This window comes from Monodelphis domestica, chromosome 3, assembly GCF_027887165.1.
Source record: "Monodelphis domestica isolate mMonDom1 chromosome 3, mMonDom1.pri, whole genome shotgun sequence".
NCBI lineage: Eukaryota > Metazoa > Chordata > Mammalia > Didelphimorphia > Didelphidae > Monodelphis > Monodelphis domestica.
In genome coordinates this window covers 350,858,597-350,930,685 of record NC_077229.1, presented here as the reverse complement: position 1 = coordinate 350,930,685, position 72,089 = coordinate 350,858,597, and positions in this window count along the sequence as shown.

The window sequence follows — 72,089 nt, the reverse complement described above, 5'->3', positions numbered from 1 at the left end:
CCAAACTGACTTGAGGATTTTTATTGGGATTTGAATTAATCCCTGGTGACCAACTATATTTATATTCAGTTTAAAAAAACCCTCTAAATTTACCCCCTACACTAGTGCCTTCAACTGACCTTCATATATGATGAACATAAGGTCTATTATCATTCTGATTGTCTTCCTCTATACATTCAATGACTTAGGGAGTCATTAATATTTACTAAGCATCTCCAATATGTCAGGTACTTTGCTGAACACTATGGATATAATGTTAGTCAAAAGAACATCCTAGGACTCTAGGAGATCACACTTTAATAAAAGAGACTCTGCAATCAAATGTGTATAACTAAGTGCCATAAATGTCAAAAAGGACAGGCACTAGAATTAAGAGTAATTGAAGAAAACTTCCTATAGAAGGTATATCTTGGAAATTTCCTCCTTCTAATGTGGTACTGAGAATCAAACACAATATTTAGTGGAATTGTTATGTCCTTATTCCTGTAAATGAGATCTCTCCTAATTATAATTCTTTTTGGCTTCTAAATCAAATTATAAATTAATATTGCAGTCATTAAAACCCACAGATCCTTTTTGGAATAACTATTTTCTACTCATATATCCACAATACAATTTTGTAATAGGTTAGAGGTATGTTGTGTCAGATTGTATATTTTTATCCCTATTGAATTTCATTTTATCAGATTCTTCCCAGATTTTTATTTTGATTCTCATCTTGGGTGTCAGCTACCTCTCCTAGATTTGTTGTGCATAGCATCTATGCCTTTATCCAAGCAAATGAGCCATTTGTACAAAAATACTTATAGGAGCTCTTTTGGTTATGGCAAATATTGAAAATTGATGAGAGCCATTATTTAGGGAATTAGTTGAACAAGTTATGGTATATGATGCACTAGAAGAAATGATGATGATAATGGTTTTAGAAAAATCTAGGAAGTCTCATATAAACTGATGCAAAGTGAAAAAATTAACTATGTACAGATTTGATTCTTCATTGAAGACCTCCCTCCACAATACTACTGAATTAATACAATTAACAACTTTACTTTTAATTGTGTGGTTTAATGAATTAATATCACAAATAACTATAATTTAAATCTGGACATTCAACCATTTCTAAATGTTATTCTATATCAAAAATTTTGCTAACATCTAGTTAAATTTTATCTACAAAGACTTCTTATCTACTAGTTTAGTAATAATCCCATAAAAATGTTATTAATATGGAATTATATTATACTGACTATAATCATAGCTTCACTTTCTAGATAGATATTTAGTGAACCTTCTAAATGTTGCTAGGAATCAAAGTTGAGTTTAGGCTGTCAATAGTTTGTCAATTCAATTCTCTTTCTTTTTTTTTTTATATTCTAATCCAGATCACTTCTCCCTTTTCCCCATAATCTTTCAAATATCCCTATCAGTGACTCTGCATAGCATCTTCTTTAAGGATCCACAGTTATAGTTTATCTAGAACAAAGTCCTTGCATTCTTCCTGAAATACTTCCTTTCTTACTTTGTGTATTAGTTCCCTTGTAGAGATTTTTGCCCTCTCATTTGTAGTAAAGGAATTTTCCTTTATAGGGAAAATGAGAAGATATTAAAAATTGAACAGTTCTACCTTCATTCTCTTTTCATGTTGTCATTGTCTGAACTACAACAAGCAATATTTTATTATCCTTTCCTCAGTCTTCTTTTTTTCTCTGATTAAAATTTTAGGAGTTCTTTGTATTGACCTTAGCTTCTCTTGCTGGCCTCATCTAATTTTAAATTTTAATTTTCATGGCAAAATTTTAATGAAATTACGTCTCATTCTTATATTTATTTTCTGTTACCTACACTTGTTTTCCTTCCCTGAATATTTCTTTTTAAGAAGAGTGTTAAGTGCTAGGCAATAGGCTTAAGTGACTTGCCAAGAGTTCTACAGCTAGGATGCGTCTGAGGCAAGGTTTGAGCCCTTGCCACTCTTCTGCCTTAGAAACAATACAAGATGCTGATTCTAAACAGAAAATAAGGATTAAATATCATAAAGTTGATTAATCAGTTCCCTGAATACCACATTCAGGCAAATCTCATTTTTCCTTTAAATTTTTTCTTTTGCATTTATGCCTCGGTAATTTTATTTCTAAATATCTCCCATCATTCCTGGGCAGATGTCTTCTGAAGCATTTCAGCTCATTGGATCCTACTCTTCTTCCCTATAAAACCACTTAAATCTACTCTTTTGCTGCTATAATTCACTTCATTGATGTAAGTGCCACCCAAACATAGATTCCATATTTCTTCTTCAAGAACTTTTTTCCAAATAAGTTGATCTAATACTTTGGTACTGAAAGCAACACTATCATTTTTATGTATGCTTTTCCAATGGGGAAAGATCATTTGGAAAGAATATGGTAATGATTATTTGGAACAAGGAATATATCACCTTCTCTATCTCCTCTTTTGAAAAGGAAGAAAATAAAGAAATTGAAGTGGGAGGAGTGGCTGCCAATGGAAATTTTTTGAAAAGAATGTTCTCTCTTCAAAGGAAATTGAAACTTTAATTAAATCCTGAAAAGAAAAATCAAAGGTGGAGGGTCACTTTAAAAATAGAATGGGTTAGAAATGGAATGGAGGTTCCAAAGTGGCAATAGAATAAATTAGTAAAGAAGTAAGAAAGGGACATATGGAGAAGAGGGAGAGAACTAGGTCTCAAATGTTGAGGATGTGAGATCAACAGGAGGTTGTATGAGTAGTAGGTTGGAGTAAGTTGCTGAAACTGGATTGGAAAAAAAAAACAATTGTATGGGAATTGATGAGTGTCATGTCAGCAGCATAGGATTGAGAACAGCTTACTTGGCAAAAAAATGAAAATGGACATATTTGCTAAACTAATGAGCCATAAAATTCGAAATGGAAAGTAGAAGGCTGGTGTTTCAAGGAAAAAAACTTCATTTTATAACTCTTCTGGGGGTTATAGGGACCAAGCAGAATTTCATTATGAGCTACTTTTCCTGCTAAAACATAAAAATGGTTTGTGAGTAATTTTTTTTTAGAATGACTCACTATTTAAAACTATGTGTTTAATTGGAAGAAAGTATACAACTGACAGAACAAGGAGGAACCAAATCAATATTTATGCTAAGGTTTTTAAGTTTTGAGCAGAGACTTTTACTACACAAGCAAAGGAAACCAGCATTCATGAAGAGAAATGTATGGGAGTTACTAGTTCACACCAAAGCTGCTAGTTTGTGAGGGTGTGTAATTTATAAATGGGGACACAGTGTCAGATTTTCCTATGAAATGGCACAATAAAAATTCATATATGCACATATAATAACATGTACATATTTATGCATAATTAGATCTGCATGTATTTATGTGAGCTGATTTATGCATGTGTATATGCATGTGTGCATATGTATATATGTGAATGCATGGACATATAAGTAGGCATCCAGGTATATATGTGTGGTGTGTATTCCTGTACACAAGCATATGCAGGTGTATATTTATGAATTATAGTTGGAAGAGAACTTTGAGGTTATTATCTAAGCCAGCTTCCTCATTTTATAGATTAAGTACTGTAAAAGTAAAATCTCTAATAAAAATATTATATTTTAAGAGATTTATTAAATGATCATTAGAAATCAAGGAATAAAGAAGATACAAAATAAGACCACGTGCCCATGACTGATCAACCAGTTCAAATGCCTGCCTTACCATCACCAATCTCAGGACAAGAAGTAAAGAGGTGGGACCTTCCATGTACCTGCCTAATACCCCCTATCTACAGGAAGTAGGTAATGACAGGAAGTCAGTGGGCTCCTGGGCAATGTAGTTCTTTTTTAGGGTAACAGATTTTCAATTATACAGTACCCATAATATAAATATAAAGAGAATATTTTGCCCAAAGTCAAGTAAATAGTAAGTGGTAGATTCAAAATTTGATCCTAGGTCTTCTAGAGCAATCAAATGCTCAGAACTGGAGTGTTGGGGACAGGGCTGCAGAAGTTCTCCTGGGATCACTAGCAGGTCAAATTATTGATAAATAGGATAAAGATGTATATGTATGTATTGTAAACCTCAAAATTCCTTAGACTTATAAATGTTGGAAATTTCACCATTGGGATATTTCATACTTGGAAAATTTCTTACTGATAGTCTATTGGAATGGGAACCCCATTGGCATGGGAGGTTCCTTCTCTTCCCTTCTTAAGATTACTTTAGGACAGAAACCCTTTGCTGAACAATGGAAAGGACTTTGACCTATGCTTAAGCATAGAACAGGAATTTCTTTGAGTCTTGATTGATTTTAGAATTGATACAATGGAGATACTCCACCCTATTCAGTCCTAATAGGATTGAGTAAGGGCTGCAGCCTAGATCAAAATTTAATTATTCCAATCTCTACCATACTCAAGTTAACAGGATTTAGAAAGGGCTGTAGCAAAGGAGTAAAGATTTAATCATTTGAAAATATGACCTTCAACAGACATGTGCAAAAGCCAGAAACCTCTGGGCGGTCCTGGGTTAAGCTAGAGCCTCCATTGACAGGGAAATTGATGAACAGTGATTGGTAGATGTGAGAATCAGAGGGGAGGCAACTTGGAGGGTTTCCTTAAAGATAGAGGGTCTGAAGCTGGAGGTGGTGGTTGAGTTTTTGGTCGGTGTGGTTCCTGGGCTCGGAGAAGGCTTGCTCTGAAGGAAGCTGAAGGTGGGGGCCCCTGAGACTGTTTCTCCATTTTGGACACGTGAGTAATAGGGACTGATCTCTTTTCTTTGCCCCAGCTATCTAAGGGCTTGGGCCTTTTGGCCCAGCCTAAACAGAAGGGGTATTTAAGCCCTATTCCCTTCTCTCCCTTTTTCTCTCTCTCTATCTCTAATTCCCTTCTTACTCCTATTGTAATTAAACTCCAAAAAAGGCTGACGGCTGACTTGAGTTTTTCATTTAGGAATTACATAGCTGATTCCTTGGCGACCTTAAATTAATATATATCAGTCTTTTAAAGTGATTCCCTTGTTACAGTATGTATACACATGCACACACATATGTATATGCACACACCAACACATACACATGCATGTGTAGACCAACCATACACATATGTTACATGTGTGTATATGCATACACCAAAATGTTATATGCATATGTATATAAATAGGTTACATGAATTTATATAACATAAGGCAATATATCATTTGGCATATGATGAAATAATTTGACATCATGTAATGACAGAGCATACCATGAAATGATATATTATACAATTATACACATATATATCTTATTATGTATACACGTGTCTATATGTAATTTGAACTTAAGAAATTGAAGTCTGGAAATTAATTGGACCACATCAAATATAAATGGGAAAAAATATCTGTGCCATAGACAAGAAAATTTTGAAAATGCTATGGGAGCTATTTTCAAGATTTATCTGGAAGTGGAAAAATCATGAATGACTAGAATGCAATTACCAATAGAATAATTACTGCTAATATAGAATAAAATTATTGAAATCATAATTGATATGATATTAGTAAAAACTTGGCATGCTTTCTTACCTTTATTATAATTTTTTAAATGATCAATTCAGGTATTCTGAATAGCTGGTGAAAATATGAAAAGAAAAAAGCATCCTTTCTATGGTGAACTACATCTCCATAATCACACAACTTATTGAAAAATATAAAAAATCAAGGTCATATAACTTATTTTTATTAGTTAAAAATAAAATATATATTTAAGTAACATATGTAGATAATATGTCCAAACATTCTTAAAATCTCTCTTCCACTAGTAATTCTTCCATGTGTATTCTAAGATCATGAAATAGTTTTAACAGATGCAATCAAAATGATAACTTTATTTAATAGTCCTCTACCAATATAAAGAATAAAATATGGAACTGTATGGTCACCAAAGTTATTTACCAGTGTTATAGAGAGCATCTTATGCACAATATGAAAGTAAAAGAAATTATAAATGATTCATTAAGTCCTCTAGATGATCTGATTTATTGATGACATTGTGCAGATTGTTTTAGACTCCATCAGTAAAGATGATAACCAGACTGGTCAACAATGCAAAAAAGAAACAACAAATGAATGAAAAATACTAATCACTCATAGTACATATGCATAGGCAGACCATGAGGTGACCAACCACTACACATATCACAGACTAGCAATATAAATGGAAAGGGCCCAGAATTTGATTAGGAGGAAGAGAATAGTTGGATTTCTTTTGGGAATTTACAGAATGTTTCTAGTAATCCAAATTTACTTCTCTGTCTCTGTCTGACAGTTGGGCAAAGTGGGAAGAGAAGGAATATCAATTAGAATATTCCTGATTTAACAATTATCTCTGTTAACTGGTTTCTAATAGGCATGATCATGTAAAAAGGGGTTCTTTAATATTTTATGCCATGGACCCCTCTTGCAGTCCAGTATTTTATATTGACCCTTTCTCAGAATAGCATTTATCTATGCATATAATATTGGTATTCTAAAGTAAATAATTTATATGGAAACTGAAATATCAAAATGCTTTTATAAAATTTCTTGTCCTCCAGAATATTGAAGTAAACCACTGAAGTAAGGGGTAAAGAGGTAACTTTGGAGCCAAGAAAACCTTTGATAAAGTCCCATATCCAGCACATTCTACCTTTGTGCCACTTGGTAAATCACTTAACTTCTCAGTGAATAACTCCTCTCTTATCCTCTGTCTCAGTAATTTTCTAATTTCCAGTAATTCCCAGAAAAGTTGCAGGCATGCATGCATTAGTAGATTAAATTTCCTTATCTGGAATCACCTGAGAGATTAAAATTATTGATTCTCCTACCCCTCCAAAAGAAATGAATAATCAGAAACTAGTTTCTATGCTGAAGAATAAATGTACTATCAAAATGAAAATGTAATATTTATTTTAATTGAGCAAGCTACTAACCTACTTATTTTAAAATTTTATACTGTCTTTACTGTGATGCACTTAAAACGTGATGCACATTTTAAACAGAAAGGCTAGGCTAACATTTTGTTTATTGTTCTATTAGCTCATTTTTCTTCCTTATTTTTCTCTGCTTTCTGACATCATGTGATTTTCTTTCTTAAGTCATTCCAGATAGAGTCCATTCTGACATTTTTCTCTCATGACAAAGATTATTCAAATTTTATTAAATCTTCTTTTATTTCATTAGGGAGACAGACAAGTCCATTAAAATGTCCATTCCAAACTATAGAGGCCCCTATAAATTAGTACAGAAGAACATTATACTCAAGAAAAAAAATGATTTTTAAATAATTTAAAGTTGTTTGTAGCATTTAGTAAGAAATTACGCTTGGAAATGCAAACCCTTAAGTACTCTTGAGAATGATGATCTTTTTAAATAATTGAGATGTTCCCTTTCTCACCCTAAACATTCTCATCTTTAGTCAGATTTCAAACATCTGTCTTGAGCCAATTACAATGTCCTCTCACTGATGGATACTAATGAAACAAGATGATAAGTTAATGCTAGAACTCCAGTGCAGTTATTGATTGTAACAGAGATGGATAACACCATCATTTATGAGGCAAGAAACAAGTTTGCATCCCATCAGATTTTGGATGAAAGTTGCCACTGCTTAGATTTTCAGAATGTGTGTTAAAAAAAATTTAAGAAATGACTTGAGTAGCCAGATGGTAAGGGAAAATATAGTTTCTTAAAGGTTTTTAAAGGTTAGTGGCATGTGTAAGAAGACACTATTACCTTCTCAGTATCTGTGGAGGGAGAATAATGCTCAGTGACATAAGACCAAAATATGCCTTATGCTTTATTGTTAGTCTCATTATCCCCATCTTAATTTTTCCTGTATGGTTTTGATTTTCTTTCCAGATTCTGTGAGTTGGAGTATATTTCCTCAAACAGTTCATTCAAATACACTTTACCAAAACTTAAAAGCTAGATGTTAAATATTCTCAATTGAATGAAGTCATATTTAAATATCAGATCCACCATTCTGGAGTTTATTCACTTAAAGAGTTACCTCATACATATCTCCCCAGATTTATTACACATAAACATAGATATATATGCTGATGAATTTATTTTTATGTATACACAAACATAAATATGTATGTAGGAAAATAAATGACTACAACTGGCAGTTTCCAAACATACATAAATGTATACATTTTTAAAATAGTGTAGGCACGCATGCATGTATTGTATAAGTGCAGAAATGCACAGATTTTACTTAAAGCCAAACATGTGCCTTTCTATGAATTTTTGGTAATTTTTGTTCTATTTCCCTACTGCCTATCTTGTCTGGTTCTCTATTTATGGCAAGGGATATGTGTGTCTAGCTGAATCCCAGAAAATTAGCACCTTCTCGCAGACATTTGCACAGCTTGTAGAGTCAGCACTATCTTCTAAGCCTGCCTCTGGAGCCCACAGGAATAGCTCTCTTTGGTAATTTCTTTCATCAGACAGATACCATGTCACTTTCTTTCCCTGTTTTTTTTTTCCTTTATTTGAATCTAGGGTGAAGTCAAAGGAGATGTTGAAGCAGAGGGGAGCTTCCACAATAGACAGAAAAATTGATAATGGAGAGTGAAGAGTAAATTATATAATTGTCTTGTTCCCCCTAGGGTGGGGTACATTTTTAAACTTGATTGATTTGAGCATGAAGAAATTATGCAGAGATTAAGCACAGGAGGGATAATTAGATCAGTGGGGAAGGAATCTTGGGACGTTTTTCCCTCTGTGTATAAAATACTTGATGAGCTAAAGTTTATGAACAGAAAAATAGGTGTCCCTTAAGGCAAGGCAAAACACCCCTAATAGTTGAATACAACAAAAAATTATAAACAAAGGAACATTTTTGTGGATTAAGCAAATCGTATATTTGCAACAGAAATCTGACCTTAGAAATAATTAGACTTGAGTTACAATTCTGCTTCTGACATAGGATAGTTGTAAGACTGAGCTAGTCACTTAATATCTAAGTGTCCCTAAATGACTCTCTGATTGCAAAGCACTTGTTTGTTGGGGGAATGTTTCTGATCTCTAGAAGTTTCAGATATTAACAAAAACACTATTTGTGGTCATATACATGTATTTGTGTGTGTGTTACATTATATATATATATATATATATATGTATATATATAAACATGTTTCTGTGCACACGATGTATATATGTGAAGTACACATGTATTGTATGTATACATATAATTGTGTGTATATGCACATATATGTTCATGTGTGCATGTACATGCACATGGATATATGCATCTTTCTGTGTATATGTATTAATACATAATTTCAAGATACTTTATTATTTCAAGGAATCTTCAAGAACTTTCCTATAATAAACTTTAAAGTGAGTATTAATTTTGGCAAAAACTAAGATACCTCAACTCTTCAGCTTCCATAACTTCCATAACACTTTAGTGCCTTCTTAAAATGAGTTGAGAGGAATGAGGAGGGCATCATATTGCTTGAATCACTATGTCTAGAGTACTGACTGCAATGCTGCTGGCCTCTTAAATAGTCTAAATTCTGAGGCCTCAGGGTTGAAAAAAAAACAATTTCCATCATCTGAAAAAAAAAAGTTTTAAAGTACAGTATGCAATTAAAGTACTTTCAACATCACTAAAGTATATGTTATTTTCTTTTTCTGTACCTTTTCATAAAAAAACAATTTGACTGTTCAATGAGACTATTTACTCTTTATATCGCTATAAAGTGATAAGTGTTTCTCAGAAGTTGTCTCAGTGTTAATGGGATTTTTTAATCAGAAAAATGTTGCCCTGCTAATCTAATAAACTTAAAGACCCTGGTGTCACAGAAGTCTAAAATATTGGTAAGGTTGCCCATATAGAAACCTCTGAATAATGTATTGTAGTCCATCCCTAAAGAGGTATTATGTAAATGCATCCATTTAGTTAATATGTACTGTAAACAGATCACCACTTCTTTACTCCTTCCTAAATCACAGAAGAGATTAAAGCAGTAATACTCTTATTACCTAACAAAATAGCTAAATAGTTAAAGCAGACCTGCAAAGTGTTTCTAGAAGATTTATATGGCTTTTTTTTTTTTTATTTCTAGGAGAGGCATAATTTCTGCCTGTTCTAACAGACTTTCCGTGAAAAATTAAAGTATCTCAGGCCATGGAAGGATTATTGACCACGTTTTTTAATGGATTAAACTCTCTAACATCTCACTATCACTGAAGGGTCACCACTTTTGTAACAGAAGGCATAAAAAACAAATGAACATGGTTTGCAGAGGTTTGCAAAGTATACCTTGTTCCAAAGAGTGCCAATGCAGTGGTTGATTAAATTATCCTCTCCTGATCTTAGAACACTACAGCATGGCCCTCCATTATTCTTTCCAAATTTCAGAACACTTCATTTACTTCAGAAAGAACAAGTGAATGAATTAGGTACCAAGGAAAAGTTAACTAATGATCTTTCCATTTTGTAATTCAAACAGTGAGAAAATAGTACATTATGGTCATAGATATGCAGTAAGCATCAAGGTAAAACATGGCTAGTACTTTAAAAATGACATGTTTTACTCTTTTTAAGGGTGAATGTTATCAAAAGTTTATGTTTTCCAGAAACCAATCACAAAAACATTTCCTGTGAAATGAAATCACACAAAAATAGTTCGTTTGTTGAACTCATTTCCACATCTGTTAAGTGTCGCAAAGAAGATAATGTTCATACCCATTGTACTTTTAATCTATGTTGGGAGACTTTAGCAAGAGCATGGATCCATATGCAAAGTATTATGAATGTGTATAGTTTTCCTTGTATTTTACGGGTTCAGTATAACATCTTTCTTGCTTGCATTAAAAAAAAACAGAATGAAACAATTTGAAAGTAGTTTTGTAAACAAGGGCAGATAACTCATATAAAATGAGGAGTTTGGACTAGAAGATCTCTAAGTTTCCATCTACCTTTAAATTTATGACTCCATGATCTAGGAAGTGCAGTGATTTTACTTTAGGGAAGGAGGGAGGCCCAAGGCAGATAATCTAAAAACCTTACTTCTAGAAAAGGGAAGAGCTCTCAGTGAAAAGCACTAATGGATCCTTAGAGAGGAAAATGGGCCTTAGTGTAGCACTAAAGTGCAGGTTTAAAAAAGTGAAAGTAATGGGGAGCAGAGTTAGGTAGCTGACCTTAACTGTAATGGCCCTGAAATGATCCTCTGAGTTCTTAGTAATGACCATTTTGGGCATACCACCAGTAGGTAATGGCCACTTTTTGCTGGGTGTCTGAAGTGCTCCTCTGGCTGCAAGGTAAGGAATTTCCAGTATGCTGGGTCTTCTGTGGGCACCTGAACAGTGTTTATGATGACTTACATAGCAGGGCCATATCAGAATTGATATGAAATCAGAACTATGGACAACATGGTGTCATAGCTCTGTGAAACTAGAAAGGATTCCATGACAATTCTTTCTCCTTCTCATAGAATTTATATCTTTTTTTTTTACTCTAAATAAACTACTCAAGAGAAATAAAAGATTGAAAAGATGAGATTAAGTAAGCTGTGTCAACGTTGATTTTTTAAATTTGTTTAATGAGAAAATGTTGCCAAAAATTTGGCAAACTTTAAACACTATATGAAAGTCACCTATCCAGTAATGGCACTTAATTTAAGTCAATTTTTTATGCCTTCTAATATTTATTATATTTATATAACATGATATATAATAAATTAACATTTATTATTAGAAGGCATAAAAATTGAATTAAATATATTATTATAATTATAATAAAACTATACTTGATTAGAGCAGGGCAATCCATGTAATTAAAATCCCTATACCAACCTATGATCATACATGGCAATTTATATTCCTATAAAATTATCAAGTGAAAACCCCGGAAAGATAGGGGATTTGGAGTTGAATTCATGTCTTACTATCTCTAATGATGACTTTTTAGCCATTACAATATTAAGACTTTTCTATCTTCATTATTATACCATTCTTTTTATCCTTTTTAGAGAGATCCAGATAGAAATGGTCCTAATCAAAGTAATAGTTCACATTTAATATTAACTATTTAATAAATGGATAAAATAACTAATATCTCTAGTTGAATAAAAGTAATTAAACATAGGGCCAGTAAGTCATGCAGTGGATAGAGTATTAGATTTGAAATAAGGAGGACTTATCTTCCTGAAATCAAATCCAACTTCAAATATTTACTAACTGTGTGAATCTGGAAAAGTTACTTAACTCCTATTTGTCCAAATTCCTTGTTTATAAAATCAACTGGGGAAGGAAATGGAAAACAACTCTAGTATGTTTGCAAAAGAAAAAAAAAACCCAAATGAGATCAGGAAGAGTCAGGCACAACTGAAGACAAGTGAAAAACAACAATCCAGATATATACCTATGGTATAACTTAATGTGGCCAAGAGCAAACATTACATAAATTCAACCTGTTACCACATGATTTTATTTCTTCTGCATGATCCATATATCACGAAATATGTTCATTCCATGTAGTTTGAAGACTATGGGAATTTGGTAAAGTGACATCTCCTGAAAACACTATTTATGGAAGAAAATAATCAAACATTTTTGTGGAGGTATGTTAAGTCCAGGCAATCTTGGACAACCAATAAGTCTATGAAAATAAACAAATTGCTGCAAAGGTCCTCAGGTTATCTCAGGCCTGAATCTATTGCATGAAGATTTGTCTATTAGTCTATAGAAGACAGTGATTTTGATAAATAAATCCTGGTACAAGGGCATGTCATGTTAGATATTCTATAGGTCCTAAATTTTTACAGCCATCAGTGTTGTCCTGCTTGGTTTCTATGGTTTCCTTCAATAATATACATTGATCCCTAAGTCCAAACCAGAAAGAACCACCTTTCAATAATTTTTGTAGCAATGACATTATTCTGAGTCAACATTATAAAACTGATAAATATTATAAAACATAAAACTTTTTGACAAACACATCTATGTAAACCAGGCATTTTTTCAATCTTTATAAAAAAATATAGGCCAAGCTCATATCATAGTCCTCCCCCAGAAGTAAACAATCTCCAGCTGTACTTGACAAATAAATATATGTGTACCTATTGTCATACTTTGTTGTTACTTTGTAGGTTTTCAAGTTTTTTTGGTAGGTTTTGGATCAATTATTCATGTTCTCTAAGTATGTTTTTCAATTATCTTTTGCAATTGGTGGCGTGTTTTAAATTGGTATCACTTTTCCATATAAACATAAACACTAATACTCTATTTTTGGTCCATTCTATATATTTGCAATAAATGAATAATCCATGAATGTAGAACTTAGTCTAAGGAATTGTTTTGCATTACATAACAATTTTGGTTCTCAGGTAACACACACATATAAATATGCATGTCTTTACACATAATGTTCCACTCTGGAATTGTCAATAATTATGAATTTTATCCAGCCCCACCACAACTTTCTAGTGTTTCAGAGTTTTAGTAACATATTTTGATTTGAATATTCTATTATTCATTATAATAGTTAATCAGAATTCTAAAATCCTTAAAAGTATTAAGAAAACTTTTATTTTCACCTTCTTTGAAGGGTGATTTTCATGTTCGGACTTCTTAAGAATTTTTAGTAAAATTTGTGAAAGATTCTTAATTGTTTATATTATATTTTATAGTTGTTTTGATTCATATTAACTATACCTTTTGATTTTAATTTTCAATTTCTATCTTTTTTTCTTGCCTTTAACTGAGCAAAATGGCATTAGACTTTTCTATAAGGTATACATTGTTGTAATCTCTTATTATCTCTGAAGATCTCCTGCAGGTCTCTGGAGCTGCTTCTATCATGTTTTCTCTTTGAAAACAAGTCTAATTTTCATCCGTTGGCTCATAGCTGCTGCATATACAGTTGTGTACAGGTCCTGAAATTTATTTTTTTTTTAATTTTTGCCAAATGCTATGGAGATCACATTCATTCCTAATGGTCATAGCAGATAGTATTTTTTCCTTACTCTTTCGGGGTATAATTTGTATGCTAGTTGGATTTATGCCAATTACAAAAAGTGTTTTTTCCCTAAATTTTGGTCTAAAAATTCCCCTCCCCTTTTTGGAATCCTTTTGACACGTTGTTCTTATTAATTTTATTGGTAGGTATAACTTCTGGAGCTGGTGTTACATGAATTTCATCAGTAATTTCAGATCTTCATTTTTATCTCTTCATAACTTGGAAATGCTTTGATTTCATATTTTACTTTCTTTACTTATTAATAAAGATTTTTTTAATGACTGTTCTGGTCTTATGACAAAAATAATTTTGTGGCATTGAGATGGGGAAACCATTGACAAACAATATAAAGACTTTTTATATCACTGGTGAGAAGTGTTTCCAGTTTTGTTATAGTATACATCCAACATACAATGAAAACATTCATATATAACACCCTCACTAAACTAATTCCCCAATTTCCACTAATATTAATGGGTTAAGTCCCAACCGGCTGGCTGTCTCTTGAAGTTCTAGGGTAATCATTAGCCCTGTACTCCTAAAATTATAGTTCATGATCCCCTAGTAATTTACTCCCCATTAACAATTTGTAGGTATAATTAGTTTTTAGCAAAGATACATACTAAGATACAATAATTAGGATAGCAGCTTCAAAACATTCTTTTCATGAACCTGGGGTACATTTTTTTCCAAATATCTAAAACAATTCTAGGGAGAGTGGGCTCAAAATTACAGGATATTGAAATGAGGCAAAAAAAGTAGGATCCAAACATAGTAAGACAATTCACAATTTTTAGTACTTTGTTTCTCCTAGAAGACATTTCTTTCTTCGAAAATATCCTCATGTTCACTCTCTTGGTTGCTTCATAGGTTACTCAACTTGATTACTAAGACCTGCTCCTTTTCACAGCTTGACTGTCAATTGGCAGGCCTAACTCTTTCTTGCAATCATAGTTGACTATATTCTATGCTGCCAAAACTCCTTTTACTTAAAAACTGTTATCTCCCTAGGATGATTGCCATTTAGCATCTATCTAGTGTTTTTGTCTCTGCTCCCTCAAATGTGTCTCAAACTCTGTTAAGTTCTTTTTCTGATATGTCATTGAGAGGCACCATGGGGAATAGAGTAGGAGAAAGAGGAACATATCCTCCCATACTTTCTTGCAAGGGCCTCATTCCCAAGCTGATCTGAACAAGCTCTCCTCTCTTCCACCTCCCTCCAAGAAAGAATAATTTACCATCATGAAAAAAAAAATTGTCTAATTTTTATCTGCCCAGAGTTATCTATCGAAAGAAAAGATTCTTACTTTTTAAAGAGATTCTTTACTGATTCTTCCCTTTGGGACCAGTAGCCCTGTGCATTGACTTGCCATCTTCTGTATCTGTTTCTTTTTGATAAGAGGTCTTTGGTGAATTAATCTTTTTATTTAGCTTTTTAAAACTATTATCCCAGTGTGATGTGGATCTGATCTGTAGATCAACCACTGTCAACAAGTATTATGTTGATTATATTTAGTCTCAGGACCCATATCAAGCTTTATATCCTAACTGACCATCTATACTGGCCATCATTTGTCCTAGTTCATATTTCATCAGCATCTCCCTTTCTGTTTGCCTTTGTCTTTCTCTTTCTCTATCTTTCTGTTTCTCTTCATTTCGCTTTCTTAGTCAAATCACTAAGGATATCATTGCCTTATATGTACTGACACCCAGTATGAGAATATAATCTCCTTGAGGTTAGAGGATGCCTTGCTTTTGCATTTCAACTTAGTATTTCCCTTGTCTTTAAAAAATTTTATTCAAATTCTTTTTTTTTTCTCCATGTCTCTCATGTTATCACACCTGAGTCCTCCTTGTCCTATTTCTCTTTTCTCAAATTTTGAGATTTAAAAGAAAGCACCACTTCTGGCCATTTTTTCTTGTTTTTCACTGATATTTTATTTTATATCTAATTTTATGTGGACCCATAGGACTTTGTTTAAATAACTACTGAAATTCATGATAGGAAAGAAAAAAAATCATCACTCTTTTTAATGATATTATATAATTAATTCCATTGTCACATATTATGTCTATAGTTCTGTGAACATTTATTGTTCTGATGCATATTGTGATCTTTTTATTTCAAAATGAGCATATATTGCTTTATTCCATTTGCCAATACTTCCACTGCATGACCTCACTGAATCAAGTTACATACAATGATTAGACATTTAAGCTAAAAAAAGATATTTGAAATAAAAAAATGTACTCTAGCCCAAGTGAATTCGACATTTAAAATACATTTTTCTATACCAAAGTGCAATTGCTGCATGAAGATTTGGGTCTAAGTAAAATAATAAATATAAGTTCATATTAAGATATCTTGAATTTGTGCATATTAATATTCCTTGTTAAGGTTATTTTCTATTTGTGTGATCTTGAGTGAATCAATTCTTCTAGGCTCTATAAAATGAAGAGCTTATATTAAATGAAATCTGAGGTTCTTTCCACTTCTAAATCTTATGATTCTATGAAAGTATTTGAAAACATTTTGTTAGACCCTCATAATAGCTTTAGAAAATGAATAGGGCTGACATTATTCTTCCCATTTTCCAGATGAGGAAATTGAATGGAAGGAAGACCTATATAATGTTTCAGTCACATAGGTTCTCAGTGATAGTTTGGGGAATAACAAGTATGTATACTGATTTCTAATACAGTTTATTTTGAATATACTACAGATATAACAACAAAAATATTTTATGAGAGGTAAATAATTGGTAACTGAAGTTATCACAATACTTAAAAGTGTTAGAGATTATACAGTAAGCGTTGAATTAGTTTTTTTATTAATTAGTTAGCTTTAATGTAAGGGAGAAAAATTCTGTTCCAAACTGTAAAACTTCGGTATCTCTCTTGTCAAACTGCATTTTAGATGCAGGGGTTGGTTGTGAGAAGTTCCTTGAGTGAAGGCTTAGATAAGGAGGTGATTCTCTGAAAAAGAAAAAAAAAACAGGATTCCAAGGTCATAAATTCATGTTGTCTAAGAATTATTTAAAGGAAAAAGAAATATTTTACCTAGTGAAGAAAAAATGTCATTCTCCTTGTGTTGTAAAGGGTGAAATTATGGCTGAGACTGAATGTATAATTATTTTTGGTCACCAAGGATTTTACTTATAAAATCCTAATGAAAAACCCAAGTCAGCTGGAAATTTTATGTTGATTTTAAAGAAGGAAAGGAGTAGGTTTTCTCGTCCCTCCCCACCCCCCAGTGTGAGAGGGGGAAGATTAGGAGATAAGGGTTTGGAATATGAAGGAGGAAGGAGTCAGGCTTGAACTCCAAAAAGGGAAAAGGCTAAGCCAAGATGCCAGAACCTCAAATCAACTCCAGGAAAAAACTCACCACCAACCCAGACAATAGCTGCCACCACTCCAAGATGTCAGAACACTTAGCACGCTGTCAACTAGAGCCGTCTCTCTGGGGAAAGAGGAAGAGACAGGAAGTGACATGCCTCATATAGGCGTTTTTACATCACTTTTCTGTGTCTCATCTATACCAATGATAGCTTAGCTTGACTTAGGACAGCCCATGAGTCTGTCAGCTGTTTTCTACACGTGTCTGTTGTCTTTTTTTCCAGATACTTAATTTTGAGTATGGTGCAGCCATCCTGACCTTGTTAAACCGAGTAGGGTGGAGAAATGTGGACTTCCCAAGACCTGATTCTGTTATTCCAATTACCTCTGTTGTTACTGATCAGGAAATAGCTAAATCAAATCTTCTAAAGAATGGTCTTATTAGGGTGGAATAGTTTTGAAATTCACAGTGTATGAAAGACCGAGAATTGAGGGGGAAAAAAAAAAGATTAAATTTGCCCTGATTTGGATCCAGAGGACAGGATGAAGAGAATTTAGAAAAAAATGGTTAATGTTAAAAAGAGACAAATTTTGGTTTAAAGAAAAGGGAAAATTTCTTTATAGTCACAACTTTTCAAAACTTGAATGGATTGTTTTGAGAAGTATCTTCTTCAAAATCTGTAGTGTCCAAACAAAGGTTGTAATACTGCTCATCATATATGTCTTTAAGAGAATTCTTGCAAAAGTGCGAAATAGTACATTTATGAAAAGACATGGGTTTATAAATGTGAGGTGCTAAGGGGAAGCTGGATTGCTTAGTGGATTGAGAGTCAGGCATAGAGATGGGAGGTCCTAGGTTCAAATATGGCCTCAGATACTTTCCAGCTGTGTGACCCTGGCCAAGTCACTTGATCCCCCATTGCTTAGCCCTTTCCACTCTTCTGCCTTGGAACCAATACACAGTATTGATTCCAAGATGACAGAAGGTAAGGGTTTTTATAAAAAAAAAATCAGTAAATAAAAATAAATGTGAGGTACTTACTAGGAATACTGTTTAACAATGTATAATGACAATGATTTTCATATACAACCACTTCTCCTGTGTGAGTCCCAATAAATAAAGGGAAAGATTCTTTTAGTTACTATACAGTTTTTCACTTCTGAGCAGCAACATACTGAGCAGAAGATATCTATCTGGTCATATATATTATTTAATACTAAGATCAATGGAAGAATTATGTGGTTACAGAAGTTACTACATGTGGGATTTACAATATATGCTAATTATTTTTATTCTAAAAATTATTGAAAGGTAGATTTATGAATATGGATTATGAATAATCAAAAGAAATATTGTGCTGAATTGTGGAAAATAAGAATTCAAAGAAAGATGAGAAGACTTAAGAAGTCAGGCAAAATGAAAAAAAATATTAACTGATTCTATTATATTTCAGTAAAATATTGTCCATTTGTCTAAGTAACTGATCTGAATTGAAAGAGAAAGAAAATGCCCAATAGTTCAAGATGCCTAATAAGAATCAATTAATTTTCTATTAAATATGAAAGTATTTTGATTTTACCTACCTATATATTTTAAATTTATATGTCTTACAGTTCATAATGCATAGTGAATCTCAATACCACAATAATAGGCATAAAATGCCCAATTCAAATATTTATACTGAATATTTATTGAATGGAATCGAAGATTTGAAAGGAGAATTAATGATTTTCTTAATAGTTTTTTACATATTAAAGAATCAATTATTAACCATACATCTTATTACAGAATTGAAACTTAAAGAATAGTGATAATCTTTTAAATACTTCTTTCATTTTTAAATATATACTTTTGTTCCCTTGCTTATATATATAGGCCACCCTTGTAAAAAAAAAGTTGCTTTTTTAAAGTAAGAAGTTCTACTTGGTTTCATATCTTTGAGCCCTGAGTGCAAATCCAAGTTCAAATATTTTTCTATGATTATATTTCTATTAAAGTTAAAATTCTTAATTAAACAATCCTTAATATTAAAAATAGAAGTTTACATATGAAATAATTAAAGCCTTTGTTAGTTATTCCTTCTTGCTTTAGGTACTCAGGTTTGGTCTTTGCTTTTGACTTGTGAATGACTTTTTTGTCTTTTGTCTCCTTCCTAATTCTGATCTCTGGGAATTTTTTATCTTATCTATTTTAGGCTGAATTTCACCAATTCAAATGTGTGTCATTCTTTCCAATTGTGGTAACCTTCTCTTTCCTGGTAAGTTTCTTTTAAGCAATCATTACATTCTTCTCTAGATCTCTTTTCAATGGAAGTAAATAAAGAATTTGGTAGGAGATTTTTTTTTTTTTAGTTCTAAGCAATTTTTCTCAAGACCAGGCTCATCCTGCCCTTTCACTTTAAAATAAACCTGGCCAAAACAAGCTGGGGGTGGGATTGGAGGAAGGCAATCAAGTGACATTTTTATAGAACTGTGAATTTTTTTTTTAAACCCTTACCTACCTTCTGTCTTAGAATCAGTACTGTGTATTGGTTCCAATGTATAAGAGTGGTAAGGGCTAGGCAATGGGGGTTAAGTGACTTGTCCAGGGTCACACATCTAGGAAGTATCTGAGGCCACATTTGAACCCAGGACTTTCCATCTCTAAACCTGGCTCCCTCAGTGGGAGCAGTAAGGTGGCTCAATGGATTGAGAGTAAGGCCTAGAGACCTTGTGGTTGTGGTTGTGGATTTAAATCATACCTCAAATTCTTCCTAGCTATGTGATCCTAGAAAAGTCATTCAATACCCATTGCCTAGTCCTTACCACTCTTCTGTCTTGGAACCAATACAAAGTTTTGATTCTAAGGCAGAAGATAACATTTTTTTTGGAAGGTAAAGGTTTTTTTTTTTATATGTATATCCTGTGAAGTCACATTGATTTATGAGACTTGTTTCTAATTTATTTAAATCTCTAATTTATTGAATATTTAGGTACATTGGATACTACCCTAAAAATGCCCCAAACTCCATATTTCACTATTTTCTTCTCTAAATTGATATGTCATTTCCCCCTAAACTAGTTCCTGTTCCAAACAGTTATTTATTCATTAGAGTAAAGCTGGTACTAGAATGTAATATGGTTATTAGACCTTCTGAGGAATTGTTAAATCACAGATTCATCTGATTTTTCTAATTAACCTTTAATTGTTATTCTATGGAAATTTTGTCATTTTCATGAGGAAAATAATATTTATATTTTTCTAGTTGAGTGATCTGTATTGTGAACTCATAATATCATTTCTGCTTCTATCTCTTTATTTTCACCCAGATGTTCTCCATCATATTATAATTTGTGGTATATACATTTTTCATATTATTATGCTTAATGTACATTAATATATGATACCTTGATCTATTAAATTCATTTTAATAATAATTTTCCACCTCCAATTATTGTATTTTATCTCATCTTACTAGATTTTGTTAATATATTGATGTGATTACTTAGTTTTAAATTTCAAGTTTACTTTGCATGTTATATAGACATCTGAAATAATATGTATTCCTTGAAGCACTATTCTTTGCTATTTTCTCCCAAGAAATTCTAGGTGTTCATTGCACTACTGTTCTTGTATGCTACACCAATTATTATCTTAGTGGACTAGTTTATGTCCTGATTTAGTGAGATATTTATGGCTATTCATTATGAGCTCCGATATTTACTAATGCCCATATCTTAAGACTTCATTCTGTCATTATCCACATTTACTTCTTTTGTTCCAATTTCAAAGGAAAAAGTGATTTACTACTAAACAAAACTGACTCCCCCATTTGTGTCCTGGAAATAATTCTTCATCTAGTCTATGGTTTAATACATTTGATCAATACCTATCTTATCATTATCCTCTTCATCATCACATTTATTCCTTTTAATTTTTTTTTTACCTCTGCTAAAACCATTGATCCACATATTAAAAAGCACAAGAACAAAATAAACCTTTTTCTTACCAGACTATTTTCTATCTCTTTTCCCTTTACTTCTAGATTGCCATTTTTTGAAATTCTTTAATCATTATTAAACTTCTTTATCACCAAACCCTGAAATATGGATTCTTTCCTCATTACATTCTTGTAACTGCATTTTCTATATGTATAGATCTAGTTTTAATTATTCAGGTCTCATCCATTTTAGCTTTTATTTACCCTTTCATATATTTGATGCTCTCCCTTTTGCATGACATTTTCTCCTTCTTTGGCTCCTATTATACCATGATACTTCTGTCTTATGATTATCATTTAGCCTAAGTTACAATGTCATGTAGTGGAAAATTAAACATAAAAGTAAAATATATTCTTTATCAACCTGACTAGAATTTCTAAACTTTTTCTTTCTTTTGGTGATCATTTTAAAGAGTTATTTTGTTGTCTCTCCCTTGCTTCAATTCAGTCTTCCACTACTCCTCACCTTGAGGTTTTTATATGCTACTTCATTGTACTTTGTACATATGTACATGTGTACATATGTAAATTATATAATTATTGCCTATGGTAACCAAAAGGTAACCTTTTCCCAAAACTGAACTCATCTTTCCCCATTTATCCTGTCCTTCCCAAGCTGCCTGCTTCTATTGGTGACATGATCATTTGTTCAGTTAAGGAATCAAACCAGTCATTTTTGATTCTTCCTTCACCTTCTCCTCCCACATCTAATAAATAGTTCAGTCCTATTTATTCCATTCCTAAAATTTCTCTTTCTTCTATTACTCTTTTCTATTCACACTGTTATTATAGATGAGACCTTCTTCCCATCACTTTTCCCACTGTAGTAACCTTCTAACTCATCTACCTATCTCACATTTCTCTCTACATTAAGCACTGCTCCATGTAGCTATTACAACTGTCTTCATAAACATATATGACAAATCATGGCATTTAAGTAAAAAGCTTCAGGGAGTCTCTATTATCTCTAGGAAAAATGCAAATTCCTTAGATTTATAGCATCACTGAAAGTTCTGAGAAGATCTCTTTTGAAACTACATTTACACTTTAAACTCAATTAATTAAAACAGAAATAATAACTATTGCCAATTTGTTATTTTTTATTACCTGCCACTTTTCAATTGTGGGAGCCATCTCATACTTTGATTATACTTCCTTCTCATTTTTTTCCTTAAAATTTCAAAAGGTGATATCGCCTCAATGAATCCTTCTATAATTATACTTTTTGAAATTTTTTTCAAAGTATTTACTTTGAATATGTAATTAGAGCAGAAATATAAGCATTCACCCCATCCTATGTCCTTGGTGCATGGTCTACTTTATAATATTTTGATCCCTTGGGAGAATGACCTCAAACTTTATTTAGTTTCTATATAGCATTAGTCCCAACTAGCTCACATTAAAAAAGGGTTATTACTACTTCATGAATCCTTATCTCACCAACCAATGATTCAGATTCTTGAACAACATTCTTTGATCTGAGGCCACAAATTTACATTGAATGGCTGTATGACTCAGTATAGACTCTACTCCGAAAATTTAGGTTGTCTATTTTCTCACAAATTCACAAAGGCATACTGCACTCCAATCTCCTTCACCTAAAAAGAAAGAACAAACATGGAGGCACAGATGCACAGAATTTATTTTTGTACCCAGGGAAAGTGCAAAGCTCTTTCAGAATTTTCTCTTAGCAGAATTCAATTAGGCACAAAAAAAGTCAAACCAAAAGGTCAGGTTCCAGTAATCTTATTCCTCTTGAATGCCCCCATTCCTGACTACAAAGCCAATAAAACAGAATTATAGTCACCATAGGATCAACAGTTTGTAATCAGCTACAATATTTATTTGCATGCTCCAAATCTCTTCAAGATACTTCCAAGACATATCATCATCCCACTTCAGGAACAGGTTTCAATATGACAAGTTCACTGATTCATGCTCATTACCAACCTCACAACCTTACAACAGTTTAGCAGAAAGAATGCTGGCTAGAGCCCAAGGACTTGGTTGGATACATCTGACCCTTAGTACATGTCTGAATAGAGATAATAGCTAACCTCTTAATACATCTGTTTCCTTGTTGCTTTAAAATGAGGAGTTTGAAATATTTGACTGCTGATGCACCTTCTACCTCTAAATCGATGGTCCCCTAGTACACTTTCCTTGACTTCTCATACTCTTTCACTACACAAATCCAATCAGTTGCAAAAATATCCCCTCTGTTTCCAAAACTTCTCTCCTATAGGACTCCTTCTCACTAATCATGGGGTCCCTCCTTATTTCATGTCCTTATCCCTTCTCTCCTAGGCTTTTATAATGGTTATATAATGGGTACTGCTGCCTCAAATCTTTATTTAACCATGGATCGTCCACAAAGCACTCTCTGACACACCACTCCTATAATTCAGAGACATTAGTGCTTCCCTATGCTTCTAAGATATAAGCTCTTTTATCTGACATTTAATGCCCTTTACAAATTAATACCATTCTATGTTTCCAGTCATTACATATTATTTATCTTCCCATATTTTATAGCCTAGTAAAAATGAACTTCTTGCTGTCCCTCATATCTTTCCCTCATATATCTATCTTCACACCTTTGCAAGGGAAGACATCCCTCTTGCCTAGAATGTACTTCCTCGTCTCTTTCACCTTATAGAATCCCTTACTTAATTAAAGATTCAATTGAAGTGTCACCTTGTACATGGAGGCTGTTATAATACTCACTTTCTCTCTACTCCTAGTGCCATCCTACCATACAATACCCACATCTTGATTCTGTGTATATTCTTACATGTACATTTCTTCTTCCCTTAGTAGAATGCAAAAAGCTACATATAAAATGAACTTCATAAGGATTACATAAAAGGAGAAAAGGACATCCATAGTTAAGACTTAGGAAATGTCTCTTTGTGGTATTTCCACTAGTGACGCTTACTACCATTTTAATTTAAGCCTGAGCTTACTTTTCCCATTGAGACTCTCTATATTTATTTTCTAACATTTAGCAACCTATGCTCTCTTATTCCCTCCCAACTTTTTCTCCTTCCCAAAATGCAGATAATTTGATAAAATTCATATATATGTATATATAATCATACAATATATAATTCCATATTTGCCATGTTGTGAAACAATATATATGTTTCTTATGTCAAAGAAAAATTTATTGAGGAAATAAAGTGAAGAATGGTCTGCTTCAATCTGTTTTTGGATTCTTACTATTCCTACTATGTGGTTGTTATCCTTTTTCATCATGAGTCCCTTGGCATTGTACTCAATACTTGGCTTGGTGCTAATAGTTTAAGTCATTCACACTTGGTCATTATATAGTTGGTAGAAATTATGGTGAAGAATTTATATTTGATATGATTCAACTTCCTAACAATTTAAAACTAAGCAAAATTTAAAGTCTTCTTTTCTCATGACAGTTGGTGTACCTTAATGAAACGAATCAAGAAAAGGCATAGATATGAATATATATGTAAATAAGTTGATAAAATAGGTATCTACTATCACTTAAACTGGCCTGAACATTTGAACTACACTTAAAGCCATGGAAACTGACTTTAACTATAACCTGTGTTGCCCATGCCATCTGGGACTATGGTCAAGTAACCTAAGTTTTTAGAGCTTACTGAATGGAACTAGAAGAAATCCTGAAGTCATGTTGAGTAAATATATAAGAAATTTATAATTTGCTTAATTATTTAAGCTAAAACATTGCAATTCCTTCTTAATTAATTCTCTATGTACCTCCTTCACATATTACCAATTCTCTTATACATTCAGCTAAGAAAATTTAGTCCATTTTCAGAGGGTATTTATCATCTATATTATGCTCCTCACTGTGACACCATCTCATGGATTTATAACCCCTATGCAGAGAACTAACCTATACATATATGTATATATATATATATATATATATATATATATTAATATATATAAACCATATCTCTTCCCTGAAATTTAATCCCATATTACCAGCTGGCTAATTTCCAAAATAGAATGTTATTAAATTTAAATCTACTTTTAAAAATCTCTCCTCAAACCTCCTAATGAGAAAAGAATAAAATTATATCTCAATTATAAACATTCATGGTCAAATAAAACCAAAAATGTATGTTTCAATCTGCATTCTAAGTTGATCACCTCCATATAAAGAAATGGGTAGCATGTTAAATTTTTAGGAAATTATATTTGTCATTTTTTTATCAAATTTCATAAGTCTTCCAAACTTGTATGTCTCACTTCACTCTGAATCAGTTCCTAAAAACTTTCCAATGGTCTCTGAAATTCTATCCTTCAATGTTTATTATTCTTTCAGATTACATATCAATATCATTTTAAATATTAATTTTCTAATATTTTAAATCCATTTTCTCTTCCTCCCTCCTACCCATCCCTGCTCCTCAAAAGGCAGGAAATATGATATAGATTTTGCATTTATTATCATACAACATATTTCCATGTTTATCATGTTGTAAAATAAGACATGTTACACTAGAGAGAAAAAAGATCATGGAGAAAATAAAGTGAAGAATGGTATGCCTTGATTTGCATTCAGATTCCATCTGTTTGTTCTATGGCAATGCATATTCTTTCTTATCATGAGTCCCTTGATGTTATCCTATATCCTTGCCTTCTTAATAATAGTTGTCATTCATAATTGATCATAATACACTATTTTTATTACTGTACAATGTTCTTCAGGGTCTACTCGTTTCACTTTGCATCACTCCATACAAATCTTTCAAAGTCATGTGTGTGTGTGTGTGTGTGTGTGTGTGTGTGTGTACTAATCATTTCTTATATCATAATTTTATCCCATCATACTCATACACCATAACTTCAGATATATTTCAACTTTGGGGCATCCCTTCATTTTTCAATTATTACTACCAAAGGAGAGTTGCTATAAAAATTTTGTATATATGGGATCTTTTCTTCTCTCTTTGCTCTCTTTTCAGTATAGGTCTAGACCAAGGAGTCCCCCATAGGACAATAGAAAGATGCCCCATCTCTACCACTTTCTGAAGTTCTAAATTTGGGCCCAGGCCAGCATCACTACCCTGAGACCTTTCCTAAGAAAATAGCAAAGCCCTCCCATATAAATTCATTAAAGTTCTTAGCACAAACCCTCATTGAAAATTGAACTCCAAAACAAGCCTAAGGTGAAACGATGGGCCCCTATATTGTACCTCAAATCATATATCCATAGAAACAAATGATGTCATTTGTTTTTCTTATGTGTTTCTAATCCCACAATTTTTTCCCTCTGAATGTGGATAGCATTCTTTCTCAGAATTCATTGATATTGTCTTGTATTAGCAAAGTCCATTATATTGTACAGTTTCATGATCTTTTACTTTCTGTGTATAATGTTCTCTTGGTTCTGTTCATTTCACTCTGCATCAGCTACTGGAGGATATTCCAGTTTGTATTAAACATCCTCCATATCATCATTTTTTACAACATCATTGTTTAGCCACTCCCCAATTGAGGGAGACACCTTCATTTTCAAATTTTTTGCCTTCATAAAAAGCATGGTGTAGGAGTTAAATTAATGTCCAATATTTCAAGTATTATTTTTATAAAGTTTATTATATGACAAAACAGAACAATGTAACTAAGTTTTTTCTACATGCTCAAGAAGACTGCTCCATGAAAGCCACAACAAGAAGGAAAGGGAGCAAGAGACAGATCTTCACCCCATTTATATCTGGTCTACATCAGCATGTAATGACAGGAAGTGAATGGAGTTTGGGAATTGTAGTTTTGCTGGGGATCATAGTTTTTAGGGTAAGAAATTCCAATTACAGAATCCCCTCTGAGATCCTTTGGAAGACTAGTCTCCCCAATGGATATTATAAACAAACCCACTTATAAATTACAATAATTTGGAGATAAAAGGGAAAAGGAACAAAAGCAATGATTTTTTTATACATAGATTTTTGCTTTCTCTCAAAGTTTAATTTTTTTCTTCTATTTGGTAATCCTATTTTTATCTTTTTGGATTTTCTTTTGATAATTGATATATACAACACATCACTCAATCTTTTACCCTGAGCTGATCTGGGTGTTGGCCAACACCCTCTTCAGGGTGATAGGGGATTGCATTTTTATAAAAATCCAAGATTTAAAATTTTGTTCGAGAAAAATTTCAGGAAAAGAAGCTTATTAACTCCTTAAATCCAGAAAACAAACTGTTTGGAGAAAGATGCCTACAGAAACCTATAGCACATCAGAAGAACCAAAATGAACTTTAGGGTACATTTGGTTGAACTGAAGGGGGTTGAACACATTCATTTTGAATGTATATTCTTATGCAAAAGGAGACTGCCCCCTAATTGGCTTTTTGTCAATGAACCTAGCAAACATTGTTTTTGCTTTCTCTCTCTCTTCTATTTCCCTCTTATCTCTAACTACTGCAGTTTCCTCTTAGAAGGTAAGATGTTTTATGAACCTTGTAAGGATAATTTTAGGGTTGTGACCTAATCTTAATTAATTTTGGTCGTCAGGGAATATCCCAAATAAACTACCCAAGTCAGTTAGTAAATTTATGGTAGTTTAATTAATATAGAGGAAAGGAATTAAGGAGAAGGGAAAGGGAAATGGTGTAGGATTTCTCCCACCTGGCCTGTGCCAGGGGAAGTTCAAAGTCCTCTGCCATGAGGTCTCTGAAGATTAGTGGCTTTACAAGAGGGTAGTGTTTGGAAGAGAAAGGAGAAAGAATCAGCCTAAACTCCGATAGAGCTCAGTAAGATGCCTCACCTGAATTAATCTACTCAGCTTCTCCCAGTATAGTATCAAGGAAAACTCAACACCAAACTGGACAATATCTTCTGCCATGCCAAGATGCCGGAAGGCTTAGCACTTTCAGCAAGCTGCCGCCAACCACCTCTCCACTGCAAAAGAGGGCGGAGAGAGGAAGTGATGTGAAATATATAGACGGTGTTACATCACTTTCCTGCATCTCACCTGTACCAATGGTAGCTTAAGCTTTATTTAAGACAGCCCAGGGATCTGTCAGTTGTTTCTGATTTGTCATTTGCTAGCACATGTCTATCATAGGCCATCTTTCTAGATACGTAATCCTTAAGTATGGGTGTAGACATTCCTGATTTTGTTAGATTAAGTAGAGTGGAGTAATCTAAAGTTCACAACCTGTAGTTAGAAGACTTTTAGGGGTACAAGATGAGTATGTCAAATTATCCATTGGGGAGATTAGTCTCTCAAAGGATCACAAGGTGAATTGTGAAGATGGGATTAACCCTCCCTTAGCTATTATTAGATTATTAGACACCTCCACTTAATCTTTAATTTAATTTAATCACTTGTGCCAGTGACTGACAAAAATGGCTGACTTTCCCTTGGGCAGTCTGAAGAAAAACTAAAGCTGCAATTGATCCATATAAAGTGGAAGGAAGGCAAGGAAGCAACGAACTGTCTTTAAAAGTGATGGTAACTTCCTATGACCAGTCTTTTCTTCTTTGAAGTTGGTCTTGGAGGAGCTCTGGCTTAGGACCTTGGACTGCTTCTGGAAAGACTGCTCTTGGATCTTCTCTTGGGACTCCCTTGTGGGTGAATGAAAAGGTTGACTCCTTTTCCTGGCTTTTCTGGAGGTACTAGTCTCCAGAAGAGTCCCTTATCTTAGAGGAGTCCTCATGGCTAGAACCTTTGTTTAATTTACCTCTAGGTCCCCCTTTGCTGGGGCCTCTAAAGGCCTGACTGTTTTGGACCAGGCAGGAGTAGTTATCTACTCACTCTCTCTAATTTCCCTTACTTTTACTTTCTTCTTTTATAAATAAACTACCATAAAAAGTCATTCAGACTTGAGTAATATATTTTCAGAGACCACATTTTTATATATTTAGTCCAACCATTTAATTTTAACTCTTACAATGGCTATGAATATTTTTGTACAAACATTTTTTCCTTATAATCTCCTTAGGGTACAAACCTAGAACTAGCATTACTAGAACAAAGGGAATCCATTTTTTTAAAGCGGTATAGTTCCAAATTTCATTCCAACATGATGGGATCAATTTACAACTCCTCTCCCAATGCATCAGTGCCCAAATTTTGCCACAACACCTCCAACATTTATTATTTTCCTTTACTGGTATATTGTTTTGATTTGTGTTTCTCTAATAATGAGATATTTAGAACATTTTTCATGTGTTTATTGATAATTTTGATTTCCTTATCTGAAAATTGTCTATTCATGTCCTTGACTATTTATCATTTGGAGAATGGCTTGATTTTTGAACAACTGATTTAGCTCCTTATATATTTCAGAAATTAGGCCTTTGTCAGAGGTGTTTGTTAAATTTTTTTCTCAATTTGTTGCTTTTATTCTAATTTTGGTTAATTTAATGTAATAAAAATATTCATTTTATATTATGTAATGTTCTTTATCTCTTGCTCGGTCTTAAATTCTTTCTTTTCCCATAGATCTAACAGGTATACTATTCTATGTTTACATGATTTACTTTTAATTCCCCTTTCTATATTTGTCATTTACACATTCTGAATTTATCTTGGTATAGAGTGTAAGATGTTGATCTAAATCTAATTTTCCCTTAGTTTTCCAATTTTCCCAGCAGTTTTTGTCAAATAGTGTGTTCTTGTCCCAAAAGCTGGGATCATTGGTTTTATCATGCACTATCTTGCTGAGGTCATTTATCCCAAGTCTATTCCATTGATCCATGCTTCTATCTCTTAGCCAGTTCCATATTATTTCAATGATCACAGCTTTATCATATAGTTTAAGATCTGGTACTGCTAGTCCTCCATCTTTCACATTTTTTTTTCATTAGTTCTCTTGACATTTTTTATTTTTGTTCTTCCAAATGTACATTGTTATATTTTTTTCTAATTCTATAAAAAATAGTTTTTGGTAGTTTGATAGGTATGGCACTAAATAAGTAAATTAGTTTAGATAGGATTGTCATTTTTTATTATATTAGCTTACCCTACCCATGAAATTAATTAATGTTTTTCAAATTGTTTAGATCTAGTTTTATTTGTGTGAAAAGTGTTTTGTAGTTGTGTTTATATAAATCCCGAGTTTGTCATGGCAGATAGATTCTCTTGTATTTCATTTTGCCTACAGTGATTTTAAATGGAGTTTCTCTTTCTAACTCTTGATGTTGAGTTTTGTTGGAAATAAATAGAAATGTTGATGATTTATGTGGATTTATTTTGTTTTCTACAACTTTGCTAAAATTATTAGTTGATTTTTTTCTGGTTCTGTAAGTATAACATCATATCTTCTGCAAAGATTGATAGTTTAGTTTTCTCATTTCCAAATTTAATACCTTCATCTTTTTAATCTTCCCTAATTGCTATAGAAAGCATTTCTAGTACAATATTAAATAATAGTGGTAATAATGGGAATCTTTGCTTTACTCCTACTCTTATTAGAAAGACTTAATTTATCCCCATTGCAGAAGATACTAGATGATGATTTTAAAGAAAAATTGTTTATTATTTTGAGATAAGATCCCTCTCTTCCTATACTTTCTAGATTTTTTAATAGGAATGAGCGTTGTATTTTATAAAAGGCTTTTTCTACATCTATTGAGAAAATCATGTAATTTTTTTAGTTTGGTTATTAATATGGTCAATTATGTGGATGATTTTTCCTGATGTTAAACCAGCCCTGCATTTCTGGTACAAATCCTACCTGGTCATATCGGATGATCCTTGTAATGACTTGTTGGAGTCTCTTTGCTAGTGTTTTATTTAAGATTATTGCATCTATGTTCATTAAGGAGATTGGTCTGTAGTTTTCTTTCTGTTTTTTGTCTTTCTGGTTTGGGAATCAATACAATATTTGTGTCATGAAAACAATTTGATAAGATTCCTTTGCCTATTTTGTCAAATAGTATGTGTAATATTTGGAATAATTATTTATTAAATGTTTGATAGAATTCATTTGTGAATCCATCAGGTCCTGGGAATTTTTTCTTTGGGAATTTTTAATGGATTTTTCTATTTCTTTTTCTGATATGGAATTATTTAAGTGTTCTATTTCTGCTGTTGTTAATTTAGGCATTTCATATTTTTGTAAATATTTATCCATTTCACCTAGATTCTAACATTTATTGCCATATAATTGGGCCTAGTAGCACTAAATCATTGTCTTAATTTCCCCTTCCATAGAGGCAAGATTGCCTTTTCCATTTTTGATAGTATTAATTTGATTCTCTTCTTTCTTTTTTTAAATTAGATTTGGCAGTTCTTTATCTATTTTATTTTTTTTTTAAGTATGAGCTCAATAGTTCTTTTACTTTCAGTTTCATTGATTCATCCTTCAATATTTTTAGGATGTCCAATTTAGTTTTTATCTTGGAATTTTTAATTCCTTCTTTTTCTAATTTTTTAAGTTGCAAGCACAATTTTTTCATCTCCTCCCTCTCAATTTTGTTGCTATAGACAATCAGAGATATAAATTTTCCCATGAATACTGTTTTGGCTGTATGCCATAGATTCTGATATGATGTCTCCTCGTTGTCTTACTCTTTAATGAAGTCTTTAATTGTTTCTTTGATTTATTTTTGACCCACCAGTTTTGAAGAATTAGATTATTTAGTTTCTAATTAATTTTAAATTTTGCCTTACCATGAACCCTTGTTAATTATAATTTTTATCACATCATGATCTGAAAAGGTTGTATTTATTATTTCTGCTTTTCTGTATCTATTATTTCTTTGCCCTAATACATGGCTGACCTTGGTATATTGATATGGTAAATTATGTGGATGATTTTTATTCCTGTTCAATTTTCTCCAGAAATCTATTAACTATAATTTTTCTAACACTTCATTCTCTTACTACATATTTATTTTTTATTCAATTTATCTAGTTCTTAAGGGATAAGGTTGAGATCTCCCACTGGTATGGTCTGACTATCTATTTCCTCCTTGAGCTCCTTTAATTTTTCCTTCAGAAATCTAGATGCTATACCATTTGGTGCACAGATGTTTAGTAATGATATTTCTTCATTACTTATAGTACCTTTTAGCAAAATGAAATTTCCTTCCTTATCTCTTTGAATCAGATCAATTCCTACTTTAACTTTGTCTGGTAGCATGATTACTACACTTGCTTTTTTTAAATTTTAGATGATTCTTAATAAATTCTACTCCAGACTTTTACCTTGAATTTGTGTGTATGGCTCTGCCTCAAATGTATTTCTTCATTCTGTTCCTCCTCACCAGTATTTGGCTTTTTGTAACCCCTTCCTTCCTACTTCCCCCTCCCTCTGTAATGGTAGAAATTTTAGGCTTCTGGGAGAGGTTATGAGCACTGTAATGGTTAAAATGTGGCTACAGGATTTATGTAATATTGAACAATGTCCGCCAAGGAATTTACTTATGAAATTCCTAAAATGAAACACTCAAGTCAGAATGAAGTTTATGGAGGTTTAATCACACTGGGAGTAGGGAAAGGAGAGGGAGAGAAGGAGAGAAGAGAAAGGGGAAAGGGGCTATTCAACCTCTGACCAAGGCAGAGGGAGTTTTAGGCCCAAAGGGCCAAGGTGGAAAGAATCAGTCCTTAACTCACGTGAGTGATCTGAAGGAAAGCTGTCTGTGGGCGTCCTCCCTGTCCAAGCTCCTAAAACCAACTCCCGTCTCGCTCTCTCCACAGGAAGTTAGCGAATTCCAGAGGCTGTTCCCTACCTCACTTCCTGTGTCTCACAAATGCCAATGGTTGGCTCTAGCTTGGCTTAGGACAGCCCAGGTGGGCAGTTAGTTATTTCTGATTTGTCATTGACTAGCACATGCCCGTGTAGTGTGGGTGTGCACAATTTTTGGGTGCTAGACCAAGATGGAGACTTTTAAAATTCACACCTCCAATTACCTTCTGCTTCCCTTGTATTATTCCCCTTCTACTCCTCATATAGGATAAGATAAAATTCTATACCCCACTGAACATCCCTGTTTTTTCCTCTCAGAGCTGGTTACAATGAGAGTAAAGTTTAAGCATTGTCTGTCACTACCCTTATCCTCCACTCTCTATGATTTTTCATGCTTCTTTATGTTAATTTACCCCTCCCATTCTATCTCTCAGTGCAAGCCTCTCTTTCACCCCTTGATTTTTTACATATCATTCATATGCATTAATATCATATATACATATCATAATATATTATCATATACATCATATCATTATAATCAGCTTTTCTGAATAAATTCCTCCTATCTTTTCTTCTACTAAGAGTAATTTCTAACCCTAAATTCTCTTTCCAGTTAGACATATAAACATTTTGACCTGAATGAGTCCCTTAAATTTTCTCTTTCTAATTTAACTTTTTGGGCTTCTCCTGTGTCTTATGTTTGGACTTCAAATGATTTTCTTTAGGTTTAGCGTATTCCTCAGGAATACTTGGAAATATTTTATCTTTTTGAATGTCCATTCCCCCCTCCCCCAGAGAATATATTCAATTTTGTTGAATAGGTGACTCTATATTGTAAAATCAAATCTTTTACATTCCTGAATATCATATTCCATGCCTTTCAATCCTTTAATATAGAAGTCACTAGGTCCTGTTTGATCCTTATTGTAGCTCCATGGTATTTGAATGGTTACTTTCTGGCTGCTAAAAGTATTTTTCCTTGGATTGGTGACTCTTGAATTACGTATTATATTCCCAGAAGTTGTCTTTGAGGATTTTTTTCTGAGGTGATCTGTGAATTCTTTAAATTTCAATTTTATTTTCTTGTTTGAGGATCTCTGGGCAGTTATCTTTGATAAGTTCTTGTACTATAATATCTAAGATTTTTTCTTGATCATGGCTTTCAGGTAGTGTAATTATTCTCAAATTGTCTTTCCTAAATCCATTTTCTATGTTAGTTTTTTTTCAATAAAATGTTTTCCTCTTTTTTTTCTAGATAGTTAATTTAGATTTTTAAGATCTGATTTTCCTCTGACAGATTTTAGTTCTCCTTTTTCAATTGGCCCATTTCTTCTTGTATTACTTTTCTTTCTCCTTGCATCACTTTCATTTCTCTTTCCCACTTTTCCTCTCCCTTTCTTAATTGGTTTTTGAAGTCCTTCTTGATTTCTTATAGAATCTGTGTCCAATCCATATTTTTCTTTTGGACTATCGGTGTGTTTCCTTTGTTTTCACTGTCCCCTTCTGTGTCTGTACCTGTGTCTTTGTCTCCAAAAAAATTCTTTAGTTAGGTACTTTTTTGTTGTTTGCTCATTTTCCCTATCTAATTATAGATAGGTTCTGTTTCTGGTGACTTGGGATACCCTCTTAAACTTCAGTCTTTCTTTGACATTATTCTCAGCTTATTTTCTGGGGTTCTGCCAGATTCAGTTCTTTGAGGATGATGTGATGGTCTGAGGTCTGAGAGCTCTGAGAGTTCCCTTCCCCTGATGATTCAATTGACCCTTGAAGTCCTTATGCCTTAGGCTTAGTTGTAAGCTTTTGGTCTTACTTTGATCTTGATCAGGTCAGGAACTACTTAAATTGTAGCCTTGAACTTAGATATTTGGTCTTGCTTTGTACTTGTTCTAATCAAGCATACCCTTGATAGTCCTGTCTTGGAGCTCTACCCTGAGCTTAAGCAAAAAAAAATATCACTACTTGAGTACTATTAGCCACCCAAAACTGTGAACTATGTTCTCATTCTAAGCTAAGATTGGGACTCCTGGCTTCACTCTGGGTTCGTAGGGATCAACCCACTTCAGCCCAGACTTCCCTTGGCTGGGACTCTGGATTTTTTCCATAAGTTTGAAATTTCAAGGAATGTGGGTTGACTTGGACTACTATTTGCCCAGGCAGAATCTCATAATCTGAATATTAGCTTGGGCATAGGTTCTGAACCTGGGATAGCAGATTTAAGGAGTGTATATGTGCTTTACTCTTGGCTTGTTCTTCACTCCTTGCTATAGCCTCTTTCTGGCACAGCTCTCCTCTCTCCCCAGTGCCCCAGATATTCCCTGCCTACTATTTGGGTTTTTCTTTTCTTAAAAATTGTTTCACTCTGTTGCCTTGTTTGTACTTTCACTTCTGTATTTGTTTTGTGGTGATATTTAAATGTTGATTGGAGAGGATTCTCATGGTGACTCTGGAGCTGTTCTGGTTTACTCAGCCATCTTGTCTCTGATCCCCAAATGTATTTTATATTCCCAATTATATACAATAATAATTTTAACATGCATTTTCTGAAATTATAGGATACAAATTGTCTTGTTCTCTGCCTTCCCTCCTTTTTCTTGGAAATAATTCTGTTTATACATGTATTATCATGCAAAACATATTTCCATATTTGTTAATGTTGTAAAAAATCACTCATATAAAATTAAAACTCCAAAATAAAACCATCAATAAACTATATAAAATAATATGCTTTGATCCACATCCAAATCAGATAGTTCTTCTCTTCCCCACCCCTGCCCCCGAAGTGGATAGAATTCTTTGTCATAAGTTCTCCTGAATTGTCTTGGACCATTGTATTGTGGAGAGTAGCTAAATTTTTCACAGCTAATCATCATAAAGTTTTGCTATTACTGTGTAAAATGCTCTTCTGATTCTGTTTATTTCATTCAGCATGAGTTTATATACATCTTTCCAACTTTTTTTCTGAAATCATGCTGCTCCATGTTTCTTATAGCAGAATAGTATTTGATCACCAACATATACAATTTGTTCAGCCATTGCCCAGTTGATGAAAATTGCATCGATTTCCAATTCTTTAACACCACAAAAATAGCTAGCTGCTGTGAATATTTTTGTATAAGTTGGTCCTAACCCTTTTAAAAATAATCTATTTTGTTATAACAGTAGTGATATTGCCAGATCAAAGGATATGCACAATTTTATACCTCTTTGGGAATAGTTCTTAATTGCTCTGCAGAATGGTTGGATCCATTCACAACTCCACCAAAAATGCATTAGTGGGAAAGAGAGTACCTATCAAAAAGTGAAAGTAGAGGGAGAAATTATTAGAAAAAAACAGAGGAGGGATTTTTAGAATCAAATCCATATCAAGAAGTAGCAGGGCATGATTGTGGAGATAAGAGAGGGACCTTTTGAAGAGTGGACCAATTTGAAACTAGGAGGATAAAAGGAAAGGATAACAAAAAATTTAGGGGGAAGAGTGGAAATTAAAGAGGTATTGGTCAAAGGAAATTAGACATCTGAGAAAGGATATAACAGAAAGAGGGGGAGAAACAGGGAGGAGTAACAGAGTAGGTAGAAATGCACAGCTAGTGACTTTTACATTGAGTGTAATGGGATGAATTCATTAATGGAAAGAAAAATGAATAGTAGAAAGAATTAAAAACCAGGACCCGGATGATTTATTGTTTACAAGAAACACTCTGAAAATGAAAGAAACACAAATAAGTGAGGGACTGGAGCAAAATAAACTATGCCTCAGGTGATCCAGAGAAGTCAGGGATAGTAGACTCTTATGGGTGGGATGTTACTATGAATAATGAAGCATTATCAATATTGGACCTGTATACACAGAACATTATGGCATCCAGATATTCAAAGAAAAAACATAGATTTTAATTTTCCCATTTCAGAACTAGATAAATTTAACCAAAATTAAATAAGTAAAAAAAGAATAAATGAGAAAGAAGTTAAAGAGATAAATAGAAACTTAGATAAGTTAAATATGATAGCTATCTGGAGAGACTTCTCTGCCACATGCATCAGGCTAACAGAAGACCTAATCCTAAGCACACCCATGATCAAAATATAATCTCTTGAGGGACAACAATGGCTTAGTGGGCATAAATGTTCTGCAAAAGTCTTACTTTAACAGTCATCACACTATGGAGGTAATCTAGCGTTCCTGAGAGGTTGGAATAAAAGTTGGAATAAAAGCATTGGAATAAAAGTCCCACCAAGTATGCCAAGCTGAAAAAACTTTTATTTGGAAAGAGTACAGACCTGGCAACAGAATATCTGCTGCCTGAGGTTTGTTTATGTATATAAATGAAAACCAGATGGATTAAGGTGATAAAATTAAATCCTGAGAAAGACATGGATATGTATGTTTAATATTATCTTGTCAGAAAAGCTCTGAACTTTAAAAAAATAATATGGAAATATATATTAATAGTTGTAAATATATTCATGATCATTTTCCTAGGGATCTAATTACTAGGTTTAGGTTCTAAAGGCATTATTGAGAGTATAAAAATCTGTATCTATATTATAATAATCATGGAGCTTTGTTTGATAAGAAAAAATACCTAGAAGTATTAAAAATTAATGAATGAGAGAAATGTCTGAATAAATTGTGATATTTCAATGCAATGGATTGTATTATGTTATTATAATTGAGAAATATTGGAAATATAAAGAAAATAAGAGAAACATGAAGACATGAAAAGATAATAAGACCAAAATATATTAAGATTATATTAAAAATATTACAGGCACAAAATAAAGAGAAAAAACTATCCAAGTAGAGCAAATTCAATAGGAAATTGAATGAAGATGGTGTTTATGTTAGCATATGTATCTAATTTATATGTTTTAAACAAATTGTAAATAATGTCAAGTTTGTGGTTTTGCATGGAATTTTTTCTGCATTTGCTTATATTCAAATATTTCTGGTGGTTGCTATGGTTTCTAAGTATATAATAAAAATTTACAGTATTGATTAAAAGGTAAAAGAGGCATAAAATTTCACTGAAGAAAGATCTTTCTAAAAGGCAAAATTGGTCAAATGATAAAAAACCACAAATTTCACTGAAAAAAAGAATTCTTTAAAGAGCAGACTTTTATAATGAAAAATGAAGTTCAAAGGCTTATTAAAAAATTCTTAAGAATTAGAATTGAACAAGAAATGGCTAATGACTTTGTGATGAATCAAGAAACAAACAAAAAAAATCAAAAGATAAAAAAGGAAAAGGGAAAACTCTCATTGGAAAAACATTAAAATGGAAAACAATTTAATAATTGTAATTATTAAATTTAATTAGTAATTTAATAATTATTGAATTACATGAAAATCATTATCATGATCATGAATCTAAAGGAAACTATCCCAACATCTACATAAAAAAAAGTAAAATAGAAATTGAAAGAATCCACCAATCACTAAAACAGATCAGAAAATGAAAACATACTGATAAATTACAGCCAAATTCCAGGAAAAAAAATAAAGGAAATAGACAAAAAGAACTCATTCAAGTAGTATATATTCAAGGCAAATATAACCAAATATTTTGTGGCTACCATGAAAAAAGATAAAGAAGATATATATATATATTTTTTTCATATATATATGTGCACACAAAAACAAGCACATACATGCACATTCACTTAGGCATAGAACTGTTTTTCAAGTTATACGTACATAGGAGAAGAAGGAAGTGGGAGAAATGGAAGGGATGATAATTGTATAGGTGGACTGAGAAAGACAGTAGAGAAAATCAAAACAGCCTTTTGAGAAGGAAAAAGGTGGAAAAAGGGGTATAAATGAAAATAGAATGGCAGGAAATTTTAAATTAATAGTCATTACTATTCATGTAAATTGAAAAAATCCATCCCAATATAGGAGACAGCAGAATGAATTAGAAGCCTGAATCTGACAATATGTTGTTTATAAGAAATAAACATGAAACATAAAAATAAAGCTAAAATAAGGAACTAGAGTATAAACTATTTATCTTTACCTAAAATTTAAAAGTCTGGAATAGCAATCATGAGCTTAGAGAAAGCAAAGGGAAAGGTAGACATAACTATAGAAGATAATCCAAGAAACTAAAATTTGTTCAATTAGATTTGCTGGAATGTAACAAACAGTGGAAAAATCTCAAAATTAAACTATATTCACCAAATATCATGGCATACAAATTTTAAAGGGTTACCGGAGAAAATAAATATCAAAACCATACTAGTGGAAGATCTCAACGTTCTCCTCTCAGAATTAGATAAATCCAATCATAAAATAAAATGAAAAAAATAAATATAAGAAGATAAATAGAATCTTAGAAAAGTTAGCTACTATACACTGCTGAAGAAATTGAATGGAAATTATACATATATAATATGTTAAAAATGTAATTGAAAACTAATTAATCCAATCTCAACTAAATATTATATTCCCAGAGAATGAAAGAATCAAAGACCAAATAAAAACAATAAATAATTTCATAAAAATAATCACAAAAATCAGAAAACATATCAAGCATTGTGGGACACAGACATAGATATAATTAGAGAGAAAATTGATATCTCTAAATTCTAACAAAAATAAATCGACACATAACCAAAAATCTAGAGAAAGCAAAAAAAAAAGAAAGAAAGAAAAAAAAAACAAACCCAAAATAGAAATTCTGAAATTCAAAGGAAAGATTAATGAAATGGAAAGTAAAAAAGAACCCAAGACAATTCCAAGACTCAAGAAAAAAAAAATAGACTATCCTCCATCATAGAAGGAACAGATGAGTCCAAATGCAAATTAAAGCATACTATTTGTTATTTTATTTCCTCCATGAATTTTTCGTCTAGTGTAAACAAAATGTATTCTTTCCCAACATGATGAATATGGAAATATGAATTATATGATTTTATATACATATATATGTATGCATGTATATAGCCTTCTTCTTGGAGAAGAGGGAGTCATTAGAAGAAAAGAACATGAATTTCAAAATATCAACAAAAATATAAAGAAATTATATTGGTATGTAATCTAGTAAACAAAATATGTATAAAATTTTTAATTGTAAAATTGTATTATTTCATATTTTTAAAGATATGCTTCCTTTGTTGTATTTTTCTGCATTTTAAGTGTTTAAATTTTTAATGCCCTCTTAATGTACCATAAGCATTTGAAGAACAGGTATACTTTTATATTCTTCTTCAATAATCCCCCAATATTTAGCTTACTTAAGTTTTTTTTTAAATTCTATTAAGCTTTATATCTTCTTTCTTGTCAGTTTTGTCAAAACAATATACATACATATGACATGTGTATGCTTTCATATACATGATAAACTGTTTACCAATAATTATTCCTTTGTTGCCTATTTCTTCATGTAACTGATTTAATTTTAAATATTCAGATTTTATGCCATTTCATGTTTAATATTGGCATGAATACTTTGTCAATTATATATTTTATTGAAGTATAATTTTCTTTATTTTCTCTTTAAATTTTACTTTTGCTATTAACTTATATAAGGTTATGAATACTAGCCCTTTAAAAATCAATTAAGGATTATAGATTTTCTCTAGCCCCTTATTTCAATTCTGTACAAATATCTCAGCTTCAAAGGGAGTTTCTGATAAATCACATACTATTGTATTATTCTTTTCAAATAAATTTTTACATCTTTTTGTCTTATGAGGAAATTTATTTGATTAACATTCATATTATTTGTTGCTAATTATATTTTTCTCCCTACCATCTTGTCTTATCCTTTACCTTCCAAGTGCCCCCTCCTTTATATAAAGAAGACAACAGAAGTGCACCAAGAACGAATGTCCTAAGTTTGATATAAAATACCATTTTCTTGACCCTGTTCTTTCCCCCTTATAACCAGTGCCCATTCACAGATTTTTATCCTTTCTGATTTTTTCAAACCTAAATTCAATATTTATTAACTTTAGGGATTATTTTGCTTAGGACTCATTTTTTTCATCTTTCTATTCTTTCTTCCTCTCTTAGTCCTCTCTCTCCCTCCATATACACCAAATTATGTGTGTATGTATATGTATATATCTATATCTGTATCTATCTATTATATACATATATATACACATTCATAGCCACACAATTATGCAAACAAAAATGTAAACACACATATATCCTTTTTGAGCCTCTATTCATTCCCTCCTTTGATTTATTCAAATGAGAGAGGCATTAAAGATATCTAACTCCCCTCACTTCTTTCCTTTTTTGGCATAGATTTCAATATTTATTATAAATGTCAATGTAATTTCTATATCATTTTTTGATATTTTGCAATCCATATTCACTGTCTCCCTCTCACTACTCCCTCTTCCCTATGAAGATAAATAATAAGATATAAATTGCATATATTATGGTATAATATATATTTCCATGTTCATCATGTTGGAAAAGAAGATACATATTATTTATACTAGACAAAAATTCATGGAAGAAACAAAGAAAATAATTATATGTTTCAATTTGCATTTGTACTTCATCTATTATTTCTATGGTAGTAGTTATCTTTTTTTTGGCCCTAGTCTCTTGGAGTTCTACTGGATCCTTTTATGGTTGATAATAGTTGTCATTTATAGTTATCATAATGCATTATTGTTATTGTGTACAATGTTCTCCTGGTTCTGTTCATGTCACTTTTGTCACTTCATATATCTTTCCCAGTTTTTTATTTTGTTTTTGTTTTTGTACATGATCATCTTGTTTGTCATTTCTTATGACACAATAGTATTCCATTACAAGCATATAGAACAACTTGTTCAATATTTCCCAAATGATCGTTTCCAGGTATTTGCCAGGACACACACACACACACACACACACACAAAAGCTTCTATAAACATTTTTGTACGTTTTATCTTTTTGCATACTCTAGTATTGATATTCCTGGTTCATAGTGTATGCATAAGTTGATTGCTCTTTGGGCACGCTGTCAGATTGCTCTCTGAATAGGCTTTTACTTGGGAATACCAGTTATATAAAATAATACATACCATTCTTTCTCTCCTTTCCTCTTCCCCTAGTTAATTATTTTTCAACACCATTATTGTTCTTGTTTTAAGATCTTCAAAACACAACATTACTCTATGATTCTCTAACCAATTAGACTTCTTTTTGAAAACCAGATGATAATATGATATTGAGGAGACATGAATCAATTCTCAATATTAAATTTTAAATAGTTTATATTTGTTGTATCCATTATAATTTTTCTCTCAATGTTAACATTTTATTCTTGATTTATCTATATTTCAATTAATCTACACAACTTAAATCTTTTTTCTGGTCAAAACCTTTGGCAAATTCTTTATTCCATTAGTAGTCAATATTGGTCCCTTTAGAATTATATTATTTTGCTAGGTGAATAATTCTTATTTAAAAACCAATATCCTTTGCTTTCTGGCATTTTTTGTTTTATACTCTGAACATTTCTACTATCTTCTATTGTGTAATCTCTACTATGAGATTTTAGTACATGAATTCTTTTTTTCATACTGCTTTTAGCACCTTTTAGTGGAGATAGTCTGTGACAAAACATATGAAGTCATTTGTAAATTCATGTTTTCAAAGAAATATATTAATAGTATCATAAGATATGGATAATAGAATTTTATTTGTTTTTAGATCCTATTGTACTTTGACTTGGTTTTTTAACCACTTATAGAGAAGCCATAAAGTCACCAATTCACTGTCTCTTCAAAGTTCACATAAATCAATATGTTTGAATCTATGAAATGTGATTCCATTCTCTTATATAGTTACTAAATTTAGCCACTGTTCTGATAATATAACTACTAAATCCAGCTCATCTACATAGTGTTTGATTTAAGATAGAAAATCAATGTATCAGATGAAAGGATGAGATGGATTCCCATTGGAAATTGAGAAGGCAGAGTAAAACAAAAAAAGAATATATATTAAAAACTATGATTTTCATAGCTTTTCCCCCTTCCATTAAAGACCTATCCTTTAAACTGAAGTCTCAAGACTGAACATTATATTATCAATATTTTGGTAAATTGAGAGCAGCAATTACTTTTCCTCATACTTGTTATACTATCAATTCCATAATATTTATGAGTGTATATAGGATTGTTTCATTATGATTTTGTAACATTTTAAAAAGCCTTTTAATTATTTTACTTGTCAAGTTTAAAATTTATTTTATACTAGAGACAATAAGGAGACACTGAAGTGCAATGGAAATTCAGAAGACAATGAATGTAAAATTTTGTTAATGAGTATCCAATTTTTTCACCCTGAAAAATGTTGTCACATGTTGCTGTATTAGAATTAGATGTTAAAGGATAGTAGTCATGTCCCATTGTAAGTAACCCTTGAGATATTATATTCATCTTATTATTATTCCACATTTATTAAAAATGAGTATTCCATTTTCCATCCAACTCATCACATTAATGGAGATGTCTGCTTTCCACTAAATTCAAAACTAACTTTCCCATGGGTGGCCACATCTCCCAATTTTTTTTTTTACTTAGTGTACTAGAAAGAAGAATCAATCAGTATAGTCTTTGTGAGCTCATTTATTTTTTAGTATTTTAATTGTTGATTTTTAATCAATGTGGGCTTTTTATCCTTCTCATCCTCCCCCTACTCTTATTGAAAAACAAGGAGGTAAAAACACTGTTAGAAATTTAATTTAGGGACTTTTATTTGTTATTTTTTAGGGTTGTTTTTTTTTAATTGCATGGCCAAGTCATTCATCTGCTTTTTCCACCTTCTAATAATGAAATTACACACACTCACACACATAAACACAAATCACACACTCAAATTTTATCACATTAACATTTACAATAAATATTATTCATTAACCATTTTCTTCTAACTTTTCCTCTTATACTTTTCATTTTTTTTTACATATAAAACAAAAGAAAAGAAATGAAAGACAGTGTGCTAAGGACCTCTACATGGTTGAAATCTGCTTTTGCCTCCATCTTCTTTTCTTTCAGTGACTCTACTTCCAGTCACAGATTCTTCTCCTTGATATTCATCCTCTTTCAGTAGAGACATTATTTCCCCTTAAAATTAATCTCTTCAATAATCTAAGCTCCCCTGTATTATCTCTCATTTCTCCTCCTTCCTGTTTCCAGGTTAAATGCAATGGATTTCTGCAATTAATTGTTTTTTTTCTTTTGTCTTTGTTTGACTAGTTTATAACAGAATGAGGTTCAGCTTTGTGAGATTTAAAATGGTTGAGGTCTTAAACTATAGTGATTAAAATAGTGGAAGATATAAATTGTGATAGATATAAGAGAGGGTGAGTAAATTTGACTGCAGAAATATGTTTCACTACAGTGTCTTGGGTTTTAAAATCAAATATAAGGTGGTCGCCAGAGAAATATTCCAAATTATTCAAATACCCAAGTCAATTGGGTTTTATAGAGATTTTAATTAACAATACAATGAGTAATCAAAGAAAGAGAGAGAGAGAGTAAGAAAAGAATCAGTTTTTTTAACACTCACCACAAGGTCTGACTAAACAAGGATTTCTAATGACACCAGGCCAGCAGCATCTCAGCTGCTTTCACCAGCTCCCTCCTCCATCTGAATGTTTCAAATCAGTCTCTTCAGAATAAGTCTCTCCAATCTGAATGTTTCAGAATAACTTCTCAGCTCTTCCCTGAGCTCTTATTTTTAAGGGCAAAATCTTCTCTGTCACCTCCCCTAAGTCCTTACATCTACCAATCACTGTAGATGTTTCTAAAGGACCGTTCATTCTTAGTCCACACCTAAGAAGGTGTAGATTTTTGAGTAATTCACACCAGGAAAGTCTGAGTAAGTTTTCCAGTTCTTTGTTCCTTGTAAATTCACAAGTTGCATGACCTTTATAGGTACTTAGCTTAAGAAAAGTATGGGTTTAAGTACTTTTCGTTGTTCAGAAAAGAGTTTACAACTTTATCTTCCCCTAGGGCAGACCCAAGTAGGTAAAGTAGAATTCTCACATTCCTGCTTTAAGTAGAGTTCACTGCCCAAATGGGGAATGGTCTTAATCCAATCTTATAAAGTAGAGTCTGGGAAATTTTAAGGTTTACAACTTTTGCTCATTAGTTCCATTCTTTACTCGTTTATCTATTTTTCTATTTCTTCACCTTATAAAATAAGGAAGCAATGGTATACCTCAATAAAGGGATATGGGCTATTTTGTTACTATCTGCATATAAGTGATTTCCAGAATGAATGTATTCATACCAATGTACACTAATGTTACATCAAAGTACCTTTTTTTTTTCCGACAGGCCTTCCACATTTACAATTTTCCATTTTTGTCATTTTGCCAGTTTGATGCACACAAAATAGAACCTGGGAATTAATTTAATCTGTATTTCTCTAATTTATAGCAATTTAGGATGTTTTTCATATGATCTTGGATAGTCTGATTCTTTTTTTCTGAACTTCTTTTAGTTATCCTTAGATACTTTATTAATTCAGAAATGGCCCTCATTCTTAAAAAATAATTCTTATATTTCAGAAATTATACATTTTTCAAATATTTAACAATCTTCCTATTTAATTATTTCCATTTTAATCTTAGTTGTATTAGATTTGTTTGTACAAACATATTTTTATAACTAAAGTCATGCATTTAATTCTCTGTGATTTTCTCTGTATCTTATTTGGTCATGATTTTTCTTCCATCCATAAATCTGAGAGCTAATTTTTTTCTCTATTTTCCTAATTTGTTTATAATGTGACATTTATATATATATATATATATGTACATATATATATGTTTATATATAATGTGAGACATTTTTAACATTATTTCAGTGATAATGCTATGCATTTTCCAAATATTTTGTGTCAGAAGATAAGTCCAAATCCCAGTATTTGGGTTCTTTGTGTTTATTGAATAATAGGGCACTAGACGAATTTACTTTTCTAAATAGATGTGTGTCACCTATTCCAATGAGAGTTCTCTTTATTTTTTCACCAGAACTGAATGGTTTTAAGAACTACTGCTTTATGATATAGTTTGATATTGGGTTCTGAGTAGGCCTTTGCTCTCATGTCTTTTCATTATTTCCCTTGAGATTATTGAGTATTTCCCCCTCTATATGAATTTAATGATCATTTTTTTCTAGTTCCATAAAGTAAAACATTGATACTGTGAAAGGAAATTCTTGGTTCTCTTTGTCTATTCTGAGTTTACACTTGTGAAAAGGGAATCTTTTATTCTCTTTACCTAGCTGGAGTTAACACTGTGGTTAAAAATAACTTAAGTGCCCCTACTTAGTACCTCGCCAGACAGTGAAGAAAGGATTAACTCTCCTTTGTCTACTTTGGAATCGAAGCAACAAAATCTTGAATACCCTACTTAGCATTAGGTGGAAGAGCTCTCCACCTTTCAACTCAATCAGTCAGGAAATGAGAATTCACACTTTAATTGGCCAGGAATCTGTGAGCCCTTTTGTAGAGTATTCACCTCTCCAGAAGGTGAGAAGTGGTTCTTACAAACACCGCCCCCCTGGCAATGCTGGGCAATTTGGAAGCTGTGATTGGCTCTTGTGAAGAGGGGAAGGAACAATAAGCCACAATAAATGGGGCTAGAAAAGTCAACTTCAAGAAGGAAGTTGGCTTCAAGAAGAAGCTCAAGGAAGAAAGTAGTCAAGAAAGTAGTCAGGAGTCACCTTCAGCTTGAGTCATCATCTTGACTTACCTCTTGGAGGGAACATGGGTGAGTGGATGGTTGGCTTTCCCTTCCTGTCTTCTGGAGAGAGTTTAATTCAGGTTAAAGGTCAACAAGTCCTAGCTCATTCAAGCACCAGAACAATATTTAATTAGATAGGCTAATGTCTTTTCTACCTTTTTGCCTTTCTGTGCTTTCACCTTTTCCACCTCTTTTGTAAATATAAACCTATTAATGTCATTTTGACTTTGAACAATAATACTTTGAATCAACAACTACCATTATTATTTATATCCTTCATATATTTTAGTCAAACCATTAAAATTTCATTCTTAAAGTACTTAATTTAGGTTGTATTATTATTTTATAACAGCTTATTTTACCCATATTAGGTTATTATTTTTGTTTTTTTAGCTATCTATAGACAGTGGTTAATTTTTCTATTCACTTAATTCTTATATGTATCTTGGAAGGTAGAATCCCAATTTTTATGCATTTTATAGTTATTTTAAATATAATTTCTCTTTTACTCTCTTCCTATTTGGTTTTATATCATCTTTTATAGAAATCCTCAAGATTTATGCATACATTTTATGTTCTGCAAACTTATTGACTTCATCATTTTAGTTGATTTTTTGACTCAGGTTTTTTAAATACTCTAAAATATGTTCAAAAAGTTTAAATTTTGCATCTTCTTTACTCATGTTTGTTATTATATTCTTTTCTGCTTTTTTATTTTCTGTAGTCAACATTTATAGAATGAGGCTAAATTGGGTTGTAAATGAACATTCTTATTGGAAAGGGCTCTAGTTTAATTCTGTTACATATAATAATTGCTCAAGTTTAAATGTAAAGTACAATTTTGAAATCAATTTATTCCTATATTATCCTGTGTTTTGACAAAAATCACATTTTATTAAAATTATGTTTTTATTAATAATGTAATATATTAAGTTTATTTTTTTATATTCATCACATTCTGCATTCTTGGTATAAATTCATGTTGGTCAGAGTCTATAAGCTTTACAATATGTTACTTTGGTCTCCAATAAAATTATATTTAAATTTTCTCATCAATGGTCATTAAGGTTGTTGGACTATAAATTTCTTTTTTTGTTTGTTTTGTTTGTTTTGACTCCAACTGTTTCAGATATCAAGGTTGTAGGCACAGTTGGATGGAACAGTGGATTGAGAGTCAGGCCCAGAGATGGGAGGTCCTGGGTTCAAATTTGATCTCAGATACATTCTAGCTGTGTGACCCTGGGCAAGTCACTCAGTACCCATTGCCTAGACCTTACTGCTCTTCTGCCTTAGAACCACAACACAATATTGATTTTGAGACAGAAGGTAATGGTTTAGATAAAAAGATATCAAGATCATATTTGTATCATATAAAGAATTAGTTAGAAACTCATCCTTTGATATTTTTGTAACATGTTTCTTTAATACAAATTATTTTTCTCTGAAATTTTAATATAAATTACTTGTGAAACCATTGCATTCTAGAATCCCTTTGGAAGTACATTTCTGGATTTTTTATTTTCTGACTTTAAGAAGAGACTGGGGGCAGCTGGGTGGCTCAGAATTGAAAGTCAGACATGGAGACAGATGGGAAATCCTAGGTTCAAATTTGACCTCAGATACTTCCTAGCTGGGTGACCCTTGGCAAGTCACTTAATCCCCATTGCCTAGCCCTCTCTTCTCTTCTGCCTTGGAACCAATACATGGTATTGATTCTAAGACAAAAGGTAAGAATTTTTTTAAATTAAAAGAGAATACATTGTTTTCATTCTCTATTTCTTGTTCTGTTAACACGGGTAACATATTTGTAAACATTTATTTATTTGCTTTAAGTTATTTCTTATAATAACCTGGTTTGACTTCCAGTTTAAGATTGTGGAACTCATCTACTATCAGGCAGCTGGGAAACTCAACAGGTTGTCAGTGATAGAAATCTGACTCTCTCTTCAAGAGGTAATTCTATACCTGAAATCAATTGGGTTTCAGACAGTGTTGGACGACAGGACATGAAACCCCATTCCATTTCTAAGGTTATAGTCACAAAGGTGCTACGAATCTCAGAACTTGCTACTTGCTCTGTTTTTAGCCAAAGGCACCATAACCTTTCCTCCTTCCTCCCAATAGCCAATGTCTCTTCTTCAATCTACTTCAGATGTATGATCTATACTTGGGTAAGGTAGAACATCATTAACTCTTGGTACCTGTTCCTCCTACACAAAATTAGTCACCTTTGTGTCAGTCTAAAACCTCTCTTTGCTTTAATACATAGCTACATGCCTTTTTTAGTTATGACACTGATATTATACTGGCTAGACCCCCATCTAGGGGTGTGCTGGAGCTAGTTGAAACCAGCTTGCCTAAGGTCAAAGTTTTGTTCTGAGTATTTACAACTTGGAAATTGGCAAGTACTACAAATCTTTGCTGAATTTATTTTTTATTGAGTGTCTAGACTTAAGAAAGTGATAAAGAAGATTGATAACACAAGTTATACTTAAATATACATCATATATATACTTTTTTTCAACAGACTGACTGTAATCCACTTACTAGCACAACTGTACTGCCACCTAAACACCTATAATAGCTACACAACTTTCTGTCTCCTTATGCTCTAATGTGGGCTGAAAAAAATGACTCATGTTTTTTCCCCTTAGATTTCCTAATTAGGTTTTATTCTGGTACATTTTCTAGATCATTGTAAAGTACTTGTATTTGGAAACTAGTTTATATACTTTATGATAATCAATCATTTTGGTTCTGCCCTATTTCCCACATCCTACTTCTGGAATTTTCATGTATCACCATTATTCAAAAACTTTTCATATATTGAAAATGACTATATATATATATATATATATATAATGACTGTATACTCTCTATTTTTATAAGATTTTTTTTCTTTTTGTATTTCTTGGGTTTTTTTTCAACAGGAGAAGTGACAAATTACATCAAAGATCTGATCATCTTAAATGTCTAGATTATTATCCATATTCTCATCTGTCTTATAGGAATGAGTACTAGTAAGCTTAAACAGTTGTAGGTAAAATATGCGGCATAATAGTAAATATTGCAATAATAAATGTACAATGTTTACATGAAATATATTTTAGAAGCAAGGAAAAGAAGCATTTGCATTAAAAGGCAACCTTTTAAAATGCCACAACTATTTTTACATTCATTCTTTCAACAGGTCACAACATAGGGTCACTAAGCTCAAGTCAATAATTATTCTTCCCTTTGTGAGTGACAGTTGGACTGAGAGAAGAAGATTGTGGGAGAATTGGATAGCAGAAAAGGGTCTTTGCCTTCTGAACTCCTTTGAGTGTGGAGCTAAGACCAGGAGCTCTATAACTCAACCTGTGGAAAAACCTTGTCTCCATTTCCCTTACCCTGAAGAAGATTCCTGTATGTTTGAGGGCATGCATTAGAGAAAGAACCAAACAACTAAAGCTGCTGAAAGGGGCTGATCCCTTAATTTTTGGATCCTTTCCATCCCTTGACCTTCCCAAGAGTAGAAAATTGCCACTTGTTTAGTTAGGATAGAGATAGTTATTAGCTAAAAAGAAGATAAATAAGCTGGAGCTGAGCCAGTTTGGCTCCTGGCATTAATCTCGTGGTCTAGGGACCCGTCGTTGGCGATGGTGCTGCCCAGGTACTTGAAAGTGTTGACGTTAGAAAGCTGCATGCCGTCCATTGTAATGTATGGCTGGTTCGTTGGCCTCCCTGGTGCAGGTTGGAACAGCACCTCTGTTTTGCTGAGGCTGATAGTCAGGCCAAACAGTTTTGTTGCAGTGGAGAACCTGTCCACAATGGTTTGAAGATGATTTTCTTGGTGGGCCATGAGAGCACAGTCATCTGCAAAGAGAGCTTCCAGGATGAGTCTCTCTGTTGTCTTTGTTTTTGTAGTCAGGTGGCGAGGTCAAATAGTGAGCCATCCAGTCGGTATTTGATGTAGACTCCCAAGTCTAGATCCATCACAGCATGTCGTAATACTTGGGTGAAAAATATGTTGAATAGTACCAGAGCAAGGACATAGCCTTGTTTCACACCATTGGAGATGTTGAAGCGATCGGAAGTCTCTCCAGATAGGACTTGCCCTGTCATGTCGACATGAAAAAGCTGGATCAGTTTGATGAATTTTATTGGGCAACTGAGCTTGCTGAGGATCACCCACAATGCATCCCTGTTCACTGTGTTGAACGCCTTTGTCAGGTCTATGAAGACAATGTAGAGACTCAGGTTCTGCTCAAGGCATTTTTCCTGCATTTGCCTCACCGTGAAGACCATGTCGATGGTGCTGCGATCTGGTCGGAAGCCACATTGTGATTCAGGCAGGTTCTGCTCTGAAACAGATGACAGGAATCTGTTGAGTATAACACGGGCGAGGATCTTTCAGGCAGTGGAGAGTAGTGAGATGCCTCTGTAGTTGTCACAGGCTGCTTGTGAGCCTTTGTTCTTGTATAGGGCTACAATGGAGGCATCTCTGAGTTCTGGGGGCATGTCTTCCTCTTCCCATATGCTGGTCAGCACTATGTGGAATACCTGGAGCACCTTTCCATTTAAGGCCTTGTACACCTCGGTTGGGATCCCGTCTTTACCGGGTGCCTTGCCTGCACTCATTTGTTTAATGGCTTTTTGGACTTCCTTTATTGAAGGAGGGATGTCAAGTTGTTCAATGGAGCAGTTTTGGGGGATCTGGTCAAGGGCGCTTTGGTCGACTGAAGAGGGTCGGTTGAGAAGCTGACTGAAGTGTTCTTTCCACCTGTTGCTGATGCCTTTTTTATCTTTTATGAGAGTGTCACTGTCAGAGGATAGCAAGGGAGTGGTGGTGGGTTTTAATGGCCCATAGACAGTCTTGAGGGCATTGAAAAATTGTTTGTAGTTTTTCGTATCAGCAAACCACTGGATTTCTTCTGCCTTTTTTTTCCCACCATCGGTCTTGCATCTTCCTGATCTCACGCTGCGCCGTGGCTTGGAGAAATTTGAATCTTTCCTTTTTAGGAGCAGAGTTTGGGTTATTTTGCCACTCCATAAAGGTTTTGTTCTTCTTGCTTAATAAGTCTTCAATAGCAGTGTTGTTCTCATCGAACCAATCCTGGTGGTTGCGTTGTTTTGGGCCTAGGACTGCCTTTGATGTTTCCTTCACTGTGTCTCTGAACTGGTTCCATTTCTCGGTTGAGCTTACAGTGAGTGGTCCCTTGGCAGACAGCTTTTCGTTCAGGCAGGACTGGAATGTTTGCAAATAAGAAGGATCTCTAAGACGACTCACATTGTAAAATGCGTGAACTGTCAGGGCACATTTTGGATGGCGAGGCGCAATGCGCATTTGAAGAGTTGCTCTAACCAATCGGTGGTCTGTCCAGAATTCAGCTCCTCTCATGGCTCTGGTGATCTTTACATCCTGGATGTCTCGCCAGCGTACAATGATGTAGTCAATGAGATGCCACTGTTTTGATCTTGGGTGCATCCACGTTGTTTTATATTTGTTCGCCATTCTGAACACAGTGTTCGTGATGGTGAGTTCGAACTCTGAGCATTTGCTCAGTAGCAGTAGGCCGTTGTTGTTCATTTTGCCCATGCCGTGTTTGCTGAGCACTCCTTTCCATCTTTCATGGTTCTGGTCAATGCGGGCGTTGAAGTCTCCTAGTAATATCAACTTGTCATTTGTGGGCACTGAGTGCAGGACGGCACTCAGGTCAGAGTAGAACTGCTCGATGGTCTCCTCTGTGCTGGTCAGTGTTGGGGCCTATGCGCTGATGATTGTGGCATACTGGTCTTTGCTGAGAGGCAAACGGATCTTCATGAGCCTCTCGCTGATGCCCACAGGCAAGTCTGGAAGCTGTTTGAGCAAACTGGTCTTCATGGCCAGGCCAACACCGTGGATTCTGTCTTCATTTGAGGCTCTATTTTTCCAGAAGAAGGTGTATCCAGTGGTGGGTTCACTAAGTGATCAGTCTTCTGGTAAGCGTGTTTCGCTTAAGGCTGCGATGTCGATGTTATATCGCACCAGTTCTTTAACGATTAGAGCTGTTCTTCTTTCAAGTCTTGGGGTATTCTCTCTGTCAAGTAATGTCCTGATGTTCCATGCTCCTAGTAGGATTTTCTTTGTATTTTTTCTATTATTTCGACCGCTTAAAGGGATGACTTGCCAGCTGCGGTGTGCTGACCGGGTGTTTATAGGGCAGTCAATGTTTGGGACACCTTTTCTAGTCCCCTCCCTTGATTAGGGTGACCAGTGCTGTCCTAGAGAGGGCTGCTCAGTCACCCAGGATGCTGCCGAACATCCCTGCTGCCCACCGTGGGCCACCTACTTGCAGGATCGTGACTACAACTGCCAGTGGTCACCTCCACCTGTTGCGTTGTCACTCCCCCATCGCCGCAGGTCTGGAGGGTGGATGGGGTTAGGATAGATGAGTGTGCACAAAGACACTTGTGCATGAAAGACATTTAAGTGGAAAAGTCGATGCACAGAGACAATCCCACTCTCTCGGCGTGGGAAGCCTGGGTCCATTGGCACAAAAAATCGTTACACCTGGAGACTTAATCAGCTGCATTGGATGGCCCTGTTGTCTTTTCTGCTCCAACATGCCCTAAGCACTCCACAGTGCTTTCCTGCGTCGCCATCTCAGCTGTTGAACCTTCTTGTTGGTTTCTTCCGTCTGTTCGGCCGAAGCAGTCTTCACATGCTGGGTGAGCAAAGCTCTGGTACATCAGGGGTCGACGACCTGATGGCTACCCTCACAAGGTTTGGCCTGCCTGTCGAAGCCATTGCCCGGGGTGTGGCCGCTGCCACATGCTAGCAGCTACTGGGAGCCACAAGTGAGAGCTGGGTGTCAGATGGGGGTCAGAGACTGGAGAGCTGCCCTAGGAGGGCACGACAAGCTAAACAACAAAAGCCAACAGTGACAAACAGCCTGCCAGACCAGGGGAACTTCTGGGGTTCAACTTTTAGACCAGCCTTGAGGAGTTAAACTCCCCTATTCCCCAGAAGTCACTCAAAACACTGCTACTCTCATCCTTAAACTAACCTGACCCAGGGGTATCTCTCCTGTGGGTTGAGTGTGAGGAAATTACAAAGACAGTCTCTCAGCCCCAGTGGGTTCCTCTGTCCCTTCTCCTCCTCCATTCGCTATAATAACATCTCCTTTTTACCTCGCCAGCCTCCATATTTCCTCTGTCCCTTCAACTCCTCCATTCCCTGTTATAAGCTCTTCCTTATCTCCTGTACCTTCAATCCTATTCAATCCTTACAACATGGATTGCAAAATATCAGAAAAAGAATATTGGAAAATTGTATTGACATGTATCTGGAAAAAAATTGTCATAATTAAAAATATAAAGTCTTTGCACTGCAAAAATAGAGAGAGAGACTAGTTGAATTAGCATTTAGAAAACTTCACCTGGAGGTAAACCATTAGGAAAAAAAAAAACTTCTTGAAATTTGCTATGAAAACCTGACAAAAAATATAATACATAGAAGGAAGACCCTGCTGAGCAATTTTAGTTAGAATATTTTGAGTGCATGTTTATGCTAATAAATTGGAAAGAAAAAGGAAAAATAATGTATCCTGAAGAACAGAGGGATTTTATTGTCAAATCTCTGAAAAATACTTCTTTTCTGATAAGCCAATTAATGGGAAGTTGCCTCGAACAGTACTAAATGAGGATTGAAAATTATCTTTCTCTTAAAGTTTAATATTTTCTCTGAAATTTAATAATGTACTTTAAAATGAATAATTTAAAATTTATATAATAGTAATACTTCAATGTTTTATTGTGACCAGAAAAAAGATATTTTTAGCTATTTGCTTATAAAGGTGATCAAATATCAAGGGTCTGTTGCTATCTACAATGACTGGAAGCATTTGACTCTATCTGTGGAGGTTATATTTCATATAGTATTATGATGACTAATGCTCTACTCTTAACTTGGACAGTTGACAGGATCGTTCTATCAAGGTAATGGGGTAGAATTATATTCATTCATGGAGTGATCAAAAAGGCAGTCATATGTTACTCCAGATGAAGATATTCTCCTACTAAACATTGCCTACTTTTCTCACTAGGATGAGAGAAGGGACAAAATGTTACATAAGCATTGTATTTTACATATATTCTTTTTCAAATGAGAAATACTCATGGGATGAGAAAGTCATCATGAGGATAATCTGAAAAAATTCAAAAAAAGAAATTTTCATGATGCTAACATTATTAATTTCCAATGTAACCAATTCCCATAACCCCCATGCTATAACAGTACTGAGCATTTAACATGATATGGACACTAATGAGGTAAACCAACATTTCCCATAGTTTTCTTTGCTATTCTAGGAATGTGAATTCAAATCAAGTGAACAATTTTTTAATAAATATATATTATGAACAAAGCAGAAACCTTTTCTATCCACCGTCTAGGAGAGCAGATAGGATGTAAAAAATATTTTCAAAAGACTTGAAGAATTTAAGTTATGACAAAATGTATATTTTTCCTGAGAAAATTGATTAAGTTAATAAAAAAATGCATTTAGTTCCCCAAACTCTAAGATACTCATGTAAGGCATACATAGGGAGACCTCTCACATTGTAGGGCCTAATACCTCTCAGATAGGCTAAATGGACTATCTACTCATTGTTTACACTAACTCACTCCAATTAGCCCTTGCAATAACAGATCAAAGTTGTCAGACAGATATCACTACCATTAAGGTAATACTCAAACCTGGGTTTGTAGAGATGTCTGTTAAAAGGAAGGGAGGATACACTTTCTCCTATCTATACTTCTTATCTGAATTCTCCATTGATATGCTTCTATTTACATAAAACCAGCAGTGCACAATGGCAACACATTTAGATCTTAAACCTGTATGTACTTGGCAATAGGTCAAAAGAAATATCATAGTTAATCAAGTACTGAATCAAATGAAGAAATTATAAAAAATCATGATTCATACACAGATCCCTGTCACTCTATTCAACCAATGTACATGTAAAGAAGAGTAGGCAAACAAAGAGTAGTAGGCAAATATGAATGAAGAAAATTCATGTTCAGCATAACTCACAAATCTGTACCACAGACTGAAAGATGTCATTTAATCCATTCAGTAACATTTCTGTCATGTGAAGTCACTTTTCTGCTTAACTGCTAAATTTTTTTAATTATTTAATTGATTAATTTAGAGCATTTTTCCAGGATTACAAGAATAATGTTCTTTCCTTTCCCTCCTCACAACACCCTCCCAAATCTGACACACAATTCTACTGAATTTTACATGTGTCTTTAGTCAAGATCTACTTCCATATTATTGATATTTGCACTAGAGTGATCATTAATGGGTTTATAACCCCAATCATATCCCCATTGATACATGTGATCAAGCATTAACTGCTACATTTTTGATCCTCATCAATCTCCATTTCAGCAAATGCTATTCTCTTCTGCACTTGAATGAAGAAGCATTTTTAAGTTCTTTCAACTTCAGAATAAAGGGATTCTGAAAAAGTATTTCTATCTTAATTTGGCTAGTAGTTCTCTTTAATGCAGAAAATTAGAAAACCCCATCAATTTATATCTGAGCAATACAGACAAGACCAATCATCTAGTCACTTTTTAAGAGGTAACATCAATTAATCAGATTGTGGCAAATATCATAGCAAAATAGCTCAGATTGACTCCAGGGAAGGCAAATAGGAAAGAACTACTGGACAACAACAACAAAATTAGAATGTGGTTTATTATAAACAAAACTTTCATCAAAATACTTATGATTCATGCTTTTCCTCTTGAACTAGAAGGGAGAAAGATAAAATTCATTTTTGAGACTTCTCCATTTCTCAGTGGCATTTGGAAACCAATAGACAACAATGGTGCTCTAATCCAATGAGATGAAAGATCTTTCCAATCGACAATTTCATAACTAAAGGCTTCCCTCATTTAACTGCTCAACCACTTTTCTTAACACAATTTTTACAGTTTTATCATTTACGGTTTTTGTAGTTTTGAAATTTTACTTGCCAGATAATATAATCTTGACACAATATTTTAAATTGTCTATTCATGTCTGCTAGTACTAAGTGATCACTTTTTGTTTAGAAAGTAAGTATTCACCAAATCTCCTCCCTAAAATCTATTGTTTGTTTAATCATTGTGTAATTGCCAAATACTATTAGAGCTTGCAGGTACTTTTTTGATATTTTTATGAATTTAATCCAGTAATATCAGAGATTATTAATATTTGCCATGTTTTTAAAAGCATATGTTGTATAGATTTACAAAATCAATAGTGTCAAAATACAGTTACAGTTGTGTTTTTTTTTTAAGTTCACAGGCACCAGGTTATGAAATCTTGGATTGTCATAAAATAATTATGAACTGAGGGACCAAAATGTACTTCAGGTTCATCCTTTTGATGGTCTTAAAAGATGTCTTATTCTTTAATAGCCCATGTTCCTGACAAATATGTTTAATTATATCCACATTTACCAGCCTTAATAAATTATAATAAAATAAAAAATGTTATTCATTCATTTAAACAACCAATCCTCCCATTCAAAACTGGCATAGCAATACATTTTAATGATGGATTTTAATATTTATATTTGTGATATAGTTTATTTTCTTTCCCTTTTATGAGCAATCTACACATAGCAGATATTAGATTGTCAGAAATTACTTATATAGATATTTTAATAATTTTATTAAAATAAAATTATTTTCCTACCTCTCCAAAACAGTAAAATATTCAGTTTCAAAAGATGCAATACATCACAAAATATTTTAAAATTATATTGTTTTAATTTTTCCCCAGGTTACATCATTATATTTTTTAAAAATATTTGTTTTCTGATATTTTGAAATCCAAGTTCTTCCTCTCTCTCTCTCTTTCTTTCTCTCTCTCTCTCTCTCTCTCTCTCTCTCTCTGTCTCTCTCTCTCTCTCTCTTTCTCTCTTTCTCTCTCTCTGTCTCCAAAAAGGTAGCTAATAAAACATAGGTTATACACATATTATTATACAATATAGGTTTCATTGCTTTTCATGTTGTGAGAGAAGATATATACTGTTTTCAGTGCAGAAAAATTGAAAAGTTCATGGAAGAAATAAAGAATGATATGTTTGAATTTATATTGGACTCCTTCTATGCCAGTGGATATCCTTTTTTTTTTCCTCATGAGTTTTTTGGAGTTGACCTGGATCCGTTCCTTGATGATAATAGTTAAATTATTCATGGTAGATCATCATACATTATTGTTGTTACAGTATACAATGTTCTTCTGGCTCTGCTCACTGTACTTTGTATCACTTCACATAAGCTTTCCATGTTTTCTGTAATCATTTGTTCACTATTCTATTATAACAAATTCCACGACTTCTTCAAACATTCCTCAATTGATGAATATCCCTTTAGTTTCTAGTTCTTTGCTACCAGAAGAACTGATACAAATATTTTTGCACAAGCAGGTTCTTTCTCCCAATTTTTCATTCCTCTGGGATACAGATCTAATAATGTTTTTGCTGAGTCAAAGGGAATGTAGTTTCATAGCCCTTTCGACATGGATCCAAATTGCTCTCTAGACTGCTTGTATTAGTTCACAGCTTCACCTGTGTATCAATTTCCCCAATTTCTCTACATCCCCTACAAAACTTATAATTTTCCTTTTTTGTCATGTTAGCCATTCTGGTGGTATGAGATTGTACCTCAGAACTGTTTTAATTAGCATTCCCCTAATCAGTAGTATTTCAGGACATATTGTCATATCGCCAAAGATAGTTTTATTTCTTCTTCTGAGAATTGTCTGTTCATATCCATTGACCTTTTTTTTTCAGTTGGTGAATGCTTCATTTTCTTACATACTTTATTCAATACTCTATATAGTTGAGAAATGAAACCTTTGTAAAAGAGTTGTTATAAAAATCACCCCTACCAGGTTGTTCCTTGCCTCATAATCTTGGTTGCATTGCTTTCCTTTGTGTGGAATTTTTTTTAAATGCAATTAAAATGATTTATTTTACATTTCATAATGTTCTCTATGTCTTGTTTTTACCTAAATTCTTACCTCATCCATATGTCTGACAGATAAATTATTTTGTACCATGGTATCCCCCTTTATTTCTATATCAAATATATGTTTTGATTCTACTTTGGTATATGGCATGAGGTATTGGCCAATGCCTAATTTCTGCCATACTAATTTCCCCATAGGGCAAAGTGTTCTTTCATAGGAGTGATCCTGACTAGGTCAGTTAAGGACATCATATGGCACTTTGCACATAGTAGGTGCACAATTAATATTTGCTTTGATTAAAAAAACTTTTCCAAGTAATTTTTGGCAAATATAGAATAGTTATTCTAAAAGCCTGATCTTTAGGTTTGTCAAATACTAGGTGTTATAATACATTCTTTACCAGTTGATGACATTTTTTTCTTTATGTTAATTAACTTTTTCTATCTTTCTCAGCACCAAGCCGCTCCATATTAAAGGTCAGTATCTTAAAGAATTAAGTTTAGGATAATAAAATATATCATTAACCTTGATATATCTAAAAATAAGCCTTTGAAAACCTTTTCCAAGTTGTGATACTGCCAGTAAATATCAATTTCTTAAGCACTATTTGCCAAGTAACACAATGGTCATTGGAGATAAAAATGACAAAATAAAGTAATCCCTGACAAGAAATTTCTATAACATGAAAATTAAGAATAATCACATATGAATTGCAATAAATCCAAAGTAAAATAAATAAATAAATGTTGGCCATGACTAAGAGAAGTTGCATTATCATTATCCCTCAGGATAAAAGTAATCTCTTCCCTTCATCAAATTTCTCACAGACCTGGGTCTAAAATTTTCTCTTTTTTTTTGTACCATATCTTTCCTATGGTTCATTGGTATCTGCATTCATGTATATCTACTTTTTCATCATTATTATATTATAAATTATTTGGGAGTATGCTCTGTATCATTTCTCTCTTTTTTACTCTGTGGGTGCCTGTTATATTGCCTTTCATGTAATAGAAGATAAATGTTTGTTGAATTTAATTAAAAATCAATATATTTTCAGAATAGATTGTTTGATAATATTTCTGAAAACAGAAGATTGTGTTTGAGAAAGGCAATTCTGGTTGCTATCAATAGTTGACTTTCCAAGATTCCACTGTGGATACTTCAAATGACCACCATGACAGCAACAAGTGACAACCTCTCAGCTATGCTACATCATCTAAATTCTAGAGTATGTCCCCCTTGGCATTGTCACTGTGGCATCAGGGAATTCTGATCCTGCTGTGCCAAACCCATAAAATTGTGAGTTGTGTCAAAAGGGAAAGCAAACTTGCAAATAAACCTATCCCCAAACCAGAGTGCTTGCAGCTGAGTTATTCCAGTAACACTAAAGGAATCCACATTTCTTTCCCATTACAGTTGTAGCCTCTTGGAAACCACATGTAATTTAATGAAGGCTATTAAAGGCTAATAAAGTTCAGCCACTATCAAATGAAATCTGAACATGTGAAAGATCGGAACAATTATATGAAAGACCTAGTCTTACTTTTTTTTTATCACTACTATCATTATCTGTCATCTGAGTTGCAGTGTTATAGGATGTTCTTTTCTTATTGATTATTTAACATGGTACTTTTGTCCCTCTAAAAATTTTCCTCCCTTAATTCCACCTAACCCCCTGAATCTTTGCCATAGCCTGAAGAACTGCAGATGGGCAAACAAGGTCTCTAAATGTGAGAAAGGGGAGGAGAATAAGGAGAAATAAAATGAAGATATTTAATTATAAACTGCCCTTAATCATTAGTTTGGCAGCTTCCCCACACTATTTTGGTCCTTCATCTTTCTTGAAGCCCAATTTCAGGTCTCATTTTTCAAAATATCACGTGAAGGCCTCACCATATTTTTTCAAGGACATAGCACATAATTGTACGATCATATATTCATGGTGCCATCAGCTGCATGTCAGTGATCTTACTGGTAGGGTTTGCCTGTGGTTTAAAAACCTGAGCTTATCAGGAATATAATGGAGTTAGGGGTGCCTGTGGGACAAACTCTCCTCACAGGCTTTTTCCTTTTTCTTTTCAAAGGACCTATGGAATTATCTATGCTTTTTATATAAATCAAGAAAGTATGTCTATAGAACTAGGTAACATGTGGCATCTATTTAATTTTTAAGACAATTGTACTCAACTTTGTGATTTCCCTTTCTTAATGCCCTTTTCTCTTCTTCCTATTGTTCTTTCAGGGACAGTTTTATTCAGAGTAATGAAGCAATGGACATTAAATGAGTGTTCATGGAGTCCAATGAACTCAGTGTACTGCTTATCTTGTAACTGTACTTAATCTAAATAACCTTTTTATGCTCTACTGGAATGGCATTTTCGAAAGGCTATAGAGTAGTAAATGAGTGTATATGTCAGCAAGGATTTGCTAAACAAATCAAATCTCACTGACAAGTACATCTATTTATTACTATTTACGACACACCAGTTTGAAGGACAATTTTTGCGATCAGACCATTAACATTTACTATCATTTTGGCAATATTTTCAAACTTTACTTCTTTTTTCTCTCTTCTTTCTTTGATGTCATAGATAAAAACTCTAGCCTTTAACAAGGATTCTCTAAATAAAGAATACTCTATTACCTCTTTAAAAGTCATCAAATTAGACAATATTCCTGCTCCCTATTTAAGCTCTGAAATGTAAGATTTCTAAGGAGCAAATTGGAAATACAAATGATATTACAATAGAGAAATAGTCACAATTTGATGATGGAGCAAAATACATTTCAATAGAATGCTGATTTGGGGGGAAAGGCATTTTTAAAAGGCAATGTATATAATGTGGAAATGCTGTGTTTGGTGTTGAAACTTTAAAAGATTAGATAAATGTCAGTTATTATTATTAGAAGTCAAGAATCTGTATATATACATATATCTGTGTATATACATGGCAAACCTAATACATGAATATATACATATAATATCATGATCTAGTTCTTAATAAGAACCCACGGAATGACAGAATGACTCACTAAATGAACTACAGAACAAAACACAAGTTACTGGAGTCTGACTTTTTGAACTATCTCTTATTATCTCTGTCTTTTGACAATTCTCATGTTTAATTCATCTGTTAAATGAGTATCTACAATCTTTTCTACTTCAACACAATTTTTATAAAATTTATCAAAATGGTTATTAACTTGAATACAATGTAAGTGTATAAATTATATTTTTTCATTTGTCTTTATAATGTACCAGCCTTTGAAAGATGGCACTAGTGACAATTGCTTGAAACATGTGAAATATTCCTTGTGTGACTAGAATTACCAAAGATAATCACCAAGTTCCCCATTATATGATAAAGTAATTAGTCTGGGTTCTACTTTCACCCCTGCAATGGACTGGGGTGAGAATCCTAGTTAAGGATAAAAGCTGAAGTTTAATATTTCATTTTTGTTTGAAAGAAAATGCCTTATTTCACATTTTCATAAATCTGAAATATTACTATCTGAAATAGAGCATGGCATGAATGAGCACACTTTGGACATGGAATAAATAAACCTGGCTTCATACTAAAAACCCTATTAGCATCTTTAAAACTTTCAGATTCAAAAAATATTCCAATACTTAGAACTATCCAAAAGTATTGCTGGATGCTTAAGGAGATCCTGGATTCCTTCTCAACCAGAGGATTTCGAGCAAAGACTATATTGATTTGTATATTTTGCAAGATTTGTTCTTAATAACTATGTTGTACTAAATAATTTCTTTTGCTCTCAACTATGAAATTTGGTTATTTTATAATTCTGAATCCCTGCTCTGATGTTTACTAGATATGTCATTTCAACAAAGTAACCTCATTGAGTGCCATTTTATGAATCTGTAAAAACAGAAAAAAGTACTCCTTTATTTTTTTTAACTTATGTCATTAGACATTTGACAAAATAAATTTATTTATACAAAACATGAGGATATTCAGTGGTAATACTGGGAGTACCTAAAGTTGATTTATTTGAACAAATGTAACTTGCTACTTTATGCCCTTATAATCCACCAGTAAAACATTAGAGGGTCCCTAAATTCTTGGTAGTTGCTTTGATATCAGGCAATAAAGAAGTGACATCACCTCTATGTGCCTTCTAAGGTGGAAAAAAATCTCAATATCTTTTAAAGAAAAAAAATTAAACTAACTCACATGAGGGGGTGAATTGAAATATTATTCCTACCATAAATACTAGTCTCACTGAGTGAATAAAAGGAAAGCACTGCAAATTATACTGCTACATAAACTATAATAATTCTCATTTTCCTTAGAACTTAAATTATCACCTTCCCCATGTTTATTGCTATCAAATATGTATTTCCAACTCTTAACTCTCTTCTGCCCTCCAGCACACTTCCATTTTTCACCTTTGAATCCTTACCCTTCTTTGAGAAAATAGGTCCACTAGAGCAATAAGTTGTTATGATTTTGATCAGATTTCCTGCCTTTCAAAATATTTTCTTTAAAAAAAATTCATGTTATTGAAGAAGTTATTTACTTGGTTCTACTAACTTCATTTTGCATAAGCTCATGTAAGTCTTCCTGGGATTCTCTGAGTGCCTCCTTTCTCATTTCTTATGACAAAATATTCTGTCATGCTCATTTATCAAAATTTGTTCTGCCATTATCCAAATGACCAAAATCCATTTATTTCTTGTTCTTTATTACAACAACTCTCATAAATATTTCTCTTATCTATAGGCCTTTTGGTACTTGGATTTCTTTGAGTTGTAGAACTAAGCATGGTATCACAGGGTGTCAGCTGACTATTTTCTCATCTCTATTAAAAAAAATTATAAAAAAAATGCACATATAAGAACATTAAGATGCCTACATAGTACAGTGGATCTGTTTCCTAAATCCATCTCACCTTAAAGATCAAGATGTAAGTTACAAAATTAGATTCAGTTCATAATTCTATCTTAATTTTGAATTTCTCAACTTGTCCTACTTTTATTTCAGGAAAAGTTTGCCTGAGTGGGAATGCAGAAAAAAAGGGTGATCTAAGGAAACTAATGGGTATGATAGCACTGTGACAATTTCATGCTGTGGTAAAATGATTACTAAATTTGGAATCAAAGGTCTTGGGTTAAAATTTCAGGCCTCCTAACACTTATTACCTTGTGATATTGAGTAAAGTATTTAATCTCCCTAAAACTTTGTTTCCATGTCTATAAAACAAAGATGTTTTACAGGATGACTTCTAGGGTTCCATTCAAACATAATAATAATCTTTCAACACTTATTGGTAAGAGCAGAAAAATAGTTTCCTAATTTATTTGAGTAAACTGATATACGACCGACCTCTCTGGATGCATCTTCATAAGAAAACTGTAATAAATTTGTTGAATATCATTCTGAATCAAGAACATACATTTAAAACACCACTCTGATCTAAGAGTATATAAAGTCTATAATATAATGAAAAATGAACTAGATCTATTATATTTTAAACAACTCATTGATATTTCTACTTTTTATATTATCTGAATTTCTAGATATATTTTTCCTTGTCCCTTAATCAGTGAATGGCCGTATATGCTTGTCAACTACAAATGCTTCCAAGATCATATATTCCTATTAAAAACACTAAAAAAATGGGGCAGCTGGGTGGCTCAGTGGATTGAGAGTCAGGCCTAGAGATGGGAGGTCCTGGATTCAAATCTGACCTCAGACACTTCCGAGCTGTGTGACCCTGGGCAAGTCACTGAACCCCCATTGTCTAGCCCTTACCACTCTTTTGTCTAAGAACCAGTACACAGTAATGATTTTAAAATGGAAGGCAAGGGTTTAAAAAAAACATTTTTAAAAGAAAGAGCAGTAGATTTTAGGAATAGATTCATTCTCAACATTGTTGCATAATTTTTTCTAACCATAGGTATGCAAATAATAAGCAAAATATCCAAGCCACAAAGAAAGAGATTTATTATGGGACAGCTGATTCCACAACAAAGCTGGACCCCTGGTCATGATGAGAGGACCCTGAGCACTGTGAGAGACCTTCCTTTATACACCAAAGAATTAGACAACTTTTATGCTAGGACAAAAATAGTACAAAATAGTTACCCTTAAAGATCAGAAATACCCAGAAGCAATGTTCATGACTAGGAAGCACTCCTATTTGTCCATAGGTGAGGTCATGTAGGAAATACCCTTATTTGGTGAGATAAATCTTCTGATCATCTTTTGACCATTACCTAAGAATGACTTGATGGAAAGGGGGGAGCAGTGATGCCTTGGCTCAGGGTGGGTGGTGATGAGTGATACCAGGTTCTAAACTAAAGTTCAGGCATCCTGATGTATAATGGATCACAAGTTAGGGTGCTTGGTATAGCCTTGTATAGCAACACTGAAGGTTGGGGCTGGCACTAAGGCCTTGCAAAGACAGTTATTTCCTTAATCCAAAATCTTAATACTTATACCAGAATATTCACAAAAGCCTGTTAAATTCATGACTTATACTATTTTAGAATTCCAATTATGATTATCTCAGGACTATGGGTAACAACATTAAAATCCAATCTTCATACAAGGGGATAGGGGTCTTTTTCTTTATTTGGCAAAACCTGCTGTAAAAACTGGAAAACAATATGGCAGAAATGAGGCACAGACTAGTACCTCGCACCATATACTAAGGTAAAGTTAAAATGGATACATAATTTCAAAATAAAAGGTGATAGAATAAACTAGGGGAGAATAGAATTGTTTTCCCATTAGACCTGTGGATGAGGGGGAAATATAGCTTAAAACAAAACATAAAAAGCATTATAAGATGTTAAATAGATAATTTTGATTACATTAAATTAACACACTTTTGCACAAACAAAATAAATGCAACTAACATTAGAAGGGAACAAATTGGGGGGGGGATTTATAGCAAATTTCTCTGGCAAAAGCCTAATGTCTTAAATATATGGAGAATTGAGTCAGATTTATAAGAACATAAAGCATTCCCCAACTGACAAGTTGTCAAAGGATATAAATAGGCTTTTTATATCAAAGGATATAAATACAAATAAAGAAATTAAAACTATCTGTAATCTTTTGAAAAGAATGTTCCAAGTCAGTATTAATTAAAGAAACAAAAATTGAAAGAACTCTGAAGTACCATTTGACAATTATCATATTGGCTAAATGACAAAAAAGGAAAATGATGAATGTTGGAGGGGATGTGGTAAAATTGGGACACTATACACTGTTCGTAGCACTTTGAATTGGATCCAACAACCCTGGAGAGCAATTTGGAACAATTTCCAGAGGGCTATAAAACTGCATACAATTAGAGGAAGTAATACCACTACTAGGACTGTATACCAGAGAGATAAAAAGTTAAGAGGAAAGGACCTACTTATAAAAAAGATATTTACAGTAGTCCTTTTTGGTTTGGCAAAAAACTGGAAATTGAAGGGTTGTTCATCAGATAGAGAAGTTGTGGCATCTAATTACAATGAAATATTATTGTGCCACAAGAAATGATGAACAGAACAATCACAAAGCAAACATACAAATGAATGAACAAACTTGGAAAGACTTAAAATTAAATCATGCAAAGTGAAATGAGTAGAACCAAGAAAACATTATATTCAATTATATCAATATTGTACAATGATCAGCCTTGAGTGATGTAACTATTATCAGCAATGCAAGGATCCATGACAACCCAAAGAGACTCATAATGAAAACGGTGATCTACTACCATAGAAGGAACTGACAGTCTGTATGTAGAGCACGGTATACCATTCTTCACTTCATTGCCTCCATGGATTTTTCCCTAGTACATAAACAATATGATGAACATTGAAATATGTATCACATGATAATAATTGAATATCATACACCATATTACCTGGTGTCTTGAGAAGGTGAGAGGATTTGAAAGGGAAAGAACATGGGTCACAAAATGTCAGAAAATAATTATTAAAAATTGTGTCAACATGTAAATAAAATAAAATAAGCTGAAGAAGGTCAGCAAACCACTCCAGTATCTTTACCAAGAAACATCAAATGGGGTAAAATAAGAGTGGGACATGACTAAAATATTACTGAAAACAAAAACAGTTCCAAAGTTAGAGATTAAAGCTGCCTAGAATGCCAGAAAGAAGAATTTGAATTTTTGTTCTCTACCTAATGGGGAACAATGGCTTTCTGAACATGGGAGGAAAGTGAGACATCAAAAAGTATGGCTCCAATTCTGTATGTTAAGTTAGAGCAGATACATTTACAATAAGAGATTAATATCTCTATTACATAAAAAGAAATATTGTGTTTAGCCTAAGAAGAGCAAGCAGAAAAGTAGATGTGAAGTATAGAATGCATTTGAATATAAATAGTTTATTTTTGTTTAGTCCTTTGTGATTATTCATTGTTACTAACCTTTTTATTGTCCTGTATTTAAACTTCCCTGCTTTTCTACAGCTGTATTTTTAAATAAGGAATGCTTGAGAGTTCTCTATTTCTTTAAAGATTCATTTCTTCCCTTCCCCACATTTACTACTTGATAGTGTTGACCTATTAAATATGATACTGATTGTTTCTGCTTGGTATTTGAATTCTGTATTTTTGGCTGCTTCTAGTATGATGTTCCTGTGCATGTTCATTTAGAGGTTTCCTTCAGGAGATGATAAATAATTTCCTATTTCCACACTGTTCTATGGTTCTAAGAAATCTAAGCAGTTTTAAGATTTATTTTGGAAATATGTCTAGGCTTATTTTTTAAGTCATAGTATACAGATAAATCTTTTTTCCCTCAAACTATTTCACACATTACTTTTTATGAAATTCATTTTCTGATTTTTTTCAGGATTTTGACTTTATGTTACTGATTCTTGTTGCTTTCTGAAACCACTGATTTCTACTTGGTCTGTTTTCATGTTTAGGGAGCTTGCCGCTTTAGCAACATTGTGTATCTTGCTAATTTTCCCCACTCATATCATTTCTTTTTTCCTTTCCTCCCTCAATTGCTCTCATTCCATTTTTCAAAAAAGTTAAAACACTTTTTACAAAAATTCTTCAAAGAACTCCAGTTGAACTTCTGAACAAACTGTCTTATTCTCTGAGGCATTGCTTGTAAATATTTTGGAGTCATTCTTTTCTTTAATGTTTGTGTCTCAAGAATTCCTGATACCACAATAGTTCATAATGGTAGGGCTCTGTTTTTGTTTTCCTATTTTTCATGCACACTTTCTGACTTCATATTTATGTTATAGGTGTGCTTGCTGTATTTCTGGCCATGTGTATATTTGTTCTATTCCAGCCATTAAAGGATTAGCTGAATGCTTGCTTTCAGGGCTCTGAATGTGGTCTGATCCAGGGCAAAGTCTGATTAATTCCTGACCTAAGTGTGGTTCTGTATATAAAAAAATCTACTACTGGTCTTCACCCCCATCAGCCAACTGAAAAGCTCTATGGCTTCAATGTGACAGAATTATAAACATCCTTTTCTCCTTGGACTCCTTCTTTGGTTATTCCTCTGCAGGCTAGGTTAGGTGCTATAAATTGTATCCTACAATGAGGTTGGGATCTGAGCCCCACAAGTCTTACTACTTGTTCTTTTTTCTTTTTTGGAAAATTTTATTTAATTAGCTAATTTAAAATATTTCCCATAGTTACAAGAATCATGTTCTTTCCCTCTCTTATGCCCACCCCCCTCCTTTGGCCAACACACAATTCCACTGGGTTTTACATGTGTCATTGATCAAGAACTATTTCCATATTATTGATATTTGCACTAGGATGATCATTTAGAGTCTACATTCCCAATCGTATTCCCATCCACCCATATGATCAAGCAGTTGTTTTTCTTCTGTTTCTACACTCACAGTTCTTCCTCTGAATGTGGATAGTGTTCTTTCTTATAAGTCCTTCAGAATTGTCTTGGATCATTGCATTGCTGCTAGTAGAAAAGTCCATTACAATCGATTGCACCACACAGTGTATCAGTCTCTGAGTACAATGTTCTCCTGGTTCTGCTCTTTTCACTCTGCATCAATTGCTGGAGATCATTCCAGTCCCCATGGAATTCCTGCAGTTCATTATTCCTTTGAGCACAATAGTATTCCATCACCAACATATACCACAATTTGTTCAGCCATTCCCCAATTGAAGGGCATCCCCTCATTTTCCAATTTTTTGCCAACACAAAGAGAGTAGCTATGAATATTCTTGTACAAGTCTTTTCCCTTAGTATCTCTTTGGGGTACAAACCCAGCAGTGATATGGCTGGATCAAAGGGCAGACAGTCTTTTAGCGCCCTTTGGGTGTAGTGCCAAATTGCCCTCCAGAATGGTTGGATCAATTCACAACTCTACCAGCAATGCATGAATGTCCCAATTTTGCCACATCCCCTCCAGCATTCATTTTTTTTCTTTGCTGTCATATTATCCAATCTGCTACATGTGAGGTGGTACCTCAGAGTTGTTATGATTTGCATTTCTCTGATTATAAGAAAAATTCTTCCCTCCTAGACTAGGGATGTCCAAGATCTCCATACATAGTATGTCACTCCCATTCATAGGTCCTCTTCTCAGTCTTCCCTGAATCTTTGAGCTTGAACTCTGTAATGGGTGACAAAAGTACTAATTAACTATTTTCAAAGGGGAATTGCTCCATTATATTTTGGAGGTGCCCCAGGATGAATCATTGGCCTTGTATTACCCTGGGCAATAGATTAATCAAATAGTAGCATGCTCCTGGAACAATCTTGACCCCATTATCCAAATATATATATATGTATATATATATTACTGTGATGGTCAGGTCTAGTTTTAGATCTGTTTGGAGGTATTTATAGAGAGGTCCCACCTCATTGCTTCTGATCTCTCTTCCTTCTTGGTTCCACCTCTGTTTACAGACTTTTGAAAAGTAAGACCATATGTGATGGAGAAATAACATGTTTAAATGAACACAGAGGTCATTCCAATTATTTAACATATATATATATATATTTGTGTATATAGATATATACAAACTCATATATATTTATATTTATATATGTTATATAATATACTTTTGCCCAGTTATTTTTGTATGTACTTAGTTGCATGGTATTCATAGTATTATCTGTTTCTTCTTTGTCTTATTGGTCTTTGACTTAAATTGAGAAAACAAATTCAGTGACAATTTGGAAAATTCTATTTTTAACTTAACTACTGCACTATAAGCAAAGGGCATTTACTTAGGGTGGTAAATTATTTTTAAATACATTAAATTATATTTAAATAAATGAAAAGCATTGTTTTAATTTTCAGTGATTTTTTAAAAATTATTTTTCTGGTCAAAAACTGCAAAGGAACCTTATAATAAGTATTAAATGTATTAGCTGGCACATACTAATCAGAAAGTTCCAATAATTTCTGCCACAATAGTTTCTGTTATTCCCCAATATAAAATTTGAATCTTATAACCAGATGAATTAACATTGAAAGACAGCTGATAAAAGTGAGATTAAAGTTGCCTCATTACTTTAGTTGAACAGAATAAATTGAGAGGAAGAAAAATAAAATTTTCTCATGAAATTTACAGTTACATAATATAAATGTAGAAATCTGTGAGAAATGATAGTTATTGTAAAATGAAGGTTTACTTAAAATTTAAGAAGCTAGAAGTAGTCTAGAAAATTTGCATGACATTTTTTGTTAAAGTAATCAGACTTAAGAGAAACATACATATGAAGATTATTAGTCCTCTAGTTAATTTCTGAGCCTCTGCTCAGAAATATAATCTTTATATTCTCTTTTTAATGCACTTTTAAAAATCTTTTAAATATATTTTAAAGGTATCAATTTTATTTCAGTTATTAGGAAACATTTGCTTTTTTACATTTGGAGGATAAACACAAATCTCAATTGCATGACCGATAACTAACAAGAGGCTGATTCAGGAGAAAAGACAGTGGCTCCTAAGTCTGAGTATATGGCTTCAAACCCCACATCTGATATTTTTTATTCTTGTGACTATGGGCAACTCACTTAACCTCCTTACCCTGAGTTAGCTTATCTATAAAATAAGGAAATTGGACAAGATGACTTTTGTACATTATTTGTAAACAGTGATCTATAGTCATATTGAAAGATCCACAGAGATAGAGAAGTCATTAGCTCATGAGTCAGTAATTCCATTTCCTTTTTGGACATCTCCAATTGTGAAAGCATTTTTCTAATGCTAAACCAAAATCTATCTTCTTATATATTACATCGATTTCTTTGCTCCTCTCGAGGTGAGCAAGTTTAATTCTTCTTCACACAATTGATGGTCTCTATAATTTTCCTTCTCCTCTCCATAAGTTTTCCCTTCTTCAGAATAAAAGTCACATTTTTTTTTACTTAGTTTCCCTTTTCCGGAATCCCTACAAATGTATTGATCTGTCTTCTATAATAAAATAATGCAGATATATTCTGACCTAGGCAGAGCACAGCTGGAATGTAATTTCCATTCGTTGGAGAACTACAATTCCATGAATATAGCTTGAGAACATATTAACTCATTTGGTTGCCACATAATACTACCTACTACCTAGTGATATTGGAATTTTAGTTCGCTACAGCTCTGAGATCTTTTTCCCTAAGAACAGATTTTTATCCATATCTCCAAATATCTCTACGTGTATATTTGATTGTTTTCAAACCTAAGGACAGAGGATATTACATTTATCTCTAATAAAGTTCAGCTTCTTAGCTTCAGACAGCTGTTTCAAACTAATCTCAATTATTTCATACAATATACTTAACCATCACCCAATATGTGTGGTATTTTCAAATATAGAACTATAATATCACTTATTAAAATCTGTAAGCTACCTTAAGGACATTTTTTTTATCTAATTGCCTTATTTCCCAGATAAGGAACTTTGATGGAGAGGTTAATAGCTTTGTCCAAAGTCATTCAGAAACTAAGTAGAACAGAATGGAAAAGAGTCTATGTCCTCAGAGGATTCCAGTTCCAGCATGTTTTTCACTCTACAAAGCTGCCTTCAGAACAATCTATTGTTCAATCATCCCTAGTAATTTGTGACTGCTTTTTGAGTTTTCTTGGTAATGTATTGATGAAGATTCACTTCTTCAGCTCATTTTATTCATGAGGAAACTGAGGCAAATAGGGTTAATTGACTTCCTTAGGGATACACAGTGTTTGAGTCCTTATTTGAATTCAGAAAGAGGAGTCCTCCTGACTCCAGATTCAATACTTTATCTACTGCACTAACTAGCTCCCCTCAGAATGTGATAGAAGTCATTGAGTAAATGATAAACACAGGACCAAAGACTATAGAAATAATTATAAAAACTTGTATTACAGCTGTTGGAAGGCATAAAGGCAGATGGCAAAAGGCAAAAAGCTTCAGACATGCTTAGGTACCGGTTAATAAAAATATTACAATTCTTGTAAATGTACAAGA